The following is a 72,089-nucleotide window of genomic DNA, read 5'->3' on the forward strand; positions in this document are numbered from 1 at the left end:
TGTCAGACAGGATGGCAGATTTAAAAAATAGTCCCCAAACAGCACATGATGCAAAGAAAAAAAGAGGTGCACCAAGGTCGCTGGATGGCTAAGCTAAGCGACACAAGTGGCCGACACAAACACCTGGCCCATCTAGGAGTGGCACTGCAGTGTCAGACAGGATGGCATTTCAAAAAAATAGTCCCCAAACAGCACATGATGCAAAGAAAAATGAGAAAAAAAAGAGGGGCAAGATGGAATTGTCCTTGGGCCCTCCCACCCACCCTTATGTTGTATAAACAGGACATGCACACTTTAACGAACCAATTTCAGCGACAGGGTCTGCCACACGACTGTGACCGAAATGACTGGTTGGTTTGGGCCCCCACCAAAAAAGAAGCAATCAATCTCTCCTTGCACAAACTGGCTCTATATACTGGTGGTCAGCAAACTGTGCAAAACTGAAATGCACCATAGGTATGGATGGATAGTATACTTGATGACACAGAGGTAGGTAGAGCAGTGGCCTACTGTACCGTACTGCTATATATTATATACTGGTGGACAGCAAACTGTACAAAACTGAAATGTACCACAGGTATGGATGGATACTAGTATACTTGACGACACAGAGGTAGGTAGATCAGTGGCCTACTGTACCGTACTGCTATATATTATATACTGGTGGACAGCAAACTGTGCAAAACTGAAATGCACCACAGGTATGGATGGATACTAGTATACTTGACGACACAGAGGTAGGTAGAGCAGTGGCCTACTGTACCGTACTGCTATATAGTATATATTGGTGGTCAGCAAATTGTGCAAAACTGAAATGCACCACAGGTATGGATGGATAGTATACTTGACGACACAGAGGTAGGTAGAGCAGTGGCCTTCTGTACCGTACTGCTATATAATATATACCGGTGGACAGCAAACTGTGCAAAACTGAAATGCACCGCAGGTATGGATGGATACTAGTATACTTCACGACACAGAGGTAGGTAGAGCAGTGGCCTACTGTACCGTACTGCTATATAGTATATATTGGTGGTCAGAAAACTGTGCAAAACTGAAATGCACCACAGGTATGGATGGATACTAGTATACTTGACGACACAGAGGTAGGTAGAGCAGTGGCCTACTGTACCGTACTGCTATATAGTATATATTGGTGGTCAGCAAACTGTGCAAAACTGAAATGCACCACAGGTATGAATGGATAGTATACTTGACGACACACAGGTAGGTAGAGCAGTAGCCTTCTGTACCGTACTGCTATATAGTATATATTGGTGGTCAGCAAACTGTGCAAAACTGAAATGCACCACAGGTATGAATGGATAGTATACTTGACGACACACAGGTAGGTAGAGCAGTAGCCTTCTGTACCGTACTGCTATATAGTATATACTGGTGGTCAGCAAACTGTGCAAAACTGAAATGCACCACAGGTATGGATGGATAGTATACTTGACGACACAGAGGTAGGTAAAGCAGTGGACTACTGTACCGTACTGCTATATATATAGTTTTACTGGTGGTCAGCAAAATTCTGTCCTCCTACTATATACTACAATGCAGCACAGATATGGAGCGTTTTTCAGGCAGAGAACGTATAATACTGGTGGTCACTGGTCAGCAAAACTCTGCACTGTCCTCCTACTATATAATACTGCTGGTCCCCAGTCCCCACAATAAAGCAATTAGCACACTGAGCACAGATATTTGCAGCACACTGAGCACAGTCAGATATGGAGCGTTTTTCAGGCAGAGAACGTAGATATTTGCACTTGCAGCACACTGAGCACAGATATTTGCAGCACACTGAGCACAGATATTGGCAGCACAATTTGCTGCCCACTGAACATAGAAACTAAGAGGACGCCAGCCACGTCCCCTCACGATCATCTCCAATGCACGAATGAAAAATGGCGGCGACGCGCGGCTCCTTATATAGAATACGAATCTCGCGAGAATCCAACCGCGGGATGATGACGTTCGGGCGCGCTCGGGTTAACCGAGCAAGGCGGGAGGATCCGAGTCTGCCTCGGACCCGTGTAAAACGGGTGAAGTTCGGGGCGGTTCGGATCCCGAGGATCCGAACCCGCTTATCACTAATAAATATATATATATATATATATATATATAGAGAGAGAGAGAGAGAGAGAGAGAGAAATAGAGTGGCACTCCAACGGACTTGGTAAAACAATAGGCTATGACAATGATAGCAAGTGAATGCGACGTTTCGGATTTTACTCCTTTGTCAGGCAAAATACATGCAAACAGACATCTCCATTGTGCTTACCTAAATACCTTCCTGAATTAACTTCTCCATCTCACACGTGAGTCACAGGTCCCCGAGCCGGAGCTGCCCGCACTTCCGGTCAGCGGCACTTCCTGTTTCCGATGACATCACTCTGCATCACCCTCCTCTCTGGCGGCGTTTTGCCTAGCAATCGGCCTCTGGGATGTTGTTAGTGATAGGAGTAGACTCTGCCGACAACGTATACATCACCAGTGTCATAGCCACCCGCACTTCTGGACAGTGGTGTGCGCATAATCTCCGGGGCGTCGGCATGGCAACCGGTCAAACAGGAAACCGTGGTTACTGTGGAGATAGAGTACACAAACTATCACATACATAAGTTAAAAACATGTATAGCATAATCAGAGCTAACTAATAGGAAATACCTAACCTATAAACAACAATAATAGATCACGAAGACCCTTTCATAATTTCAACAGGGAAGATGCAACAACGACTGATTCCAACTCCTCAGCTGGTGAATCTAGGGGAGCAACAGGATCTATTGAAAATATCTGTGGTAAACCCCCTTTAGGGGTCATGACCCGCACTGGTAGTGGAAAAAGCAGACTAATCAGAAGGGGCGGACAGTGAAAACAAAAAAAAAGCCGGGGACGACCCAAGAAAATAAGATTTTACTCACCGGTAAATCTATTTCTCGTAGTCCGTAGTGGATGCTGGGAACTCCGAAAGGACCATGGGGAATAGCGGCTCCGCAGGAGACTGGGCACAACTAAAAGAAAGCTTTTAGACTACCTGGTGTGCACTGGCTCCTCCCACTATGACCCTCCTCCAAGCCTCAGTTAGGATACTGTGCCCGGAAGAGCTGACACAATAAGGAAGGATTTTGAATCCCGGGTAAGACTCATACCAGCCACACCAATCACACCGTATAACTCGTGATACCATATCCAGTTAACAGTATGAAACATAACTGAGCCTCTCAACAGATGGCTCATAACAATAACCCTTTAGTTAACAATAACTATATACAAGTATTGCAGACAATCCGCACTTGGGATGGGCGCCCAGCATCCACTACGGACTACGAGAAATAGATTTACCGGTGAGTAAAATCTTATTTTCTCTAACGTCCTAGTGGATGCTGGGAACTCCGAAAGGACCATGGGGATTATACCAAAGCTCCCAAACGGGCGGGAGAGTGCAGATGACTCTGCAGCACCGAATGAGAGAACTCAAGGTCCTCCTCAGCCAGGGTATCAAATTTGTAGAATTTAGCAAACGTGTTTGCCCCTGACCAAGTTGCAGCTCTGCAAAGTTGTAAAGCCGAGACCCCTCGGGCAGCCGCCCAAGATGAGCCCACTTTCCTCGTGGAATGGGCTTTTACTGATTTAGGATGCGGCAATCCAGCCGCAGAATGCTCCAGCTGAATTGTGCTACAAATTCAGCGAGCAATAGTCTGCTTAGAAGCAGGAGCACCTATTTTGTTGGGTGCCTACAGGATAAAAAGCGAGTCAGTTTTCCTGACTCCAGCCGTCCTGGAAATATAATTTTTTAAGGCCCGGACTACGTCCAGTAACTTCAATCTTCCAAGTCCCTAGTAGCCGCAGGCACTACAATAGGTAGGTTCAAGTGAAAAGCTGATACCACCTTAGGGAGAAACTGGGGACGAGTCCTCAATTCTGCCCTATCCATATGGAAAATCAGATAAGGGCTTTTACCTGACAAAGCCGCCCATTCTGACACACGCCTGGCCGAAGCCAAGGCCAATAACATGACCACTTTCCACGTGAGATATTTCAAATCCACCGTTTTAAGTGGCTTAAACCAATGTGATTTTAGGAAACTCAACATCACGTTGAGATCCCAAGGTGCCACAGGAGGCACAAAAGGGGGCTGAATATGTAGCACTCCCTTTACAAATGTCTGAACTCCAGGCAGTGAAGCCAGTTCTTTCTGGAAGAAAATCGACAGAGCCGAAATCTGGACCTTAATGGAACCCAAGTTTAGGCCCATAGTCACTCCTGACTGTAGGAAGTGCAGAAAACGACCCAGCTGAAATTCCTCTGTTGGGGCCTTCCTGGCCTCACACCACGCAACATATTTTCGCCAAATACGGTGATAATGGTTTGCGGTTACTTCTTTCCTGGCTTTTATCAGCGTAGGAATAACTTCCTCCGGAATGCCCTTTTCCTTTAGGATCCGGAATTCAACCGCCATGCCGTCAAACGCAGCCGCGGTAAGTCTTGGAACAGACAGGGCCCCTGCTGTAGCAGATCCTGTCTGAGCGGTAGAGGCCATGGGTCCTCTGATATCATTTCTTGAAGTTCTGGGTACCAAGCTCTTCTTGGCCCATCCGGAACCACGAGTATCGTTCTTACTCCTCGTTTTCTTATTATTCTCAGTACCTTTGGTATGAGAGGCAGAGGAGGGAATACATAAACCGACTGGTACACCCACGGTGTCACTAGAGCGTCCACAGCTATTGCCTGAGGGTCCCTTGACCTGGCGCAATATCTAGTTTTTTGTTTAGGCGGGACGCCATCATGTCCACCTGTGGCCTTTCCCAACGGTTTACCAACAGTTGGCAGACTTCTGGATGAAATCCCCACTCTCCCGGGTGTAGGTCGTGTCTGCTGAGGAAGTCTGCTTCCCAGTTGTCCACTCCCGAAATGAACACTGCTGACAGTGCTAAGACGTGATTTTCCGCCCATCGGAGAATCCTTGTGGCTTCTGCCATCGCCATCCTGCTTCTTGTGCCGCCCTGTCGGTTTACATGGGCGACTGCCGTGATGTTGTCTGATTGGATCAGTACCGGCTGGTTTTGAAGCAGAGGCCTTGCCAGACTTAGGGCATTGTAAATGGCCCTCAGTTCCAGAATATTTATGTGTAGGGACGACTCCTGACTTGACCAAAGTCCTTGGAAATTTCTTCCCTGTGTGACTGCCCCCCAGCCTCGAAGGCTGGCATCCGTGGTTACCAGGACCCAGTCCTGTATGCCGAATCTGCGGCCCTCTTGAAGATGAGCACTCTGCAGCCACCACAGTAGAGATACCCTGGTCCTTGGAGACAGGGTTATCAGCCGATGCATCTGAAGATGCGATCCCGACCACTTGTCCAAGAGGTCCCACTGAAAGGTTCTTGCATGGAACCTGCCGAATGGAATTTTGCTTCGTAAGAAGCTACAATTTTTCCCAGGACTCGTGTGCAGTGATGCACCGATACCTGTTTTGGTTTCAGGAGGTCTCTGACTAGAGATGACAGCTCCTTGGCTTTCTCCTGCGGGAGAAACACTTTTTTCTGTTCTGTGTCCAGAACCATCCCCAGGAACAGTAGGCGTGTGGTAGGAACCAGCTGTGACTTTGGAATGTATAGAATCCATCCGTGCTGTTGTAGCACTTCCCGAGATAGTGCTACTCTGACCAACAACTGCTCCTTGGACCTCGCCTTTATAAGGAGATCGTCCAAGTACGGGATAATTAAAACTCCCTTTTTTCGAAGGAGTATCATCATTTCTGCCATTACCTTGGTAAAGACCCTCGGTGCCGTGGACAGTCCAAACGGCATTGTTTGGAATTGGTAATGGCAATCCTGTACCACAAATCTGAGGTACTCCTGGTGAGGATGGTAAATGGGGACATGTAGGTAAGCATCCTTGATGTCCAGGGATACCATGTAATCCCCCTTCTCCAGGCTTGCAATAACCGCCCTGAGCGATTCCATCTTGAACTTGAATTTTTTTATGTATGTGTTCAAGGATTTCAAATTTAAAATGGGTCTCACCGAACCGTCCGGTTTCGGTACCACAAACAGTGTGGAATAGTAACCCCGTCCTTGTTGAAGTAGGGGCACCTTGACTATCACCTGCTGGGAATACAGCTTGTGAATTGCCTCTAGCACAGCCTCCCTGCCTGAGGGAGTTGTCGGCAAGGCAGATTTGAGGAAACGGCGGGGGGGAGACGCCTCGAATTCCAGCTTGTACCCCTGAGATACTACTTGAAGGATCCAGGGATCCACCTGTGAGCGAGCCCACTGATCGCTGAAATTTTTGAGGCGGCCCCCCACCGTACCTGGCTACGCCTGTGGAGCCCCGGCGTCATGCGGTGGACTCAGAGGAAGCGGGGGAAGAATTTTGATTCTGGGAACTGGCTGACTGGTGCAGCTTTTTCCCTCTTCCCTCGTCTCTGTGCAGAAAGGAAGCGCCTTTTACCCGCTTGCTTTTCTGAACCCGAAAGGACTGTACCTGATAATACAGTGCTTTCTTAGGCTGTGAGGAAACCTGAGGTAAAAAAAAAATCTTCCCAGCTGTTGCTGTGGATACGAGGTCCCAGAGACCATCCCCAAACAGTTCCTCACCCTTATAAGGCTCTATGTGCCTTTTAAAGTCAGCATCACCTGTCCAGTGTCGGGTCTCTAATACCCTCCTGACAGAATGGACATTGCATTAATTCTGGATGCCAGCCGGCAAAATATCCCTCTGTGCATCCCTCATATATAAGACGACGTCTTATGTTCGCAAAATAGTATCCCTGTTTGACAGGGTTACAGACCACGCTGCAGCAGCACTATCTGCAGGTCTCAGTCTAGTACCTGAGTGTGTAAATACAGACTTCAGGATAGCCTCCTGCTTTTTATCAGCAGGTACCTTCAAAGTGGCCGTATCCTAAGACGGCAGTGCCACCTTTTTTGACAAACGTGTGAGCGCCTTATCCACCCTAGGGGATATCTCCCAGCGTAACTTATCCTCTGGTGGGAAAGGGTACGCCATCAGTAACTTTTTAGAAATTACCAGTTTCTTATCGGGGGAACCCACGCTTTTTCACACTTCATTCACTCATTTGATGGGGGAACAAAACACTGCCTGCTTTTTCTCCCCAAACATAAAACCCTTTTTTAGTGGTACTTGGGTTAATGTCAGAAATGTGTAACACATTTTTTATTGCCGGGATCATGTAACGGATGTTCCTAGTGGATTGTGTATATGTCTCAACCTCGTCGACACTGGAGTCAGACTCCGTGTCGACATCTGTGTCTGCCATCTGAGGGAGCGGGCGTTTTTGAGCCCCTGATGGCCTTTGAGACGCCTGGGCAGGCGCGGGCTGAGAAGCCGGCTGTCCCATAGCTGTTACGTCATCCAGCCTTTTATGTAAGGAGTTGACACTGTCGGTTTATACCTTCCACCTATCCATCCACTCTGGTGTCGGCCCCACAGGGGGCGACATCACATTTATCGGCATCTGCTCTGCCATCACATAAGCCTCCTCATCAAACGTGTCGATACAGCCGTACCGACACACCGCACACACACAGGGAATGCTCTGACTGAGGACAGGACCCCACACAGCCCTTTGGGGAGACAGAGAGAGAGTATGCCAGCACACACCAGAGCGCTATATAATTTAGGGATTAACACTATATTGAGTGAATTTTTCCCAATAGCTGCTTGTATATACAATATTGCGCCTAAATTTAGTACCCCCCCTCTCTTTTTAACTCTTTGAGCCTGCAAACTACAGGGGAGAGCCTGGGGAGCTGTCTTTCAGCTGCACTGTGAAGAGAAAATGGCGCCAGTGTGCTGAGGGAGATAGCTCCGCCCCTTTTTCGCGGACTTTTCTCCCGCTTTTTTATGGATTCTGGCAGGGGTATTTATCACATATATAGCCTCTGGGGCTATATATTGTGATATATTTGCCAGCCAAAGTGTTTTTATTGCTGCTCAGGGCGTCCCCCCCCAGCGCCCTGCACCCTCAGTGACCGGAGTGTGAAGTGTGCATGAGGAGCAATGGCGCACAGCTGCAGTGCTGTGCGCTACCTTGGTGAAGACTGATGTCTTCTGCCGCCGATTTTCCGGACCTCTTCTTGCTTCTGGCTCTGTAAGGGGGACGGCGGCGCGGCTCCGGGAACGAACACCAAGGCCAGTTCCATGCGGTCGATCCCTCTGGAGCTAATGGTGTCCAGTAGCCTAAGAAGCCCAAGCTAGCTGCAAGCAGGTAGGTTCGCTTCTTCTCCCCTTAGTCCCTCGATGCAGTGAGCCTGTTGCCAGCAGGTCTCACTGTAAAATAAAAAACCTAAAATAAACTTTCTTTCTAGGAGCTCAGGAGAGCCCCTAGTGTGCATCCAGCTCGGCCGGGCACAGAAATCTAACTGAGGCTTGGAGGAGGGTCATAGTGGGAGGAGCCAGTGCACACCAGGTAGTCTAAAAGCTTTCTTTTAGTTGTGCCCAGTCTCCTGCGGAGCCGCTATTCCCCATGGTCCTTTCGGAGTTCCCAGCATCCACTAGGACGTTAGAGAAAACCTAGTTTTTAACCTCACAGAGAGAGTACTGACTGCTTCTGAAATTAAGGTCCTAAACAGGGGGTTGTCATTCGTCCCGACCAATAAATTTAAAGGATTCGAATGGAAAGTAGACCAAGCACATCTCAATAGACAACTTAAACTTAGAGAGTTTTTCAAAGATACACCCAGAGAGTTATCAACAATAGATCAGGGAAAGAAAAAGTTCAAGAATAAGTCCAGATTTGAACCCCTTTCCCACAACACCTCCATTTCTAGTTTTATGAAAGCTTTGGACTCACAGGTCATTGCAGGATCCCAAAAGGAGGTCAAAACCTTTCCTAATTTAACACAAGAGGAGTTTAAAGCCTTAAGATATTTGAGGGATGACAACAATATTATAATTCTACCAGCTGATGAGGGTGGAGGTATTGTTGTGTGGGGCATTGAGGAATATAAAAACGAAATGTATGTACAACTCTCTAACAAAGCTGTCTATAGGAAATTAACTATGGATCCGACGCAAGGATACAAAAGAGAACTGGAAATTGTCATCAAAAAGGCCGTAGAGGATTGTATCCTTACACAGGAGGTGGCTGAATATCTACTTATCCCTCAACCGAGAGTACCGCTTCTATATTGTCTTCCTAAAATTCATAAGAATCTGTTGAAACCCCCAGGCAGACCAATTATCTTGGCGCGTGAATCATTATTTAGCAACATCTCAAAATTTTTAGATCACTATCTCCAACCTTGTGTAAAATAAGAATTTACTTACCGATAATTCTATTTCTCGGAGTCCGTAGTGGATGCTGGGGTTCCTGAAAGGACCATGGGGAATAGCGGCTCCGCAGGAGACAGGGCACAAAAAGTAAAGCTTTAGGATCAGGTGGTGTGCACTGGCTCCTCCCCCTATGACCCTCCTCCAAGCCTCAGTTAGGATACTGTGCCCGGACGAGCGTACACAATAAGGAAGGATTTTGAATCCCGGGTAAGACTCATACCAGCCACACCAATCACACTGTACAACCTGTGATCTGAACCCAGTTAACAGTATGATAACAGCGGAGCCTCTGAAAAGATGGCTCACAACAATAATAACCCGATTTTTGTAACTATGTACAAGTAATGCAGATAATCCGCACTTGGGATGGGCGCCCAGCATCCACTACGGACTCCGAGAAATAGAATTATCGGTAAGTAAATTCTTATTTTCTCTATCGTCCTAGTGGATGCTGGGGTTCCTGAAAGGACCATGGGGATTATACCAAAGCTCCCAAACGGGCGGGAGAGTGCGGATGACTCTGCAGCACCGAATGAGAGAACTCCAGGTCCTCCTTAGCCAGGGTATCAAATTTGTAGGATTTTACAAACGTGCTTGCCCCTGACTAAATAGCCGCTCGGCAAAGTTGTAAAGCCGAGACCCCTCGGGCAGCCGCCCAAGATGAGCCCACCTTCCTTGTGGAATGGGCATTTACATATTTTGGCTGTGGCAGGCCTGCCACAGAATGTGCAAGCTGAATTGTATTACACATCCAACTAGCAATAGTCTGCTTAGAAGCAAGAGCACCCAGTTTGTTGGGTGCATACAGGATAACAGCAAGTCAGTTTTCCTGACTCCAGCCGTCCTGGAACCTATACTTTCAGGGCCCTGACAACATCCAGCAACTTGGAGTCCTCCAAGTCCCTAGTAGGCGCAAGGCACCACAATAAGCTGGTTCAGGTGAAACACTGACACCACCTTAGGGAGAGAACTGGGGACGAGTCCGCAGCTCTGCCCTGTCCGAATGGACAAACAGATATGGGCTTTTTTGAGAAAAAACCCACCAATTTGACACTCGCCTGGCCCAGGCCAGGGCCAAGAGCATGGTCACTTTTCATGTGAGATGCTTCAAATCCACAGATTTGACTGGTTTTAAACCAATGTGATTTGAGGAATCCCAGAACTACGTTGAGATCCCACAGTGCCACTGGAGGCACAAAAGGGGGTTGTATATGCAATACTCCCTTGACAAACTTCTGGACTTCAGGAACTGAAGCCAATTTTTTCTGGAAGAAAATCGACAGGGCCGAAATTTGAACCTTAATGGGCCCCAATTTGAGGCCCATAGACACTCCTGTTTGCAGGAAATGCAGGAATCGACCGAGTTGAAATTTCTTCGTGGGGCCTTCCTGGCCTCACACCACGCAACATATTTTCGCCACATGTGGTGATAATGTTGTGCGGTCACCTCCTTCCTGGCTTTGACCAGGGTAGGAATGACCTCTTCCGGAATGCCTTTTCCCTTAGGATCCGGCGTTCCACCGCCATGCCGTCAAACGCAGCTGCGGTAAGTCTTGGAACAGACATGGTACTTGCTGAAACAAGTCCCTTCTTAGCGGCAGAGGCCATAAGTCCTCTGTGAGCATCTCTTGAAGTTCCGGGTACCAAGTCCTTCTTGGCCAATCTGGAGCCATGAGTATAGTTCTTACTCCTCTACGTCTTATAATTCTCAGTACCTTAGGTATGAGAAGCAGAGGAGGGAACACATACACCGACTGGTACACCCACGGTGTTACCAGAACGTCCACAGCTATTGGCTGAGGGTCTCTTGACCTGGCGCAATACCTGTCCCGTTTTTTGTTCAGACGGGACGCCATCATGTCCACCTTTGGTATTTCCCAACGGTTCACAATCATGTGGAAAAACTTCCCGATGAAGTTTCCACTCTCCCGGGTGGAGGTCGTGCCTGCTGAGGAAGTCTGCTTCCCAGTTTCCACTCCCGGAATGAAACACTGCTGACAGTGCTATCACATGATTTTCCGCCCAGCGAAAAGTCCTTGCAGTTTTTGCCATTGCCCTCCTGCTTCTTGTGCCGCCCTGTCTGTTTACGTGGGCGACTGCCGTGATGTTTTTCCCACTGGATCAATACCGGCTGACCTTGAAGCAGAGGTCTTGCTAAGCTTAGAGCTTTATAAATTTACCCTTAGCTCCAGTATATTTATGTGGAGAAAAGTCTCCAGACTTGATCACACTCCCTGGAAATTTTTTCCTTGTGTGACTGCTCCCCAGCCTCTCGGGCTGGCCTCCGTGGTCACCAGCATCCAATCCTGCATGCCGAATCTGCGGCCCTCTAGAAGATGAGCACTCTGTAACCACCACAGGAGAGACACCCTTGTCCTTGGATATAGGGTTATCCGCTGATGCATCTGAAGATGCGATCCGGACCATTTGTCCAGCAGATCCCACTGAAAAGTTCTTGCGTGAAATCTGCCGAATGGAATTGCTTCGTAGGAAGCCACCATTTTTACCAGGACCCTTGTGCAATGATGCACTGACACTTTTCCTGGTTTTAGGAGGTTCTTGACTAGCTCGGATAACTCCCTGGCTTTCTCTTCCGGGAGAAACACCTTTTTCTGGACTGTGTCCAGAATCATCCCTAGGCACAGCAGACGTGTCGTCAGGATCAGCTGCGATTTTGGAATATTTAGAATCCATCCGTGCTGTTGTAGCAGTATCCGAGATAGTGCTACTCCGACCTCCAACTGTTCCCTGGACTTTGCCCTTATCAGGAGATCGTCCAAGTAAGGGGTAATTAAGACGCCTTTTCTTCGAAGAATAATCATCATTTCGGCCATTACCTTGGTAAAGACCCGGGGTGCCTTGGACAATCCAAACGGCAGCGTCTGAAACTGACAGTGACAGTTCTATACCACGAACCTGAGGTACCCTTAGTGAGAAGTGACAATGCTAAATTCCTTTTGTCGTAATTATAACCCTTTATGAAGTCTAAGAACACTGTACGCTGTTTACTTAAGAAGTACCGTAATGGTACGCTATTTGCGTAACGATCGCTCAGCAGTAAGCGAGACGCTCAAGCGTCACGTTCGCTCACGGCCCAGTGATCACAGAACACGTTATTGGTTATCACTAGAGTAATGATTCGCGGTAGCGTAGCGTACGCTCGAGACCACGAGTAGGTCACCAGCGATGCAGACGCTCACAGCGCTATACCTTTATGTATAAACCTTATACTAAAGAAATACACAGAATACCTTAATGTGAGTACAGGGTGTAAGTGCAACCTTGTGTAACCTGACTAACTACAAGGCTGCTTGAGCGTCACCGACGCTCAAGTGAACACTTAATACTATAGAAAATACACAGATACTGGTTTAGGGTCCAAAGCCTATCAACTGTATTATATCTAATATACTTGTAAAAAGGGGATAACAGTACAAATGATACACTACAATATAACAGAGACTTCCTAACCACAGAACTAAACAATAAATACACAAAGACAATACTACACTGACCTAAATGCAATACAATACAATACTATAATACTATGAGAGATATAAGAGAAAAAAGGAGAGAGATAGAGAGAGACGGGGAGAGATGAGAGAAATTGGCTCACAGAAAGACAATGATTACGGAGAGAAACTTACGCACAAGGGTAAACGATCGCATGCGCCTGGACATCCAGCACCCGATTTTCAGCAATGAGAACCATTGAAGAGTGAGAGCTGGATGTGGTCGGCCTGCCTATTTATGCCCCACACACAATGCAATCTCATAGTCCCTACAATCCCATTGTCCATTGGATGAAGGAATTCGACCCTGTATCACAACAAAAGGTCATAGGTTGATTCATACAGGTGGGCTGTGACGATTTCAAACAGCTCAGGTGGGTGGGGAACTAGGTTTCCCGCCGCATACCTGAGTATGAGTAAATAGTAGAAATGGACATAAACTTCTTATGTCCATAACTATTCGCACGAGCGATTAATACGCTCCAAACCAACACCGGAATATTGCTAATTAAATACTCTTCCGATGGGTACCAAACACTGCTGTATGATTCTTGTTAGACCCTTCGTACGATACAAAGAGGGATTCCCTAGCTCAGGGACCTTCTATATTAACCAAACTTTCAGAAACTATCAAAGGGATCATGATCTATAAACTACATTAATTGTGAAAATATGTAACGAATGAGTCGCACGCTACGACTACATAAACTCTACCGTAAATACGCATACCGCGCCTGCGAGTGCACGCTATCGCGGGTATGCGCCTTCACGGGAGAGCGTACGCATGCGCAGCGCGGACCGGTGTGCGGTGCAAATATGGCAACGTGCATAGAGACATTTTTCTGACTTTGACAGTCCACCCTTTGGCAGTCAATAATAACTGCCACCTTCTAAAATATTTAAGGAGAAAAATGTAAATCAGGGGTTAATTGATTTCCATGGTTGGGTAAGGGAGGAGAGAGGAGAAGGTGTGAAGAGGGTGTGACCTAGTGAGATAGCAGAAGCATGTGTGTATGAATCCATGTTTGGGGGGTCATGTATCATCGTGCCGTACGTGTTGTACATCAAGCTTCGAGGTATTGCGAAGTATACATTTGAATTCCTTCTTATCCTGTGGTACAGGTCTGTGGATGGGCTGTCAAACTTTACCGAGCTCTTTTCGGATTTTGAACAAAATGGGGAGCACATTTTAGTTGATGATACATGAATGGGGGAGGTATGTGGTTGCTGATATCTGTGCCTGTATTCCCTATCGTCTATGTGTGTCATTACCTGAGGGTTGTAGAGATGAAGATAAAGAACACTTATGGAAAATGCAATGATATTCTATGTCAGGGAAATGTACATCTGTCGTCGAAGTTGTGTTCGGTATCTGTTGAGAGTCGTCTTCTTTGCGCTGTATTGCTCCTTGGGCATGAGCAAATAGCTTTGTCTGAGCCATCAGATTTACAAAAAATGTTGGGCTAGCGTGAGTTTAAAAGTACTAGGGAAACTGGGGATCCATGGCAAAGTTCATCAAGTGTCCATATCATAGGTTGTCAAAACTTCATCTTTGGTGCTTGTCTGTTGTCTGTATAGCGTCTCGTCAACTTCCTCGTCCAAGGGGGTCTTTGTATCTTGGAGAAAAGCAGAAAAACAGGTGAAAGAAACGGACCGTATAATCGCATTTTCATCCCATCCTGGTTTCTATCATTGGGTCATAAATCAAATCCAGGTTAATTACAGTTTCCTCGCTCCTCAAGCTCATCACTCTTGTACTTTGTTTGCACCTCATTAAAGCCTGCCCGCATCTAAATATCAATCCAATCGATATAACGACACCCAAGATACATAGTAGAAACTTTCCAACATCCATTATGACTCCTTGAGCCCAGTCTCCTAAACCGGAGAACCAATTTCGCGGGTTCAACCATGACACCCAACCAGTCAGCTCATTACCTACAGCAGCAAGGGTGAGATTGTGTTTCCGACGAAATTCCCACTTTAATTGCAGAATATCGTCCATCTTTTGGTCTATGACCTCTACCGGATCCTCGGTGCTATTCGTGATATAAGTGCAACACTTTATGCCGTACTGTGTTGCCAATGTAACACAATATCCGCCTGTTACTGCTGTAAGATAATTAAGAACCATCCTATGCTGAACTAGTTCTGTTTTATAAGCTTGAAGTTCTCTTCCAGTGTATCTAAACGTGTCATCATACATTTCAGTGATATTATCTAACAAATTGGCGAGTGCGGAAATGTATCTATAATTCATCACTCCTCGAGCGGTGCGAGTGAAATCTAACGCTACCAGAACCTGAATCCCGGTGGATTCATGGATAAGATCGGAGGCCGGATGCTCTAACCTTTCTGACAGTTGTCTTTTAACTCGGTGCTCGTAATGAGTGTGAGTATAAGGAGCTTGGGCACCACGGTGTATGTCCTTCATTTTGTCATGTGTTACAGTCATCACTTCAGGCAATACTTTTCCAATATAACACAATCCTTCAGAGTTTGGGGCAAGCCACTTGTACGCCTTTCTCCCGCATATGAAATATGCGTCATCGGGGAGAACATATGGGACGGAGAAGGACATGACCATGTTACAAACCTTCCAGGTGAAATCTCCTGACCCTAATTCTTCCATCTGCTTAATGCACGTATCAGTTTGTACGATATGTGCACAGTATCCTGGTGATACCTCTCCAACTCTAGTAATCCTATTTCCTAAGGTATATCGATACCGAAAAGATTTTCCTCTACTGGCTATGTGGCGTACCAGCTCTGTATCTGTAGGCATTCTATCTGCTCTGTGTGAAAAGGTCATGGTAAGGTTGCTCCATGACACTTCCCAATTTCCCGGTTTTCTGGGATTGGAGATATTGAAACATAAGAGGGACCTATCCACATGGTATTGGTGGAGCTTCAAACTAGGAGGGCTGGAGATATTAAACCTCCGGTCCACCGGTCTCCCACCACTTAGCTCAAGTACCTCCCCTAACGTTAAAGGAAATGGTACTAGCCCTGATTTGCTATGACCCTGAGGTACTTGAGAGCATACCCAACAATCTGTTTGGTTTAACACATTACCCACTAAAGAGTGATAGTCACTCAATGGATGCCGGTCTATATGGATATTAAAACTGGATTGGCATTTCTTTATGCATCCATCTTCAACCAGATTATCACAGAGCCTACAGATACAATTTTCTTCAGCTAACAATCCATCACAATTTCTTCTATCGGATCGTTTTCTGATACTCGCCTTTGCTTGTTGGTTTGGTTGATCTTGGAAAACTGCGCCTCCATCATCATAATCGGAACCCATTCCAGAACCTCTCTCGACCTCTATGGTACTCTCGCCGGAACAGACTGCTCTGGTCAACATCATGGTTAACATCAAAATCCGGATCACAGTCTCTTGGGGCAAGTCCATCTTTGAGGAGGAAATAGAGAAGAATGAGAAGGGGAAAAAAAGAAATTTCAAGGAAGAGGGGATGGGAAGTGGAGAAAAACAATAGAAGGGAGTCGACAACTGCTTTCGGTCTTCAAGGCTCAGGTGCCGCCTCAGTCCTCCTGGAACAGACACTCCAGTGATACAACCTCTACCGTCTGTTCCTTATCACGGGACTTCTCTGGATCAGCAACCTTTTTGCAGTGGGATGAATGGACCCAAGTCTCTCTCTCAGCCACCTTCAATGCTGTGGTGCTAGTCAATAAGACCTGGTATGGTCCTTCCCATCTATCAATAAGACAACCTGAGCGTAGAAAATTTCGTATCATTACATAATCCCCAGGTTCAATGTCATGACAATTACTATCTGGTAAATCAGGAATCACCAACTTCAGATTATCATTTTGATTCCTCAACTGCTTACTCATGTTAATCAAGTACTTTACAGTTACTTCATTGTTACATTTCAAATCATCCTGAGGGTTAATCATGACATGCGGTTGTCGACCAAACAAGATTTCAAAAGGAGACAGATTAAGAGGGGACCTGGGAGTGGTTCTGATGCTATACAAAACAATGGGTAAAGCTTCTGGCCACGTCAATCCTGTCTCTGCCATTACTTTACTCAATTTATTTTTAATAGTGCTGTTCACTCTTTCGACCTTCGCGCTCGCCTGTGGACGGTACGGAGTGTGCAGCTTGCTATCAATTCCCATCAACTTACACATTCCTTGAAAGACATCACCTGTAAAATGGGTACCCCTATCACTTTCAATGATTCTAGGGATACCATATCTACATACAAATTCCTGCACAATTTTCTTAGCTGTAAACATAGCGGTATTTGTAGCTGCTGGGAAAGCTTCGACCCAATTCGAGAAAACATCTATACAAACAAGTACATATTTCAAATTTCGACATGGGGGTAATTGAATGAAGTCAATTTGTATTACCTGGAAAGGGCCGCCGGCAGGTGGGATATGGGATGGTTCTGTAGGTATTGCTTTTCCAATATTCTTTCTCAGACAGGTAAGGCATGACATTGCTCTTTTACTCGCATGAGAGGAGAATCCTGGGGCGCACCAGTATGCTCTTACCAATTTGCACATCCCCTCCTTGCCTAGATGAGTCAGCCCGTGAGCTGCTTCAGCCAGACATGGAAGGTATGCCCTGGGGGCCACTGGTTTACCATGTCCATCCATCCAGAGCCCTGAGGACTCCTGGCCATATCCCTTTGCCTTCCAGACTGCTCTTTCCTGTGTGGAACACAAATTCTGCATCTCACACAACTTTTGTGTGTTGATGGTATTAAATACCATCAGTTGTGTGGTGTCTGTCTGTATGGGGGTAGCAGCTGCAAGCTTTGCGGCTTCGTCTGCTCGGCTGTTACCAAGGGATACTGGGTCTTGGCTATATGTATGTGCTTTACATTTGATAACAGCCACTCTGTCGGGTTCCTGTATCGCTGTTAGAAGCCTTTTTATGTGAGCTGCATGCGCTATCGGTGTACCAGCCGCCGTCATGAAATTTCTGAGCCGCCATAGGGCTCCGAAATCATGGACTACCCCGAAGGCGTATCTAGAATCGGTGTAGATATTGGCTGACTTACCCTTAGCCAATTCACATGCTCTGGTTAGGGCGACCAGTTCAGCAACCTGGGCTGAGTGAGGTGGGCCTAGTGGTTCCGCTTCTATGGTGTCTTGGTCATCTACGACTGCGTATCCAGTACACAAGTCTCCCGAGTCTGACTGTCTATGACAACTACCGTCCGTGTAGAACGTGAGTTCTGCATCTTCCAGTGGATTGTCACTGATGTCAGGCCTTGCGGTAAAATTTTGGGTCAAATATTCCATACAATCATGTGTATCTTCCTTTGCATTAAATCCTCCTTCCCCATCACTCTCACCTCCCACCCTTTGTGCCTGATCAGGCACACCTGGGAGAAATGTTGCAGGGTTTAATGCGCTGCATCTCCTTATGGTGATGTTTACTGGGGCCATTAATGCCAATTCCCATCTTGTAAACCTTGCAGATGAGACGTGTCTGGTTTGGGCAGAATTCAATAAGGCAGATACCGCATGTGGTGTATGGATTGTGAGGTTGTGGCCTAGCACGACATCTTCGCTTTTTGTCACTAGCAATGCTATCGCCGCAACGCTACGCAAGCATGTGGGGAGGGATCGCGCTACCGTATCTAGCTGAGCGCTGTAATATGCAACTGGCCTGCTGGCATCACCGTGTTTTTGTGTTAGTACACCTGCTGCGCACCCAGCACTTTCTGTTCCGTATAGTTCAAAGGGTTTCCCATAGTCTGGCATACCTAGTGCTGGTGCCTGCGTTAGGCACTGTTTGAGTCTCTCAAATGCTGTTTCGGATTCGTCTGTATGCGAAATCCGGTCAGGTTTGTTTGAAGAGACCATTTCCTGCAAAGGTAACGCCAATATGGAAAACCCTGGGATCCAATTACGGCAATACCCACACATTCCTAAAAACGTCCTGATCTGTTGCTGGGTTTGTGGCAGTGTCATGTCTCTAATGGCTTGGATTCTATCAGCGGTCAGGTGTCTCAGTCCTTGTGTTAGACAGTGTCCCAAATATTTTACCTTAGTTTGGCATAATTGTAACTTGTCTTTGGAAACCTTGTGACCTGTGTCTGAAAGATGAAACAGGAGCTGTTTCGTATCCTTCAGGGAAGCTTCCAGTGAATCTGAACACAGCAGTAAATCATCCACATACTGTATCAATACTGATCCACTGTCTGGTTGGAAAGACTGTAAACAATCATGCAAAGCCTGAGAAAATATACTTGGACTATCTATGAAACCTTGGGGTAGCCGAGTCCACGTGTATTGGACTCCTCTGTATGTGAATGCAAACAAATATTGGCTGTCAGGGTGCAGAGGTACCGAAAAGAAAGCGGAGCAGAGGTCAATAACAGTGAAAAATTTGGCAGTGGGAGGAATTTGCATTAGGATGACAGCTGGATTAGGCACTACGGGGAACTGACTCTCAACTATTTTGTTAATCCCCCTTAGATCCTGCACTAGCCTGTAACCCCTCCCCCCACTCTTTTTAACAGGGAAGATGGGACTATTGGCTGTGCTGGACGTTCTTACCAGAATGCCCTGTTGCAGCAAGCGTTCTATTACTGGGAAAACTCCTAACTCCACCTCTGGCTTCAGAGGATACTGTGGGATTTTTGGAGCTATCCTACCATCTTTTACTTGTACAACTACTGGAGCTACGTTTGCCATTAATCCAGTGTCCTGTCCATCTTTTGTCCAAAGTGACTCTGGTATCTGAGATGTCATCTCTTCTACTTGGGATGGGTTCCTATTTGTCATAATGGAATGTGACATTAATTTTGATGGGGAGTCTAACATGTCTCGTACCTCCTGAGCGTGATTCTCAGGAATGTCCAAGAATACACCTTCAGGAGTACAATAAATGACGCAACCCATTTTACATAGTAAGTCTCTCCCCAGGAGATTAGTTGGTGCCGATGCAGCCAGCAAAAAGGAATGCTTGGTATGCAAAGGCCCTATTGTAATCTCGGCTGGTTTGCTAACAGGGTAGTGCTGGACTACTCCTGTTACTCCCATGGCTGGAATTGTCCTACCAGTGGTTCTCATGCCCACTGTCGAATTTATCACTGACTTGGCCGCCCCTGTGTCTACAAGAAAGTTTAAAGTTTTACCAGCTACATTGATTGCAATCTCTGGTTCGCTTCCAAGACTGGCAATCAATTTAACTGGCTGCAGATTACAGGTGTGGCCACACCCCTATTGGGTATGCTGACCTCCCTGAATCCCATTGGCAGCAACTACTTGTGGGGGAGTTAGCTGGGAACTACCAGAGGCCTGCCAGTCTCTGTTCGGGGGATATCTTTTTGTTTCCCCTGTATGTGGCTCAAAACTCCGCCTCTGTGGACCCTGCTCCCAATGTCGTGTGTTGTGTTGTTGTCTAGGGGGTTGAAAAGATCTTTGTACATTCTTTGTTCTACATTCTCGTGCAAAGTGTCCCGGTCTGTTACAAGAAAAACATGTTATTACACTTGCCTTACCCACAGGATTCGGTGGTACATACGCAGGCTGCCTTGTGGTCAGCGCCTGTATACTTACGGACATCAACTTATCACTTTGCGACTCCCTGTGTCTAGTGATGTTTTTGTCGTGATCAACAGCAGCCTCTCTCAAGGTGGACACTGACAGACCTCGCCAACATGGTTGTGTGGTCTGTACCCTAGCTTTTAATGTTTCTTTCAAACCATCCATCAGTACAGATACTGCTACTTCTCGATGGTTTGGGTTGGTCTTAATGTCTTCTATACCAGTGTATTTTGCCATTTCTGATAGTGCCCGGTGAAAATATTCTGTTGCCGTTTCGGACTCCTTTTGCTTAATGGAAAATATTTTATTCCATTTAACAACGGCTGGGAAATACTCCTTTAGCTGTAAATTTATCCTTTTTACATTATCCTGGTCGTACACATCTGTAAGCGGTACATCTTTATCTAGTCCACAATCAGCCAAGAATTTAACTGAGTCGACATTGGAAGGTAAGCAAGCTCTTAGCACTATCTGCCAATCCTTATTATTGGGCTCTAAAGTGTTTCCTAGATCCCTGATGTATTTTTGGCTTGCCACTAAATCTTTTCTGGGGTCTGGGAATTCAGACACTATGGTCCTCAATTCCATTCTAGTGAACGGGCAATACATGGCAATGTTCCTGACGGGTGTGGCTCCTGATGCATCTGTTTTCCCATTGGGAACTACTATCACCTTTACAGGAGCAATTCTAACAGCCTCATTCTGCGTAGATTCTACAACTTGTGGTACAATTGTTTCAGTGTAGTGCATGGTGCCGTACTTACCCGTTGACACGACCTCACCTATCCCTCCGCTAGGGGCTTTCACTAATCTCGTGGGTGTCGCTGTGCCTACTGTGGTCTCTGCTATGGTGGCTGCAAGAGAGAGAGCTGAAATTGTTGCTGAATCGTCTTCTTGATCACACTCCTGAGGAAGGTTCAAAACAGGGTACATCTTGCACGGGTTAATACTTGCATGAGTTATTTGGTTAACATCATTAACATTTACAAGGTTACTAAGAGTTTTTGTTTTATAACCCAGTGCGTTTCTCTCCGTAATCAACTTCTCTCCTGCAATGTGTGGTGGAGGAGGAGCTGTGGCTATCAGCTTCCTGACTGCCCCAGATCCTGCCGCCAGAGCCAAACCTCTCTGTATCTCACCTTCCTGGTGCCATAACTGTAAATAATCATGATGCTGAATTCGTCTCTTTGCTGATTTTACGAGACATATCCTCCTCCTTAAATTTTGTAACACTTCTGGACTAAAGCTACCTATTCTTGGGAATTTGTCCCTGTCTTGTACAGTCATTCTCTCCCATTCATCACATAAAGATTCGGTGTGACTTCCATATTTTTCACACATTACATATCGTGCCGACCCAACTGGTCGGTTCACAGAATCAACCTGAACCAGGGTTGATCGCCCCCTACCTGAGCAACTGGCCCCCATAGTCTGCAGGTGTTGCTTAGTCCTCCTTGGATCTCTGTATCAAGGTTTTCAGCAAGCCTTTTCAGACAACCAAATTACTCCACAGTAGGCCGGCGGTGGCGGTTTACCGAGTACCCCACTCACTCGCCCACCTCGACCAATACGACCTGATCACACCGACGTGGTGCTGGCGTACTCGATACAGGGCCCCTATGGAACCTTCAGTTTACTGGAACATATGAGGGTTACCCGCAGGACACTTACTCTTTCCAGTAAAGTTGGGGTTGTTAGATAGTTCCTGAGTGACCAGCGAACTTCCCTTCCAAAAATAAAAAATTACACAAATCACGTCAGAATGTACAGATAGCGTTTGTGACCACTTTACTCTAATGGTATTAGGTCAGATTACTAACTACTGCACACAATTACGTGTGGTCCAATCGTTCAGTACACAAGCACTACTTGTCATGTACTGAAAGATCAATGGAATCGATGTTTCCGGCCGCGATTCCTTCAGCAAGAGCTTATGGCCTATATGGGTTCTGCACCAACACCCCAGGCGTTGTGCCACTGGACTTTTATAGCGGACCTTTTTGTCTATTTTACCTGTTACCTTATGACCTCCTGGTCTGTTACCGTCTGTTAATGACCTCCTGGTCTGTTACCTTATGACCTCCTGGTCTGTTACCTTATGACCTCCTGGTCTGTTACCTTATGGTCCGCTATACTCTAATGCTCAAATATTATTTAACCAAGGATGCCTCCCTAGCCACCGTATATGTCACTTACACGTGTGTCCCTTGACGAGTACCCGACTTTCCTTTTGGTTCAACCTCTTAAGTTATATAAACTTATGTAATAAAAACACACTCACTCAACACATGTACACTTTGTTTCTATATCTATTTCTGCGCAGAAATTGTCTTCAGTCCAACAGTGTTACCAATTAGGAGCAGGATCTGTTAAACTAAATTTCAGATTTTCCAAAAATAGATTTGCGTTATTTACCGCTGTGCGTTACTTATCGCCTTTGCGCTAATTATCGCTTTGCGCTAATTCAACTTTTCGAGACTTGAGCTACGTTGCGTAACCAGACGCTACGTTGCGTAATGTACGCTGCGTGCGTCTGCCGTTTGGATTGCGTACGCAAGTCTTTTGTTAGGGACACGTGTACGCAAAACAAAGATCCACCGTAACACAATTTCTACCTTTATCAATGTAGGTGATCCCTGATCATCTACCGCACACCACACTGACTGTCTTATCTCCCAGACAAGCCGTGTGTTGGTCTATACTTTAACTATTACCTCTTCTATGAAATAACAGCAAATCTCTTTTTGCACTTTCTATCAACTATAAAACTTGGCAAACAGGAATAGTGATATACGAAATTTGAAAAAGAAATGCAGATAAATGTATGTGTGCGTGTATACGCAAGACAGAAGAGAAATAAAACAGTTTTAAAAGACACAAGCGTTTTGTTCTTACTTCCGGTTCCCGGATTCCTTCAGCACTCTTTATCTAAGCGAAGCAGACGCTTATCCCGTCAGCACTGCGAGACAACCTCCCACCCTTTGCTGGGGGGATAATGTCTGCTGATCTACCTAGTGCAGATATGAGAAGGATAGGACGAGTCCCCAATTGACAATGCTAAATTCCTTTTGTCGTAATTATAACCCTTTATGAAGTCTAAGAACACTGTACGCTGTTTACTTAAGAAGTACCGTAATGGTACGCTATTTGCGTAACGATCGCTCAGCAGTAAGCGAGACGCTCAAGCGTCACGTTCGCTCACGGCCCAGTGATCACAGAACACGTTATTGGTTATCACTAGAGTAATGATTCGCGGTAGCGTAGCGTACGCTCGAGACCACGAGTAGGTCACCAGCGATGCAGACGCTCACAGCGCTATACCTTTATGTATAAACCTTATACTAAAGAAATACACAGAATACCTTAATGTGAGTACAGGGTGTAAGTGCAACCTTGTGTAACCTGACTAACTACAAGGCTGCTTGAGCGTCACCGACGCTCAAGTGAACACTTAATACTATAGAAAATACACAGATACTGGTTTAGGGTCCAAAGCCTATCAACTGTATTATATCTAATATACTTGTAAAAAGGGGATAACAGTACAAATGATACACTACAATATAACAGAGACTTCCTAACCACAGAACTAAACAATAAATACACAAAGACAATACTACACTGACCTAAATGCAATACAATACAATACTATAATACTATGAGAGATATAAGAGAAAAAAGGAGAGAGATAGAGAGAGACGGGGAGAGATGAGAGAAATTGGCTCACAGAAAGACAATGATTACGGAGAGAAACTTACGCACAAGGGTAAACGATCGCATGCGCCTGGACATCCAGCACCCGATTTTCAGCAATGAGAACCGTTGAAGAGTGAGAGCTGGATGTGGTCGGCCTGCCTATTTATGCCCCACACACAATGCAATCTCATAGTCCCTACAATCCCATTGTCCATTGGATGAAGGAATTCGACCCTGTATCACAACAAAAGGTCATAGGTTGATTCATACAGGTGGGCTGTGACGATTTCAAACAGCTCAGGTGGGTGGGGAACTAGGTTTCCCGCCGCATACCTGAGTATGAGTAAATAGTAGAAATGGACATAAACTTCTTATGTCCATAACTATTCGCACGAGCGATTAATACGCTCCAAACCAACACCGGAATATTGCTAATTAAATACTCTTCCGATGGGTACCAAACACTGCTGTATGATTCTTGTTAGACCCTTCGTACGATACAAAGAGGGATTCCCTAGCTCAGGGACCTTCTATATTAACCAAACTTTCAGAAACTATCAAAGGGATCATGATCTATAAACTACATTAATTGTGAAAATATGTAACGAATGAGTCGCACGCTACGACTACATAAACTCTACCGTAAATACGCATACCGCGCCTGCGAGTGCACGCTATCGCGGGTATGCGCCTTCACGGGAGAGCGTACGCATGCGCAGCGCGGACCAGTGTGCGGTGCAAATATGGCAACGTGCATAGAGACATTTTTCTGACTTTGACAGAAGGGCAAATTTGGGACATGGAGGTAAGCATCCCTGATGTCCCGGGACACTATATAGTCCCCTTCTTCCTGGTTCGTTATCACTGCTCTGAGTGACTCCATCTTGATTTGAACCTTTGTAAGTGTTCAAATTTTTTTTAGATTTAGAATAGGTCTCACCTAGCCTTCTGGCTTCAGTACCACAATATAGTGTGGAATAATACCCCTTTCCTTGTTGTAGGAGGGGTAATTTGATTATCACCTGCTGGGAATACAGCTTGTGAATTTTTTCCCATACTGCCTCCTTGTTGGAGGGATACCTTGGTAAAGCAGACTTCAGGAGCCTGCGAGGGGGAAACGTTTCGACATTCCAATCTGTACCCCTGGGATACTACTTGTAGGATCCAGGGGTCCTGTACGTTCCCAGCGTCATGCTGAGAGCTTGGCAGAAGCGGTGGAAAGCTTCTGTTCCTGGGAATGGGCTGCCTGCTGCAGTCTTCTTCCCTTTCCTCTATCCCTGGGCAAATATGACTCTTATAGGGACGAAAGGACTGAGGCTGAAAAGACGGTGTCTTTTTCTGCAGAGATGTGACTTAGGGTAAAAACGGTGGATTTTCCAGCAGTTGCCGTGGCCACCAGGTCCGATGGACCGACCCCAAATAACTCCTCTTCCTTTATACGGCAATACACCTTTGTGCCGTCTGGAATCTGCATCACCTGACCACTGTCGTGTCCATAAACATCTTCTGGCAGATATGGACATCGCACTTACTCTTGATGCCAGAGTGCAAATATCCCTCTGTGCATCTCGCATATATAGAAATGCATCCTTTAAATGCTCTATAGTCAATAAAATACTGTCCCTGTCAAGGGTATCAATATTTTTAGTCAGGGAATCCGACCAAGCCATCCCAGCTCTGCACATCCAGGCTGAGGCGATCGCTGGTCGCAGTATAACACCAGTATGTGTGTATATACTTTTATATGATATTTTTTGATAAGCGTGTGAGCGCCTTATCCACCCTAAGGGGTGTTTCCCAACGCGCCCTAACTTCTGGCGGGAAAGGGTATACCGCCAATAATTTTCTATCGGGGGGAACCCACGCATCATCACACACTTCATTTAATTTATCTGATTCAGGAAAAACTACAGGTAGTTTTTTCACATCCCACATAATACCCTCTTTTGTGGTACTTGTAGTATCAGAAATATGTAACACCTCCTTCATTGCCCTTAACGTGTGGCCCTAATAAGGAATACGTTTGTTTATTCACCGTCGACACTGGATTCAGTGTCCGTGTCTGTGTCTGTGTCGACCGACTAAGGTAAACGGACGTTTTAAAACCCCTGACGGTGTTTTTGAGACGTCTGGACCGGTACTAATTGTTTGTCGGCCGTCTCATGTCGTCAACCGACCTTGCAGCGTGTTGACATTATCACGTAATTCCCTAAATAAGCCATCCATTCCGGTGTCGACTCCCTAGAGAGTGACATCACCATTACAGGCAATTGCTCCGCCTCCTCACCAACATCGTCCTCATACATGTCGACACACACGTACCGACACACAGCACACACACAGGGAATGCTCTGATAGAGGACAGGACCCACTAGCCCTTTGGAGAGACAGAGGGAGAGTTTGCCAGCACACACCAAAAAACGCTATAATTATATAGGGACAACCTTATATAAGTGTTTTCCCTTATAGCATCTTTTTATATATTTCTAACGCCAAATTAGTGCCCCCCCTCTCTGTTTTAACCCTGTTTCTGTAGTGCAGTGCAGGGGAGAGCCTGGGAGCCTTCCCTCCAGCCTTTCTGTGAGGGAAAATGGCGCTGTGTGCTGAGGAGATAGGCCCCGCCCCTTTTTCAGCGGGCTCGTCTCCCGCTCTTCAACGGATTCTGGCAGGGGTTAAATATCTCCATATAGCCCCCGGAGGCTATATGTGAGGTATTTTTTGCCAAAAAATAGGTTTACATTGCCTCCCAGGGCGCCCCCCTCCCAGCGCCCTGCACCCTCAGTGACTGCCGTGTGAAGTGTGCTGAGAGCAATGGCGCACAGCTGCAGTGCTGTGCGCTACCTTAAGAAGACTGAGGAGTCTTCTGCCGCCGATTCTGTACCTTCTTCTCTTTTCATCATCTGCAAGGGGGCCGGCGGCGAGGCTCCGGTGACCATCCAGGCTGTACCTGTGATCGTCCCTCTGGAGCTAATGTCCAGTAGCCAAAGAAGCCAATCCATCCTGCACGCAGGTGAGTTCACTTCTTCTCCCCTAAGTCCCTCGTTGCAGTGATCCTGTTGCCAGCAGGACTCACTGTAAAATAAAAAACCTAAGCTAAACTTTTCTAAGCAGCTCTTTAGGAGAGCCACCTAGATTGCACCCTTCTCGGCCGGGCACAAAAATCTAACTGAGGCTTGGAGGAGGGTCATAGGGGGAGGAGCCAGTGCACACCACCTGATCCTAAAGCTTTACTTTTTGTGCCCTGTCTCCTGCGGAGCCGCTATTCCCCATGGTCCTTTCAGGAACCCCAGCATCCACTAGGACGATAGAGAAAAGCTGAATCAACATACTTACGAGACACAACATCCTTGCTTAACAAATTGGAGAGCTTAAGAAAGATTCCATCCAACACGTGGCTGTGCTCTATGGATATCACAAGCCTGTATACCAGCATTCCACATGGTGAAGGGATACAAGCTACCAGAGATTTAATACAAGACAACGATAACTATACAGGTTCTTCAATTGAATTGGTCATGAAACTACTGCAACTTACATTGACAAGGAACTTCTTTCTATTTAATGGACGGTTCTATTTACAACTTACAGGTTGTGCCATGGGGTCCCATGTAGCCCCGGCATTCGCCAATTCCTATATGTTTGCTGTTGAGAAAAGAATTTTTTAACATCTCCTATGGCCTCCTGACGAAGTGATTACGAAATGCATTGAGGTGGGGCTTACCAGGCGCTTCTTGTTCCACATGAGCTGTCATCCCCGACTTCACCCGGTACAGGTGTCCTGACGGATCGGTCGCTGAAGCTGGTGCGGTGCGTGGTCCCAGATCCAGGTGCAGCGGGCTGCAGCTTTTGCCTTGTGGTTTTACTTTTCATGTGATACACAGCCCACAGAGTGGGCTATCAGGGTACGAGTCCACTGCTATTCATTTGACCTATCCTGTGTATATATGTGGTTTATGAATTAAATTGATTTGCACTATGAGCGCATTCTCCTTCTTTTGCTATTTCCAGATACTTTGCTCTTGAGAGTCTGAGCTATATGAGGAGAACTGCTGCGTTGTGAATATACTCCGGTGCTACAAACCAGTGTTGTGCTTTTACCTGTGGACTGAGACTAACTAATCACCAGCGCACCTGTACACATCTCTTTTCTGTGGACATATATATATATATATATATATATATACATACACACAAATAAATATATATATATATGTATATATATATATATATATATGTGGGGGCCCCAGAGGTATCACTGTATGGTGCCCCAAAATTTCGCTTGCCGGCCCTGCTGATACCTGCCCTATTAAGACTTAAATTTGCAATGTATCACATACCTTCTCTTCCAGCAAATTACAATTGACAGTTCAGGAGCTGACAAGGGAACATTTATCAGCTTTATAAAGTAGAAAGGAAAGGTTTAATGGTTGACAAAGCTGACTCATATGGAGAGAAGCATTTAGAGAGGAACATTGCTGTTTGTTGGCTCAGTGCCTGGACTCAATAACTATGTAGCCATAAGGGGGTACACAGAGAGATCTGTGCTCCATTTCTAGGCAATCTGACTAGATTGTTTAGAAATTAAGCCCGGATCTCTCCATGTGCATGCCCCATAGCGATAGTGATACGCGGCCCCGCACATCGCTACTACCGGTTCTAGATTGTGCCTGCATGCAGGCACAATCTAGTCAGGTCGCTCACTTCACCGCTGTGTGAAATGAGCGTTCCCCCCGCCCCCTCCGCTCAGCACACATTGCGCTGAGTGCTGAGCGGGGGGAGAGGTGTGCTGAGCGGTCTGTGCTAGATCGCTCAGCACACATCTCTGCGTGTGTACCCCCCTATATTGTAACTATCTCTCAGCAATAAACAGTAGCAACAGTTACAGCCATTCAACAAAGTATTGTTTCCCAGTTCTCTGGAGAAACTTCAGAAGTACAGTACATTGATGGCCGATAGTAACTCCATTAGCACAGTAAAGCTTATACTAGCTAATATTACAGACTGCAGTTGTTTTCTACCCCAGAAACACTGCAGAATCTAAAAAGGAAAACCCTTGTGCACCAACAAGCTCATAAACCTATGTTTATACCTGAAAGGACGCATAATTGTTTTAGGGAAATTTATATTGCAGTATAAATATCAGTGACGTGCGGTGAGGTCATTGGCTGGGGAGGCACTAAGATATATAGTAACCCCATCACTGACACCTACATAATCACGCCAGCCAGTGGCAGAACTAGCAAGCGGTGGGCCCAGGTGCGACAAAATGTCATCCCTGGAGAGGATCTGGTGAGAGGGACCTACTAGGGGCCAGAGAAATGGATACCTAGCAACAGTACCGTGACTAGACATTTTAGCACTGTGCAAGAAACGGCATCAGAGCTCCACGCCTGCATGTAAAACAGGGGCAGTGCACGCCGTAGGCGCGTGCAAAAAATATAGGGGCGTGGCTTCGTGGGGAAGGGGTGTGGCCACAAAATAATACCAATTCATATAACAGTGCGCAGTAGTCTACATTATTCAAATTACGCCGCACAGTAGCACCACTACACCAGGTAGAGCCCCTTTTACACCTTACAGCGGACAGATTCCCCTTTTTACACCTTACGGCAGACAGCGTCCCCTTTTTACACATTACGGCAGACAGCGTCCCCTTTTTACACAGTACGGCAGACAGCGTCCCCTTTTTACACATTACGGCAGACAGCGTCCCCTTTTTACACATTACAGCAGACAGCGTCCCCCTTATTACACATTACTGCAGACAGCGTCCCCTTTTTACACATTAGAGCAGACAGCGACCCCTTTTTACACATAATGGCAGACAGCGTCCCCCTTTTTACACATTACGGCAGACAGGGTCCCCTTTTTACACATTATGGCGGACAGTGTCCCCCTTTTTAAATATTATGGCAGACAGCGTTCCCATTTACACATTTCGGCAGCCAGATCCCATTTTTACACATTACGGCAGACAGCGTCCCCTTTTTACACATTACGGCAGACAGCTTCCCCCTTTTTACACATAACGGCAGACAGCGTCCCCTTTTTACACATTACGGCAGACAGCGTCCCCCTTATTACACATTACTGCAGACAGCGTCCCCTTTTTACACATTACAGCAGACAGCGTCCCCTTTATACACATAATGGCAGACAGCATCCCCCTTTTTACACATAATAATTTTACACATAACGGCAGACAGCGTCCCCTTTTTACACATAACGGCAGACAGCGTCCCCTTTTTACACATTACAGCAGACAGCGTCCCCTTTATACACATAATGGCAGACAGCATCCCCCTTTTTACACATAATATTTTTACACATAACGGCAGACAGCATCCCCTTTTTACACATAATATTATTACACATAACGGCAGACAGCGTCCCCTTTTTACACATTACGGCAGACAGCGTCCCTTTTTTACACATTACGGCAGACAGCGTCCCCCTTATTACACATTACTGCAGACAGCGTCCCCTTTTTACACATTACAGCAGACAGTGTCCCCTTTATACACATAATGGCAGACAGCATCCCCCTTTTTACACATAACGGCAGACAGCGTCCCCTTTTTACACATTATGGCAGACAGCGTCCTCCTTTTTAAACATTACGGCAGACAGCGTCCCCATTTACACATTTCGGCAGCCAGTTCCCCTTTTTACACATTACGGCAGACAGCGTCCCCTTTTTACACATTATGGCAGACAGCATCCCCCTTTTTACACAGTACGGCAGACAGCATCCCCTTTTTACACATTACGGCAGACAGCGTCCCCCTTTTTACACATAACGGCAGACAGCGTCCCCTTTTTACACATTACGGCAGACAGTGTCCCCCTTTTTACACATTACGGCAGACAGCATCCCCATTTACACATTTCAGCAGCCAGTTCCCCTTTTTACACATTACGGCAGACATCGTCCCCCTTTTTACACATTACAGCAGACAGCGTCCCCCTTTTTACACATAACGGCAGACAGCGTCCCCCTTTTTACACATTACGGCAGACAGCGTCCCCTTTTTACACATTACGGCAGACAGCATCCCCCTTTTTACACATTACGGCAGACAGCGTCCCAATTTACACATTTCGGCAGCCAGTTCCCCTTTTTACACATTACGGCAGACAGCGTCCCCTTTTTACACATTACGGCAGACAGCGTCCCCCTTTTTACACATTACGGCAGACAGCGCCCCCTTTTTTACACATTACGGCAGACAGCGTCCCCCTTTTTACACATTACGGCAGACAGCGTCCCCCTTTTTACACATTACGGCAGACAGTGTCCCCCTTTTTACACATAACGGCAGACAGCGTCCCCCTTTTTATACATAATGGCAGACAGAATATATAGATTGAATGATCCAGGGTGACTGACCAGCAAGAAGTCCGGCTCGGGACAGTTGAGACAGAAGGGAATGTCATCACTGAGAGCAGGCATGGCTCTCCCGCCATAGCACACCCTGTACAGGACAGTGAGGACCGGGAGAGAAGCGCGCACAGCCGCCAGCTCTCCCTTGTGCATCCTCTACTCCCGGTGAAGAAGCAGCAACCCACCCGCCGGGCAGTGACGTGCGGTGGGATGAGGCAGGCGAGGCAGAGCCTTTTCTGTCATACTTACGTTTAAACCAGAGTTTTGACTGAATAAAATATATGAAAAATACTGATAATTTGTTTGAAATATCTTCTTTGCATTATTCTAATTATTTTTATAGCCCAAACTCTGGAGTAAAAAGTCTATGGCAGGTGAGGCAGTGCCTCACCTGTGTATCCTTTCCACACATCTCTAATCAAAACTCACCAGATTTCTAGGAGTTTATAATGTTGCACCTGTGTATAATGCCTAGAGGTTCCCTTTGGCTCATATATTGCATGTAAATCTGGCTCTGGGGTTAGCCAGTGCCTCCTGAGCCATTTAGCTCACCCCACGTCCCTGCCGCCGGGTCCCGCTGGCTTCGGGGCTGCCGCTGCTGTAGTGACAGCTTTACAGTAGCTGGTCCCGGGAGCCGCCTCCGCTTCACCACGCCGCGTGATTGGACGAGCGGATCCAGCACTGGATCCGCTGTCCAATCATATCTGCCTCGCTGACAGGGGCGGTTTCCCCTGTCAACGAGGCACTTGCAGAAGTGCCGCTTTCCCCTCTGGTTTCAATGGGCTTTTTCAGCCCAGCGCTTTGCCCCCCCCCCTGCTTTAGGCTGTCCCTATTGTAAACGGGAGGCACTGCTATTAGTGCCTCCCAAACTACTTTTAATCACGGAAATGGATAGGTTAATATAAAGAAATGACTTATGACACAGAATAGGTGTCATAAGTATTTTCTTTATATTATTTTAATCATTAAAGACAGGGGAGCGCCTCCCCTGACTGCACGTCCCTGATAAATATGGTGGTGGTAGCTACAGGGTGAGAAAAGGGTTACGGCTGTTTATGCCGCTTTCAGATCGCAATGCTGGGTCGCACCCGGGATTTGGAAACGGATCCTTCCCGGATGTGACCCGGCATTGGACACTTTCAGACTGGCTTCCTGACGCGGGAATATGCCGGGTCGGGTTGCCAACAGGGGTGGGGATAGGGAGCCAGGTGCGGAGGGGCACTGGGAGATGAGATCATCTCAACGCCGCATCTGCCTATACTGTGAACAGGTTCCTGGTTGCATCGACCCGGCAACCCGTTCACACTGCACCTAATCTGGTAATAACCCAGGAATAACCCTTTTTTATTCCCGGGTTGTAATACCAGGTCAGGGAATTCAGGAATGATCCCTTTCACACCGCACAGCGACCCTTGTTGACCCGGCAATATACCTGGTCGATATCGGGTTATTTGTGCGGTGTGAATGGGGTATTAAATAGATAGGTATAGATCATTGCACTGTACGTTTTCTTGTAAAAAAAAAAGGTAATGTTTTAGAGTGCTAGTTGAAGTACAGTAGTGAAATAATAATCATAAACAGTAAGATAATTAGCTTATGTTTAATTCTGCTAGTGTAATGATATGTGCGGTGGTGTCAAGGGGGAGGTGTGTGTGTGTGTGTGTGTGTGTGTGTGTGTGTGTGTGGGGGGTACTATTTACCTGGGCCCAGCATGCTGCTGTGTGCTGGGCTGTAGTGTGTCCAGGGAGGCACTTAGAGGGTAATTCAGAGTTGATCGCAGCTGCAAATTTGTTAGCAGTTGGGCAAAACCAAGGGGGTCATTCCGAGTTGTTCGCTCGGTAAAAATCTTCGCATCGCAGCGATTTTCCGCTTAATGCGCATGCGCAATGTCCGCACTGCGACTGCGCCAAGTAAATTTGCTATGCACTTCGGTATTTTACTCACGGCATTTTCATCGTTCTGGCGATCGTAATGTGATTGACAGGAAATGGGTGTTACTGGGCGGAAACAGGCCGTTTTATGGGCGTGTGGGAAAAAACGCTACCGTTTCCGGAAAAAACGCAGGAGTGGCTGGAGAAACGGGGGAGTGTCTGGGCGAACGCTGGGTGTGTTTGTGACGTCAAACCAGGAACGACAAGCAGTGAAATGATCGCAGATGCCGAGTAAGTCTGAAGCTACTCAGAAACTGCTACGAGGTATGTAATCGCAATATTGCGAATACATCGTTCGCAATTTTAAGATGCTAAGATTCACTCCCAGTAGGCGGCGGCTTAGCATGAGCAAATCTGCTAAAATCCGCTTGCGAGCGAACAACTCGGAATGACCCCCCAAGTGCACTGCAGGTGTGGTAGATATAACATGTGCAGAGAGAGTTAGATTTGGGTGGGTTATTTTGTTTCTGTGCAGATTTCAGTTTGAACACACCCCACCCAAATCTAAATCTCTCTGCACATGTTACATCTGCCCTCCCTGCAGTGCACATGGGGGGTCATTCCGAGTTGATCGCACGTAGCAACTTTTTGCTGCTCGTGCGATCAACCTAACGCCGCCTATGGGGGAGTGTATTTTAGCATAGCAGGGCTGCGCTATGCTAAAAATGTTAAAGCAAAACCAGACTAGGGCTGCAGTTACTCACCCAGTGCAACGGATCCAGCGATGAAGGTCCCGGTACTGATGTCAGACATCTGCCTTATAAAACACCTGGATCCACCTGCGTTGGACTTACCACACCTGGAAAACGGTGAGTATCCGCCCCGGAATGCCTCCCGCCCGTCCGTCTTCTTGCGATCGCCGCTGCGATCACATTTCTCGTTGGCGGCGGGCAACGACGCGCGTCCGCAATGCATCTGCCATGCATGTACATTTCCAACCCGTTTGCACCGCAGCGAAGAACCGATTTGTGTGAACGGGTCGGAATGACCCCCATGATTTTGCCCAACTGCTAACAAATTTGCTGCTGCAATCAACTCTGAATTAGGCCCAAAAAGCACAATTTTTTTCTTTATTTTTTCTAAGTGTGCAGGGCCACGCCGCCAATTAGTAGGCCACACCCCCTGAAAAGTACCTAGGACTGGCCAGGCTATACTGCCATGGATATGTGTATTGCATGAACTTACATTTTCTTTTCGGAAAGTGTTGCCCAGAGGAGTAGCTTTCTGATCTGTACCTGCAAAATAAAGTTAAAACTGTTAGCAACAATTGTATATATTAATCTTGGATAAGTTACACTAACTCTAGGACCTGACAGGCAGGGGTGTATCTATAACTTAATAGTAATCATCTGTTTCCATAGAGCCAAGGTAATTGGGACAGAAGTTCCATTCTCATTTTAAACTGGCAAGGACCCATCAAGTACAGATAGAGATAATGAGGGAACTTGCCTTCTGGGTGGGATTTATGAAATGATTCCAACTTGCGCCTTCTGTGTTTAAAAAATACTGCAGCTAATTTCCACTATAAAAAGGCACACCCTAAGCCTGGATCATAATATAACATACAACAACAAAAGGGAAATAAGCACTTCACTTGTTCTGTTAATTGCAGGTAGAATTTCTCTTTTTCTGTCTTCTATATTCTAAGATCTCCCCAAGGACAAACACTTACATTAGTGTTCACCCTTCGCGTTCACAAAAAGGTTTCTTTCTATGCTCCCACCACTCAGATAAAAACGACTTGGTAAAGAATCACATGTAGTGGGCCGGATTAACAATGGGGCGGGTGGAGCTGCAGCTCCAGGCCCCCCATCAAAATAGGCCCACAGGATCAGCTTTGCTGCTGCTGCAGCCAGGGAATTTTATTCCCTGCTACAGCAAGAGCAGCCCCCTCCTGCCAGCAGCGTCGATGCCACTTCATGCCAGCCATACCCACGCTTCCAGGAGCCGCTCTGGCAGCCGCAGGGCAGCTGGCAGCGCAGGGGATACAGAAACAACCGTCAGGATGGAACAGTCACAGCCGGACACATGACTCGGGGGCGGAGCTACGCGGGACTCGGGGGCGGAGCTACACGGGACTCAGGGCAGGCTGCTGCTCACATGCTGTGAGAAGGGAGAGGAGAAGCTGCTGCACATCATACAGGGATGGCCCAGCCTGTGAGACTGCACTCTGCTGTTGTGTGTAAGGTAAGAGTGAATGGAGGACACAGTGTGTGTGTGTGTGTGTGTGTGTGTGTGTGTGTGTGTGTGTGTGTGTGTGTGTGTGTGTGTGTGTGTGTGTGTGTCTTGATTGTGAACTTCTGCAGGGAGTAGGGTAAAATATAGCACAAGGGTGAGGAAGTGTGTCAGTGAGATAGAGCGCAGGGTGAGGGAGAGCGTCCGTGTGATAGAGCGCAGGCTGCAGGGTGAGGGAGAGCGTCAGTGAGATAGAGCGCAGGCTGCAGGGTGAGGGAGAGCGTCAGTGTGATAGAGCGCAGGGTGAGGGAGAGCGTCCGTGTGATAGAGCGCAGGCTGCAGGGTGAGGGAGAGCGTCAGTGAGATAGAGCGCAGGCTGCAGGGTGAGGGAGAGCGTCAGTGTGATAGAGCGCAGGGTGAGGGAGAGCATCAGTGTGATAGAGCGCAGGCTGCAGGGTGAGGGAGAGCGTCAGTGTGATAGAGCGCAGGCTGCAGGGTGAGGGAGAGCGTCCGTGTGATAGAGCGCAGGTTGCAGGGTGAGGGAGAGCGTCAGTGTCATAGAGCGCAGGCTGCTGGGTGAGGGAGAGCGTCCGTGTGATAGAGCGCAGGTTGCAGGGTGAGGGAGAGCGTCAGTGTGATAGAGCGCAGGCTGCAGGGGGAGGGAGAGCGTCAGTAAGATAGAGCGCAGGCTGCGGAAGAACGTCAGTAAGATAGAGCGCAGGGTGAGGAAGTGTGTCAGTAAGATAGAGCACAGGCTGCAGGGGGAGGGAGAGTGTCAGTGTGATAGAACGCAGGCTGCAGGGGTAGGGAGAGCGTCAGTAAGATAGAGCGCAGGCTGCGGAAGAACGTCAGTAAGATAGAGCGCAGGGTGAGGAAGTGTGTCAGTAAGATAGAGCACAGGCTGCAGGGGGAGGGAGAGTGTCAGTGTGATAGAGCGCAGGCTGCAGGGTGAGGAAGTGTGTCAGTGAGATTGAGCGCAGGCTGCAGGGTGAGGGAGAGCGTCAGTAAGATAGAGCGCAGGCTGCGGAAGAGCCTCAGTAAGATAGAGCGCAGGGTGAGGAAGTGTGTCAGTAAGATAGAGTGCAGGCTGCAGGGGGGAGGGAGAGAGTCAGTGTTATGGAGCGCAGGCTGCAGGGGGGAGGAAGAGCGTCAGTGTGATAGAGCGCAGGCTGCAGGGTGAGGGAGAGCGTCAGTGAGGTAGAGCGCAGGCTGCGGAAGAGTGTCAGTAAGATAGAGCGCAGGGTGAGGAAGTGTGTCAGTAAGATAGAGCGCAGGCTGTAGGGGGAGAGTCAGTGTGATAGAGCGCAGGCTGCAGGGTGAGGGAGAGTGTCAGTAAGATAGAGCGCAGGCTGCAGGGTGAGGGAGAGTGTCAATAAGATAGAGCGCAGGCTACAGGGTGAGGAAGTGTGTCAGTAAGATAGAGCGCAGGCCGCGGGGGAGGGAGTGCGTAAGTGTGATAGAGCGCAGGCCACAGGCGGAGGGAGTGCATCAGTGTGATAGAGTGCAGGACACGGGGGATGGGAGTGCATCAGTGTGATAGAGCGCAGGCCACAGGCGGAGGGAGTGCATCAGTGTGATAGAGTGCAGGACACGGGGGATGGGAGTGCATCAGTGTGATAGAGCACAGGCTGCAGGGGGGAGGGAGTGCATAGGTGTGATAGAGCGCAGGCCACAGGCAGAGGGAGTGCATCAGTGTGATAGAGCGCAGGCCACGGGGGATGGGAGAGCGTCAGTGTGATAGAGTGCAGGCCGCGGGGGGAGGGAGAGCGTCAGTGTGATAGAGCACAGGCCGCTGGGGAGGGAGTGCATACGTGTGATAGAGCGCAGGCCACAGGCGGAGGGAGTGCATCAGTGTGATAGCGTGCAGGCCGCATGTTGAGGGACTGTGTAAGTGTGATAACGTGCAGGCCACATGTTGAGGGACTGTGTAAGTGTGATAGAGCGCAGGCCACAGGGGGAAGGAGTGTGTCAGTGTGATAGTAAGCAGACCGTGGGGGGAGGGAATGTGTGTGAGTGATAGGGTGCCGGGAATGTGTGAGTGTGATGCGGTGCTGGGGGAGGGAATGTGTGAGTGTGATACGGTGCTGGGGGAGGGAATATGTGAGTGTGATAGGGTGCCGGGGGAGGGAATGTGTGAGTGTGATAGGGTGCCGGGGGAGGGAATATGTGAGTGTGATAGGGTGCCGGGGGAGGGAATGTGTGAGTGTGATAGGGTGCCGGGGGAGGGAATGTGTGAGTGTGATGGGGTGCCGGGGGAGGGAATGAGTCAGTGTGATAGAACGCAGGCTGCAGAGGGGAGGGAGAGCGTCAGTGTGATAGAGAGCAGGCTGCAGGGTGAGGGAGGGCGTCAGTGAGGTAGAGCACAGACTGCAGGGTGAGGGAGAGTGTCAGTAAGATAGAGCGCAGGCTGCAGGGTGAGGAAGTGTTTCAGTGTGATAGAGCGCAGGCTGCAGGGTGAGGAAGTGTGTCAGTAAGATAGAGCGCAGGCCGCGGGGGAGGGAGTGCGTAGGTGTGATAGAGCGCAGGCCACAGGCGGAGGGAGTGCATCAGTGTGATAGCGTGCAGGCCGCATGTTGAGGGACTGTGTAAGTGTGATAGCGTGCAGGCCGCATGTTGGAGAGTCAGTTTGATAGAGCACAGGCTGCAGGGGGGAGGGAGTGCGTAGGTGTGATAGAGCACAGGCCACAGGCAGAGGGAGTGCATCAGTGTGATAGAGCGCAGGCCACGGAGGATGGAGAGTGTCAGTGTGATAGAGCGCAGGCCGCGGGGGAGGGAGTGCGTAGGTGTGATAGAGCGCAAGCCACAGGTGGAGGGAGTGCATCAGTGTGATAGCGAGCAGGCCGCATGTTGGAGGGACTGTGTAAGTGTGATAGAGCGCAGGCCGCAGGGGGAGGGAGTGTGTGAGTGTGATAGAGCGCAAGCCGCAGGGGGAAGGAATGTGTGTGAGTGATAGGGTGCCGGGAATGTGTGAGCGTGATAGGGTGCAGGGGGAGGGAATGTGTGAGTGTGATAGGGTGCATGGGTAGGGAATGTGTGAGTGTGATAGGGTGCAGGGGGACGGAATGTGTGAGTGTGATAGGGTGCAGGGGGAGGGAATGTGTGAGTGTGATAGGGTGCCGGGGGAGGTAATGTGAGTGTGTGATAGGGTGCAGGGGGAGGGAATGTGTGAGCGTGATAGGGTGTAGGGGAGGGAATGTGTGAGCGTGATAGGGTGTAGGGGAGGGAATGTGTGTGAGTGATAGGGTGCCGGGAATGTGTGAGTGTGATAGGGTGCAGGGGAGGGAATGTGTGAGTGTGATAGGGTGCAGAGGGACGGAATGTGTGAGTGTGATAGGGTGCAGGGGGAGGGAATATGTGAGTGTGATAGGGTGCAGGGGGAGGGAATATGTGAGTGTGATAGGGTGCCGGGGGAGGGAATGTGTGAGTGTGGTAGGGTGCCGGGGGAGGGAATGTGTGAGTGTGATAGGGTGCCGGGGGAGGGAATGTGTGAGTGTGATAGGGTGCCGGGGGAGGGAATGTGTGAGTGTGATAGGGTGCCGGGGGAGGGAATGAGTCAGTGTGATAGAACGCAGGCTGCAGAGGGGAGGGAGAGCGTCAGTGTGATAGAGAGCAGGCTGCAGGGTGAGGGAGAGCGTCAGTGAGGTAGAGCACAGGCTGCAGGGTGAGGGAGAGTGTCAGTAAGATAGAGCGCAGGCTGCAGGGTGAGGAAGTGTTTCAGTGTGATAGAGCGCAGGCTGCAGGGTGAGGAAGTGTTTCAGTGTGATAGAGCGCAGGCTGCAGGGTGAGGAAGTGTGTCAGTAAGATAGAGCGCAGGCCGCGGGGGAGGGAGTGCGTAGGTGTGATAGAGCGCAGGCCACAGGCGGAGGGAGTGCATCAGTGTGATAGCGTGCAGGCCGCATGTTGAGGGACTGTGTAAGTGTGATAGCGTGCAGGCCGCATGTTGGAGAGTCAGTTTGATAGAGCACAGGCTGCAGGGGGGAGGGAGTGCGTAGGTGTGATAGAGCGCAGGCCACAGGCAGAGGGAGTGCATCAGTGTGATAGAGCGCAGGCCACGGAGGATGGAGAGTGTCAGTGTGATAGAGCGCAGGCCGCGGGGGAGGGAGTGCATAGGTGTGATAGAGCGCAAGCCACAGGTGGAGGGAGTGCATCAGTGTGATAGCGAGCAGGCCGCATGTTGGAGGGACTGTGTAAGTGTGATAGAGCGCAGGCCGCAGGGGGAGGGAGTGTGTGAGTGTGATAGAGCGCAAGCCGCAGGGGGAAGGAATGTGTGTGAGTGATAGGGTGCCGGGAATGTGTGAGCGTGATAGGGTGCAGGGGGAGGGAATGTGTGAGTGTGATAGGGTGCATGGGGAGGGAATGTGTGAGTGTGATAGGGTGCAGGGGGACGGAATGTGTGAGTGTGATAGGGTGCAGGGGGAGGGAATGTGTGAGTGTGACAGGGTGCCGGGGGAGGTAATGTGAGTGTGTGATAGGGTGCAGGGGGAGGGAATGTGTGAGCGTGATAGGGTGTAGGGGAGGGAATGTGTGAGTGTGATAGGGTGCAGGGGGAGGGAATGTGTGAGTGTGATAGGGTGCAGGGGGACGGAATGTGTGAGTGTGATAGGGTGCAGGGGGAGGGAATATGTGAGTGTGATAGGGTGCAGGGGGAGGGAATATGTGAGTGTGATAGGGTGCCGGTGGAGGTAATGTGAGTGTGTGATAGGGTGCAGGGGGAGGGAATGTGTGAGTGTGATAGGGTGCAGGGGGAGGGAATATGTGAGTGTGATAGGGTGCAGGGGGAGGGAATATGTGAGTGTGATAGGGTGCAGGGGGAGGGAATGTGTGAGTGTGATAGGGTGCCGGGGGAGGTAATGTGAGTGTGTGATAGGGTGCAGGGGGAGGGAATGTGTGAGTGTGATAGGGTGCAGGGGGAGGGAATGTGTGAGTGTGATAGGGTGCAGGGGGACGGAATGTGTGAGTGTGATAGGGTGCAGGGGGACGGAATGTGTGAGTGTGATAGGGTGCAGGGGGAGGGAATGTGTGAGTGTGATAGGGTGCAGGGGGAGGGAATGTGTGAGTGTGATAGGGTGCCGGGGGAGGGAATGTGAGTGTGTGATAGGGTGCCGGGGAGGGAGTGTAGGGCCAATATTTTTTTCCTATTGCAGCTATTAAGTTTTGTTTCCTGTAGTGGGGACAGTGTTATTTCCTGTAAGTTTTGGGGGGGATTGGGTAAAAACCGTTATGGTCCGGACCCTAGAACGCCGGACAGGACCTGCTCCCTGCAGCAAACTGTCATTCTGGAGCTTGTAGTACTTGTCCTCATCCGGGTGGTGTTATGTTCAGGAGGGTGCTTGTGACAGCTGTCACCAGGGAGGCAGTGAGGGAGGGATTACAGCCTCCCTGTATGATTCCAACCGTTACAGCTATTACCCAATCTCTGGATTATACAGGGAGGTTGTAATCTTTCCCTCCCCAACTCCCTGGTGACAGCTCCCCACAGGTAGGACACCCCCTGGACAGAGACGAGCACTACAAGCTCCAGGAAGCTGGTCCGGTCCGGCTTTCCAGGGTCCGAACTGTTTCGGTTTCGAACTAATCCCGTTTCTTTTTCCATGTACAGTAGGTGCTGTTTTATTACATTCCAGTGGGGAGAGAATGTGTGTGACAATAGGTGTCTCAATCCTCGCACATTCGGACGCATGCATGTACAGATGTAGCCAGACAGTCTTCCCCCTGTTTGGCCCTGTCCAGGCGACACCCTCTCTCCAACCCCACACCATCTATCCACCAGTCCTGATACGTATCTCTTCTTAGCATAGCTATTTTCTCATACGTCCTAGAGGATGCTGGGGACTCCGTAAGGACCATGGGGTATAGACGGATCCGCAGGAGCCTGGGCACACTATAAAGACTTAAACAGGGTGTGAACTGGCTCCTCCCTCTATGTCCCTCCTCCAGACCTCAGTTAGACTTTGTGCCCAGGAGTGATGGGTCACACACTAGGGGAGCTCTCCTGAGTTTCTCGGAAATACTTTGTTAGGTTTGTTATTTTCAGGCAGACCTGCTGGCTACAGGCTCCCTGCAGCGTTGGAATGAGGGGAGAGAAGCAGGACCTACTTCTTGTTAGTTTAAGGCTCTGCTTCTCGGCTACTGGACACCATTAGCTTCAGAGGGTTCGATCACTTGGTGCGCCTAGCTGCTTGTTCCCGGAGCCGCGCCGTCAATCCCCTCACAGAAGCCAGAAGAAAGAAGCCGGGTGAGTATTGGAAGAAAAGAAGACTTCAGTGACGGCAGAAGACTTCAGTGACAGAGGTACAGCGGTCGCGCTGCGCTCCATGCTCCCACACAACGGCACTCACAGGGTGCAGGGCGCTGGGGATGGGGAGCGCCCTGGGCGGCAGGTTACTGTTGTTTTCATAAGACTGGCTTTAAAAGTGTGTTCGGTGCCTGGGCACCGTGTCTTCTTCCCCCGCCAGCACGTTTGAGCGCGCTACGCGCCATTGACCCCATTGACGCCATTGATGGTATATAGTGTATCTACACTATATACAAGTCGAGCCTGTATATTTATGTTAATGGACGAGAGCGCGCCGGGAAGGGGCGGAGCTTAGCCCTCACAGAAGAGTCAGCGCCATTTTCCTCAGATCCCAGCCAGGACTTGCTGTATAGTAAGATGGAGGGGGGGCACAGTGTTTTTAATGCTATATGGGGGTCATATAGCATTATGTTTGATAATGGACGCATAATTCTTGTTGTAAATTAATACATAAATTCACTGTTTCCCTGTTTGTTTACCCACTATCCGTTAGTCGACATATGTCGGCAGGTGTGAGGGCTTTGTCCCGAGCTGCTGTGGGGATAACTGTCGGCTTCGCCCAGCGCATGGCGGTACTTGATTCGGAAAATTAAGTATTAGCAGGTTGGTGATTTGTGTGCTTATAGCAGTAAACACGATAGGGAAGATACAGTTGTTTGTGGATGCCCTGTCGGCATCAACGGTATTTCCTGGGTAAAAAAGTTATCAGGCTGTTATTGCCTTGTACCTGTATATATATATGTATATTTATAGGTATATGTGGGGGGAGTGTTATCAAAATTTTATTGTATGCTTCCCTTGGACCCCTTGGGGTTCCACGATTATTATTATTTTTTGCCCGCTTATTATTCCTTGCTGTCGACATTTACTAAGTTTCTGTCGACCATAACGTTCCTGGTAGATCCACATAGGGGGCATGTCAGTACATGGTCATACACATTCACAACACATTACTGTCACTAGGGACCTGACAGGTCTGGACAATCCGCTTGCGTATAGGTTATATCTATATGTGTATATATGTAGATATAGGTTTATATATGCATGGTTAGGATATGTGTGTTCTATTGTGTATTACATGATGTATATCCATGAATGCTGAAATAATGGTATTCTTATCATGTGCTGGTCGCTCTGTTGATTAAGCTCTAGATTGGCCGTGACGAGTTGGTTTTCGTTCCTCTCAAGGAGTCCGAATATTATTCTCTTCACAACGCGGAGAGAAAATTATGACAGTCAACTCCTGGTCGACGCAGAGCCCGGTCGAAAAGGATCATACACAGGCAGCTAAGTGAAATTTTATTTCTATACTTTGACCTTATTTGCACTGTATGCACTTGAGGGAGTGTTGTATTCGGGTAGCCATCCGATAGAATTACCCTACCCAGTGTGGGTAGGCTTGCCTATGTTGATTCTACCTTATAACATTACAGCAGGCTGCCACGTCACAGCAGGAGGTGTGACCGGAAAAATGCTGAGGATGTCTCCGAGTGATACTGGAGGGAGGTATACAGCTGTTTAGTGTGGCCTCTGTTCAGTCAATCTCGGCGGATACCACTGGTAAGTCTGAATTCGTGAGTTAGCCTCCTTCACAATGGTTGGTGACACATTTCTTTTGTGGGATGCAGTCGTTTTAACCGGTTTGATACCTTCTTTTTTCCTTTTCTGTGCAGACAGTGGAAGGTGAAAAGGTAAGAGTTCTGCAGCCTTGTCAGGTTCGCAGTAGTGGATGTCGTTTTCTGTTTCCTCCACATCCACCACTTGTCGCTGAGTCTATAGGGCTGGTCCCCACTCCGGTGGGCACTCGTCTACTAATTTTCAGTTGATCCAGGAATAGAATAGGACCTGTGGGTTATTTATAGAATCCAAAGGGGAACATTCTGAGTTACGGTTGTTTCCCCTTGCTGTTTTTTCTAATAGTTCTTGCTGTTCCGCTCTGGAAGGGAAGATAGTACGCGACGCCATACAGAGGTGCGTCAGGATCAGGACATTGTCCGGTTGTCCCTGTATAAAGGTGCATATCGTTGTTTCTCTCTGACTGTTCTTCGACACAGGGATTGGCTGTTGTTTCCAACGACACAGATGTCGGAGGTGGGTTTCAGAGTAGATAATGACCGGTTAAGGTTCGGGGTTTTTCCATGTGAAAAGAGTGTCTGAAGATTCAGAGTTGGATCGGCTTTACTGTGACACTTCATCAATGTGTTCCGTTACTGAACCGGTTGGGTGCGGCCTAAGAGGCCTTTTTTGGTGAGCAGGTCTAATGCCAGAGTGGCTTTCCAGAGACCGGTTGGAAATGTGGTCCGGGTCTCACCTGCACCTGCACCTGAATGTAATCCTAACGGCCAGGACATCGCTCCTGTGGTGTCTGCTCGGTTCTCTCCTTCTAGGGGGATGAAGGTTCGGGTTCCGGGTGTAGATCCTGGTGGCCGTGCATACAGATCTCCAAGACGGGGGAGCAGTACTTGCAAGGGACGTATTTCCAGGAGATAAGGTCATGTTGGAAAGCTTGTCTGCTATAAGCTTTCTTGAATTGAGAGTTAGTTTCGACAAACGTATTTTTCATGTTCTGCCCGTGTTAGTTCTACTAGATAACTTGTCAGCAGTGGCGTAAGTAAACCGCTATGGCGGATCAAGGAGCAAAGCGGCAATGGCAGAAGATGCACAGTTTTGTCGTTGGGTGGAAAGTCTGGTAAACGCTATATTAGCAGTCTTCGTTCCGGAGGTGAACGACGGAGAAATTGATTTCCTCTGCTGACGCGATCTCCATCCGGGAGACATTCAGTCATTATCGAGAAGTTTTCACAGACGTGACAAGTTTTGGAGGAATGTCGCAATTGGATATGTTGGCGTCTCGCCTCAACGAGAGGCCTCAGGGATATTGTTCCAGATCAAGGGACGCTCAAGCTATAGCTGTGGACACCCTCGTGTCACCGTGGGTGTTTTTAGTCGGTCTATGTGGCCTCTCTGCTTTCACTTTTTCTGACGGTGATAAACGTGAGATGAACAGAGGTTCAGGCGATCCTCGTGGATCCGGTCTAGCCAAGGAGGGTTTGCTATCCAGTTTTTCATGTCTTACTCATAGAAGATTCCTGCCCTCTTCCTACACGTGAGGATCTGTTACAACAGGATCAGGGCGTGTTGCAAGACTTACCGCGGATGCGTCTGAAGTCGTGGCGGTTGAATGCCATATCCTAAGCCGAAAGGGATGTTCCCAGTGACGTCGTTTCCTCAATTTTTCTGGCTAACAAAGAAGTAATGGCTAAGCTTTACCTCCGTAGCTGGCGTAACTATGTGTTTGGTGTGTATCCAGGAAGGCTCCTATGGGAGGCTTTCAGATAGGTCGTTCTTGTCCATACTTTACGAACCGGTGTGGATACAAGCCTAAAGTTGGGCTCCATTTCAGTGCAGTTTGGCCTAATAATTTCTTTACAAAAATTTCTCTCTTGGAAAGTGGTCATGCTCTTGGCTTTGACATCCGCAAGGCGGGTGTCGGAAGTGGTGATTTTGTCTCACAAGAGCCTTGTTTGATCTTTCATGTGGATAGGGAGGAATTGAGAACTCGGTTAGTAGTTCGGCCAAGAGTGATTTCAGGGTTTCACAGAAATCGGTCTATTTTGATGCCGGTGGTTACTTAGACATTAGCTGTTTCAAATTCTCTCGATGTAGCCAGGGATTTTAATATTTAGGTCGCCAATTTGGCTCAGTTGGGAGAACCAGAAGCTCTGTTGTCTGGTATGTTCCCAGCATGGTTTGGGTGACTGTATTATGCAGTCTGTTACACGCTGGATCTGTGATGCTATTTGGCATGTTCGTTCTTCGGCTGGATTGCCGTCACCGAAGTCGGTGGAGACCCGTTCTACTGGGAAGATGTTTTTTTTCTTGGGCGAATGCCCGAGGAGGCTCGGCGGTTCAACTTTGCCGAGTGGATACTTGCTCGGGTTCAAACACTTCTGCAAAATTCTGCAAGTTTGATACCCTGGCTGCTGAGGACCTCATGTTTGCTCAATCGGTGCTGCAGAGTCATCCGCACTCTCCCGCCCGTTTTGGACGTTTGGTATAATCCCCATGGTCCTTACGGAGTCCCCAGCATCCTCTAGGACGTATGAGAAAATAGGATTTTAGTACCTACCGGTAAATCCTTTTCTCTTAGTCCGTAGAGGATGCTGGGCGCCCGTACCAGTGCGTACTGTGTCTGCAGTTATTGTTTTGAATACACTCTAGTGGTGTTTCTTCTCTGTCAGACTGGTGCTGACGTTGTTCTTGCCATGGCAGGCGGTGTCTTGTTATTGGTTGGATTGGCACACAGGTTGTGCTACATATTCTCTCAGCATGTGGCTGTGTAGTTTCATGCCGTAGGCTGGTTTTCTGTTGAATGCCACGTTCTGCGGTATGTTCGTGGTGTGAGCTGGTATGTCACTCACCGTGTTTATAAATTCTTTCCTCGTAATGTCCATCTCTCTTGGGCACAGTTTTCTAACTGAGGTCTGGAGGAGGGGCATAGAGGGAGGAGCCAGTTCACACCCTGTTTAAATCCTCTACGGACTAAGAGAAAAGGATTTACCGGTAGGTACTAAAATCCTATTATTTTTTACATATAGAAAGATTTCACATTTACAGTATGACATCACTTAGCAACCCGTAGCCTCTTTCGTTGAGAGGTTTCATATTTACGTCATCACTATATTTTTCATATTACGGTCATGTTAACAAGATGTTTTCCTTTGTCCATTTGTAGATTGTGATATTACACTATTGATATAAGAGAAGAAGGGAGGGAGATTGACGTTTTTCAAGGTAGGCGCTAGTCACACCCTATGGCACAGGCCACATCCCCTGTGCAGACAGACCCTCATAACATTAACCACACACCCCCATTACTAGTCATACCCCCACAGCGTATTTCACTTCCTCTGCAGTGGCACACAATAGGCCCTTCATAAATTTCAGCTCCAGGCCCATGTGGACCTTAATCTGGCAAGTAGTGGTACTTACATATAAATTCACACTCGCATTCCCATTGCAGGTTTTTTAAGACCCAGCAAAGAAATCCTCAGATTTCTCTCACTTTCAAGCTGACAGGGATTTATTATTAAAAAAATGTGTAAAATATAATAAAACAGTCTCATACACGATGATTTTCAAAAAAGGACATAAGGCGGATAACATCGGAGCAGTAACGTTACAAGTCGGGTCTCCGCAATCCTGCAGTGATACCGGGACTCGCTATGCCACACTCTGCGCTGTTAATATGAGTGGATAATAACTCCGTGAAGTTCAATGCCTCCGTCCGTCCTTAAGCTTCAACACATTTCCGGGAGTTCAACTCCCCTTTGTCAAGAAGTGCCCTGAGGCACATCTGAGGAGAGGTGAGTGGCCATGATTGAACTAACATGTACAGTAGTAACGATTACTGTATTATCATTTTTTTCTCATCATCTCATTCATATGTATTGAGGTAGGTGTACTGTAGCTGAACACATGAAGTGCATACACTACTAACACTGCTAATTATTGGACTGCATCTACGATATACACAGGGCTATTAAGTATTACAATTATATTTGTGTTATTTATTGTACTTTTACTTTTGTAATTTTTTTTTAACTTTAACTAGTTTTCATTTCAATATTCTGCTGGGTTTTTTTCCTTTACAAATTATCATCAGTATTCTTGATTTTCGTATATCACTTTACACATCCCATCTTTGTAGTGCCTAGTATTACCCATTGCTCCACATTGATTGCAGGATCAGGGAAAAGCCATCACGTGAGGAAAGGTGAGTGGCTCTTTATCTTATTCTGTATGTGCTGGCTGGGGGCCGCTGTGCGCTGCCTGCAATTCATTATGGCTCCTCATCTTCTTGATGTGCGGAAAGTGACGCTGGGGACACAGGAGGAGGGGTGCTGGGTATTAGAGGAGAGCCAGGGACAGGAGGAGGTAGGAGACGGGGGACAAGAGTACTAGGCTGGGACAAGAGAAGGAGCAGTGGTGCTGGGTAGGACAGGGGGAGCTAGCTGGCACTAGCACATGTAGGAGGGGAGGTTTGAATATCTAAAAGAAAAACCTGAATGGACTGATACCCCCGTAACAAATAGTAGAAAGGGGGTTGGACACTATCATTAGCTCTGCAATGGAAAAAGTACAACCTCACTCTCTGCGCTCCAAATGCCCCTGGATGGTATGGTTCTTGCCACGATATTGGTTTCACATGGAACAAAAAAACATAAATCACAATATAGTGTAGTATAGTCTATATGAAATAGTTCTTCCCATGTGTAAGGTAAGAGAATAGGTGATGGAGAAAATCCCAGAGAGAGTTCCAACGTCCACCTTCTTACAGGATCACCCAAAGTGATGTCATGCCAAGGAGACAAGGAATTCGTACATGTATGCTTACTTGTATAAGCGGGGTAGAAAGCACATAAAGGTTTCTTTAGGGGTGTAGACTTTCGTCTTTGACCAATACACTCAGAGTGAGTGTCACTCGTGTGCGTGGATGGAAAAAATTGAACGGGAGCCAATTAGGGCAAAGCTTAACCCCTTTATTTGAAAATAAAATACACATAGACGACCAGACATACCATGGAAGAAAATTTGATGGAACCAGCTGACACATATGACCCGGGTATCAATATGTCATGGATTTTCCTTCATGTGTATGCCAGGTTAAAAACATTGAATAAACACTGTATCAACGCGTTTCGACGCTCACCGGCGTCTTTATCAAGATATACTGTAACAGTGTATGTGACTATAAAAATCCAGATATACAATAATATCAGTTGCACTCATCCCCATTTCACATAGAATTACTACAGAAAATGGACAATTCTAACATAGGTATGTGAACATATAGCATACCATTGATATACATTCTCTTCGCTATTATAAATTAAATCAAGAGTTAAAGATCTAACATTTCTTAAATAACATGAGTAAAAATGAATAAAAATGAAAAAAATGATCTTTAATTCATGATTTAATTTATAATAGCGAAGAGAATGTATATCAATGGTATGCTATATGTTCACATACCTATGTTAGAATTGTCCATTTTCTGTAGTAATTCTATTTGAAATGGGGATGAGTGCAACTGATATTATTGTATATCTGGATTTTTATAGTCACATACACTGTTATATCTTGATAAAGACGCCAGTGAGCGTCGAAACGCGTTGATACAGTGTTTATTCGATGTTTTTAACCTGGCATACACATGAAGGAAAATCCATGACATATTGATACCCGGGTCATATGTGTCAGCTGGTTCCATCAAATTTTCTTCCATGGTATGTCTGGTCGTCTATGTGTTATGCACACCAGTGCCTGCAGGAAAGTACTAGTGTCAGAACTGTTATGCACTCCAGTGTCTGCAGGAATGTACTGGTGTTTGAACTGTTATGCAAAACAAATGGACTCACAGACAAACTGGGGAATATGACATAACGTACACAGAAGGTGATAGGGTAACAAAATACACACACAGTGAACAGAGAAGCCCAGAGGCTAAGGAACTGGGTATCTCCCTTGTATTAGAACTGCTCAGATGTAAAAAGCAAGATGTTGTGTTTTAATACGTAGAGAACCCGAAATGCTGTTGCTAAGGGCAACAGCAAAACCCTAAAGGGTTACCAACGGGTGTGGCAGTAAACTCCTTGGTCAGAGATGGAATGATAGACACAAGGAGAGCCTCCACAATCCTGATTCTCACTTGCAGTGCACAGGTTTAAGCTTACTGCCACTAAACTGACCCCTGACACCTAGCACAGTGAGACAGGATTAGACAGGCAAGTGTTAGAATACAGCCGCAAACTTGCTAAGTTCACAGAGTAATAACAGAACCCCAGCAAGCTAAACGACTGACTCCAGTCTTACTGCTAGGTCTGGATTGGCAGAGTGTAATACCAAATCCCCAGGCCTATTTGCAGTAAGCAACAAACAAATACAAAGCTACACAGTACTGGCTAACTTTCATGAACTGACTAACCAACAGAGATTCAGCAGCATCTGCTTACCCTGAAAAGAGGCCTTATAAAGCAGGTGCTGTCCACGCCCCACTCAGACCTCACAGACTGTGAGCACAAAAACCAGCACCGGATCCCCTGCCGTGCACAGAGCCTATAACCACTGCACAGCAAAAGACCCGAACCGGAGTATCAGCTGCGCTCAGGTTACTCCACTAGCACTTGTCTCCCGGTTGCCATGACGACGTGGCAGCACAGGGCAGGAGACCCTAACAGTACCCCCCCTCTGACGAGGGGTCAAAGAACCCCTACCACCGGGTTTATCGGGGAACTGCGAGAAGAAAGAGCGTATCAGTCTGGGGGCATGAAGATCACAACTGCGCACCCACGACCGCTCCTCCGGGCCATACCCCTTCCAGTGCACCAAAAATGACAGCCGACCTTGGAGTCAAGAATCCTTTCAACAACAAACTCCCTCTGGCCACGTATCAGAAGAGGGGAAGGTCTTCCACTGGAAGAAGGATTACTAATCGCCCGTTTTAAAAGGGAACAATGAAATGTTTTATTGATACCCAAAGAACGGGGCAGATCTAACTGAAATGCCACCGGATTGATAACCCTGGTGATCTTATAAGGGCCGATGAACCGGGGCCCTAACTTATGAGATGGCTGTCTCAACTTCAAATTCTTGGTAGACAACCAGACGAAGTCTCCTAATTTGAAGCTGCAGGGTCTTTTCCGCTTATCAAAAACCCTTTTGGTCACTAATGACACAGACACAAGGGCTTTCTTCACTTTCCGCCAAATACCTCTAAGGACCGAAACCACAGAGGAACCACCAGGCGTGGAGTCCAGGGGGTCAAAAGAATTGGCCTTAGGATGATGCCCATACACACAAAGGAAGGGAGAGATCCCTGTAGCAGAGTGAGCCGCGTTGTTATAGGCAAACTCCGCCATGGACAGATGAGCAACCCAGTCAGTCTGACACTTGGAGACATAACACCTGAGGAACTGCTCCAAGGACTGGTTCACCCTTTCAGTCTGCCCATTAGACTGCGGATGGTAGCCTGACGACAAGCTGACAGAAATCTGGAGATCGGAACAAAATGCCCTCCAGAATTTGGCCACAAACTGGGATCCGCGGTCAGAGACCACATCAAGTGGCAACCCGTGGAGATGCACAACATGCAGCATAAATAATTCAGACAGGCGTCTGGCTGATGGCAGCCCAACCAGTGGAACGAAGTGCGCCATCTTCGAAAACCTGTCAACGACAACCCAGATGGCTGTCATCCCCGAGGATTTGGGCAAGTCCACCACAAAATCCATTGAAATGTGGGTCCATGGCTTAGATGGGATAGAGAGTGGATGTAATGGGCCAACAGGAACCCCTCTAGGAGTCTTATTTCGGGCACAGATGTCACATGCCCGAACCCACTGATCCACATCCTTAGCCACCGAGGGCCACCACACCGCCCTAGATAGCAACTCCCGAGTTCTGGCAATACCCGGGTGACCTGCCGACTTCTTGGCATGGAATTCCAGGAACACTCGCTGTCTTAACCTAGGAGGCACAAACAAAAGACCTACCGGAAGGTCTGGAGGAGCCTGCTCCTGTGCTCTAAGAGGTCCTGGGTAATGCCCACTTTAATACATGATGGGGAAACAATGGGCAACGGCTCCTCGGTGGTCTCCTGGATTGGAGCAAAACTCCGCGAGAGCGCATCAGCCTTGATGTTTTTTGACCCAGGGCGATATGTTATCAAAAAATTAAAGCGAGCAAAAAACAAAGCCCATCGTGCCTGCCTGGCATTGAGACGCTTCGCTGACTCTAAATATGCCAGATTCTTATGGTCAGTGAGAATTGAGACCACAAACTTAGCCCCCTCAAGCCAGTGTCTCCACTCCTCGAGTGCATCCTTAATAGCCAACAATTCCCGGTTACCCACGTCATAATTCATCTCGGCAGGCGAAAATTTACGGGAAAAGTAAGCACAGGGATGAAAGCGATTATCAGACACTCCCATCTGAGAAAGCACTGCCCCAATACCCATCTCAGAGGCATCCACCTCCACCACAAAAGGACGCTCTGGATCTGGGTGTCGCAGCACCTTGGCCGAAACAAATGCCCTTTTGAGACGGGCAAAAGCCGCTTTAGCCTCACAAGACCAGTGAGCAACATCCGCCCCTTTCTTAGTGAGTGCCACCAAGGGCGCCACTATAGACGAAAATCCAGCGATAAATCGTCTATAAAAATTCGCAAAGCCCAGGAAACGCTGAAGCGCCTTCAAACTAGTGGGCTGCACCCAATCCAGGACTGCCTGTACCTTGGAACCCTCCATTTGGAAACCTTCTGGGGAGATAATATATCCTAGAAATGCGATTTGCTGAACTTCAAATTCGCACTTCTCCAGCTTCGCCCCAAGCCGGTGGTCTCTGAGTTTCTGGAGGACTAAGCGTACATGCTTCCGATGTTCCTCCAGGGAATGGGAGAAGATTAGGATGTCATCTAAGTATAAAACTAAGAATCTATCCAAATATTCCCTGAGCACATCATTCATGAAATCCTGGAAGACTGCCGGGGCATTACAGAGCCCAAAAGGCATCACCAAATATTCATAATGCCCTGAGTGGGTATTAAAGGCAGTCTTCCATTCATCCCCCTCTCTTATTCGGATTAGATTGTACGCACCGCGTAGGTCAATCTTAGAAAAAATGGTGGCAGTACGAAGCTGGTCAAACAAGACCGAAATGAGAGGCAGTGGGTATGAGTTTTTAATCGTGATACGGTTCAATTCCCTGAAGTCGATGCAGGGTCGCAACGAACCGTCCTTTTTACCCACGAAGAAGAACCCCGACCCAACTGGAGACTGTGAAGGTCTGATAAATCCCTTAGCCAAGTTCTCCTGAATGTACTCTGCCATAGCCTGAGTCTCAGGACGTGACAGGGAGTACAACCTGCTCTTGGGAAGCTTAGCATTTGGCAACAAATCAATGGCACAGTCATAGGGGCGATGGGGAGGTAGTACCTCTGCAACTTTTTTGGAGAACACGTCCGCAAAATCTGCATAACACCCTGGCAATCCTGGCAAACTTAGCTGCGAGAGCCTGACTGGAAGGCTCAAGCAACTCCTGAAACAATCAGTACCCCAACTAAGAATCTCCCCAGAGACCCAGTCAAATTGAGGATTGTGGGCCCTTAACCAGGGTAACCCCAACACCAATGGGGCAAAAGTACAGACAGTCACATAAAAGAACTGAGTGTGTGGCTCCAATAAACAAAGAAATCTGGCTAGTGCAAGAGGTAATTTTACCTTGGGATAATGGTTCCCCGTTTAACCCACAAATCTCAATTTCCGATGCCAAGGGTACTAAGGGAACAGAGTGTTTTAGGGCGAATTGGCGGTCCATAAAAACCCCGTCGGCCCCACTGTCCACAAAGGCCTCAGTCTTGACAGTTTGACCGAGGATCTTCAAGGTCACCGGAATGATAAAAGTCTTCTTGGGAAATTCTGACTTCTGGCCTGACAGGATATTTCCCATCACCCTCAGGCCCTGAAGTTTTCCGGCTTTTCTGGGCATGATACTACCACATGACCTTTATTCCCACAGTACAAACACAACCCCTGCTTTCTCCTCCGCGTCTACTCACGCGAGGAGAGGCTGGTAGCCCCAATCTGCATAGGCTCCTCATAAAATTCCTCAGAGTCTGAGGTTCCTTTGGGAAGGAAGGAAATCTCAGTCTCCCTTTCAAGCCTACGCTCTCTCAGCCGTCTATCCACCCGGATGGATAACTGCATGAGCTGATCCAAGCTATCAGGCAAGGGATATTGTACCAGTTGGTCCTTTATCTGGTTAGAAAGACCTCTTCGGTACTGGTGTCTCAGGGCTGGGTCATTCCACTGGGTATCATGGGCCAACCTCCGAAACTCCGTACAGTAAACCTCAACTGGCCTTCGCCCTTGCTTAAGGATCGAAATCTGAGCCTCGGCTGAGGCCGTCTTGTCAGGGTCATCATACAACATGCCCAGTGCCGTAAAAAAAGCATCAACACTTTTAAGCGACGGACAGTCAGGCTGCAACCCATATGCCCAGACCTGTGGGTCTCCTTGTAGCAAGGAAATCACTATGCCCACCCGCTGAATCTCCGACCCAGAAGACTGAGGCCTAAGCCGGAAGTATAGCTTGCAGCTCTCCTTGAAACAAAAGAACTGCGAGCGATCTCCAGAAAAACGATCCGGGAGATTTACTTTCGGCTCCTTAACCCCTGCAGGTGCTGCTGCTGCGGGAGCTCCGCCAGCAGCCTGGGAGGTGTGCATTTTAATGGACAAATCATTAAATTGTCGAGTCAGGACCTGCACCTGATCGACCACCTGTTGCACCGTATTTTGAGGGGTATGCTCCATATTCCCACAAAATTTCAACAGGAGTATTAGGCTGCTGAATATGTTATGCACACCAGTGCCTGCAGGAAAGTACTAGTGTCAGAACTGTTATGCACTCCAGTGTCTGCAGGAATGTACTGGTGTTTGAACTGTTATGCAAAACAAATGGACTCACAGACAAACTGGGGAATATGACATAACGTACACAGAAGGTGATAGGGTAACAAAATACACACACAGTGAACAGAGAAGCCCAGAGGCTAAGGAACTGGGTATCTCCCTTGTATTAGAACTGCTCAGATGTAAAAAGCAAGATGTTGTGTTTTAATACGTAGAGAACCCGAAATGCTGTTGCTAAGGGCAACAGCAAAACCCTAAAGGGTTACCAACGGGTGTGGCAGTAAACTCCTTGGTCAGAGATGGAATGATAGACACAAGGAGAGCCTCCACAATCCTGATTCTCACTTGCAGTGCACAGGTTTAAGCTTACTGCCACTAAACTGACCCCTGACACCTAGCACAGTGAGACAGGATTAGACAGGCAAGTGTTAGAATACAGCCGCAAACTTGCTAAGTTCACAGAGTAATAACAGAACCCCAGCAAGCTAAACGACTGACTCCAGTCTTACTGCTAGGTCTGGATTGGCAGAGTGTAATACCAAATCCCCAGGCCTATTTGCAGTAAGCAACAAACAAATACAAAGCTACACAGTACTGGCTAACTTTCATGAACTGACTAACCAACAGAGATTCAGCAGCATCTGCTTACCCTGAAAAGAGGCCTTATAAAGCAGGTGCTGTCCACGCCCCACTCAGACCTCACAGACTGTGAGCACAAAAACCAGCACCGGATCCCCTGCCGTGCACAGAGCCTATAACCACTGCACAGCAAAAGACCCGAACCGGAGTATCAGCTGCGCTCAGGTTACTCCACTAGCACTTGTCTCCCGGTTGCCATGACGACGTGGCAGCACAGGGCAGGAGACCCTAACACTATGTGTATTTTAATTTCAAATAAAGGGGTTAAGCTTTGCCCTAGTTGGCTCCCTTTCAATTTTTTCCATCCACGCACACGAGTGACACTCACTCTGAGTGTATTGGTCAAAGACGAAAGTCTACACCCCTAAAGAAACCTTTATGTGCTTTCTACCCCGCTTATACAAGTAAGCATACATGTGCGAATTCCTTGTCTCGTTGGCATGACATCACTTTGGGTGATCCTGTAAGAAGGTGGACGTTGGAACTCTCTCTGGGATTTTCTCCATCACCTATTCTCTTACCCCACACATGGGAAGAACTATTTCATATAGACTATACTACACTATATTGTGATTTATGTTTCTTTGTTCCATGTGAAACCGATATCGTGGCAAGAACCATACCATCCAGGGGACATTTGGAGCGCAGAGAGTGAGGTTGTACTTTTTCCATTGCATACTGTTTTATAGGTTGGTGACCTATTTTTGTGTGACCTATTGCTGATCCATCGTGCAGCGCCACGAGAGGTTTTGTTTCTCTATTTTTCTGTACTATCATTAGCTCTGCCCCTCCTGTATCCCCCCAATTTGCTCCATTATGTGGTGGTGGAGCATACGGATATGAGCTGCCCAGCCCCATGAGTAATCTGGGCTTAACCTGTTTCTGAATTAAAATTAAGTGTGTGTATGTATGTGTTAAATATACTGTAACATACTCATATACAGAATACATACCAGTCCAGTATGTTATATTTAACACATACATACACACCTCATTTGTATTCAGAAGCAGGTTAAACTCAGATAGATAGATATATATATATATATATATATATATATATATATATACAGTTGTGCTCATAAGTTTACATACCCTAGCAGAATTTGGTATTTTATAGCCATTTGTCAGAGAATATGAATGATAACTCACAAACTTTTCTTTCACTCATGGTTAGTGGTTGGGTGATGCCATTTATTGCCAAACAACTGTATTTACTGTTTTTAAATCATAATGACAACAGAAACGACCCAAATGACCCTGATCAAAAGTTTACATACCCTGGAGATTTTGGCCTGATAACATGCACACAAGTTAACACAAACGGGTTTGAATGGCTACTACAGGTAACCATCCTCACCTGTGATCTGTTTGCTTGTAATCAGTGTGTGTGTATAAAAGGTCAGTGAGTTTCTGGACTCCTGAAAGACCCTTGCATCTTTCATCCAGTGCTGCACTGACGTGTCTGGATTCTGAGTCTTTGGGAAAGCAAAAGAATTGTCAAAGGATCTGCGGGAAAAGGTAATTGAACTGTATAAAACAGGAAAGGGATATAAAAAGATATCCAAGCAATTGAGAATGCCAATCAGCAGTGTTTAAACTCTAATTAAGAAGTGGAAAATGAGGGATTCTGTGGAAACCAAATCACGGTCAGGTAGAAGTACAAAAAAAATTTCATCCACAACTGCCAGGAAAATTGTTCGGAATGCAAAGAAAAATCCACAAATAACTTCAGCTGAAATACAGGACTCTCTGAAAAAAAGTGGTGTGGTTGTTTCAAGATGCACAATAAGGAGGCATTTGAAGAAAAATGGGCTGCATGGTCGAGTCACCAGAAGAAAGCCATTACTACGCAAATGCCACAAAGCATCCCGCTTACAATACTCCAAACAGCACAGAGACAAGCCTCAAAACTTCTGGAACAAAGCCATTTGGAGTGATGAGACCAAAATTTAACTTTTTGGCCACAACCATAAACGTTACATTTGGAGAGGAGTCAACAAGGCCTATGATGAAAGGTACACCATTCCTACTGTGAAACACGGAGGTGGATCGCTGATGTTTTGGGGATGTGTGAGCTACAAAGGCACTGGAAACTTGGTCAAAATTGATGGCAAGATGAATGCAGCATGTTATCAGAAAATACTGAAGGAAAATTTGCACTCATCAGCCCGGAAGCTGCGTATGGGACGTACTTGGACGTTCCAACATGACAATGATCCAAAACACAAGGCCAAGTCGACCTGTCATTGGCTACAGCAGAATAAAGTGAAGGTTCTGGAGTGGCCATCTCATTCTCCTGACCTCAATATCATTGAGCCACTCTGGGGAGATCTCAAACGTGCAGTTCATGCAAGACAGCCCAAGAATTTACAGGAACTGGAGGCTTTTTGTCAAGAAGAATGGGCAGCTTTACCATCTGAGAAAATAAAGAGCCTCATCTACAACTACCACAAAAGACTTCAAGCTGTCGTTGATGTTAAAGGGGGCACTATACGGTATTAAAAACTGGGGTATGTAAACTTTTGATCAGGGTCATTTGGGTAGTTTCTGTTGTCATGATTTAAAAAGAGTAAACACAGTTGTTTGACAATAAATGCTGTCCGCCCCTTCCCTGTACTAGGCAGCACCAGCACTTGAAGCGGGGAGAGAGGAGTGACTGCTGCAGCAGCAGCCTCTCTCCCCAGCCCAACACACACTCTGCTGTATGCTGCACTGAGGAGAGAGCCTGGGGGCTCCGGCACCAGTGTGTGACACTACGGCTATTGCTACAGGCTGGCAGGCAGCAGCCCTGGTGTATAACCATACACGGACTAGTGACGCCACTGCTCAGGGACACACAGACTGGGATCCCCTGCTGGAGGGTGAGTCAGTGTGCAGTAGTAGCGGCTGCGGGACAGAGCCTTCCATTGTTGCTGCGCTTCAGACATCCTGGTAAGGGGGTGGGGTTGACAGCAAAAGTGGGGGCCCCACAACCTCTGTTGCCCTGGGCCCCCACCTGCCTTAATCCGGTTATGGACGGGGAGAACTATGGAGCTGCGAACTGTCACCAGCACCTAGGCTCGGATGGTAGTGGTTCCCAGCAGAGGCAGAGTAATATGCAGCCATTTTCCTGACAGACAGCCGGGTGCGGTGATGCAATCTCCACCCATACTGCAAAAGGGAATGGCAAAGAGATGGGTAGAGAAGGTGTCGGGTCCTCTGATAGAAGCATCTGTTGGTACAAAGCAAGCACCCATGTGTACTCCAGCTTCTAGTGACAGGTGAAAAACAACTTTAAAGTTACTAATGTTCCAAGGAGCTAAAGTACTGCAAAATCAACCAGCCGCCCTTGTATAAGAGCAAAAGCATTACCAAGGGTACATACGGACTTAGCTATAAGGCACATCTAGTAAGGCAAACCCAGACTGCACAATGCAATAGGAAGTATTCTGCTCCCAGGAAAATAGGGAGAGTTTAATGTAAAACATCTACTCAGAAGTAGAGATGAGCGGGTTCGGTTCGTCGAGATCCGAACCCCCCTGAACTTCACGTGGTTTACACGAGTCCGAGGCAGCCTCAGTTCTTCCCGCCTTACACGCAAAACCCGAACAGGGGAAAACGTCATCATCCCGCTGTTGGATTTTTGCGAGATTCGGATTCCATATAAAGAGCTGCATGTTGCCGCCATTTTCACTCGTGCATTGTCGAGATAGTGAGAGGACGTGGCTACGTTCTCTGCCTGAATAGCCCAATATCAGCTAAATATCTGTGCTCAGTATCAGTGCTGCATTGTGGTGACCAGTATATATATAGTAGTACAGTACAGTAGTCCATTGCTATATTTTGCTGCTCCATGTCAGATCTATTATCCTGAACAGTGCTCAGTATCTGTGCTTATTATTATCATTGCTGCATTGCGGTGACAACTGACCAGTATATAGTAGTACAGTATAGTAGTCCAGTGCTGTTCTCGCTGCCCAGTGTCAGTTCTATTATCCTGAACAGTGCTCAGTATCTGTGCTCCTTATTATCATTGCTGCATTGTGGTGACCACTGACCAGTATATAGTAGTACAGTACAGTAGTCCATTGCTGTATTTTGCTGCCCAGTGTCAGTTCTATTATCCTGAACAGTGCTCAGTATCTGTGCTCATTATTATCATTGCTATATTGTGGTGACCACTGACCAATATATAGTAGTACAGTACAGTAGTCCAGTGCTGTTCTCGCTGCCCAGTGTCAGTTCTATTATCCTGAACAGTGCTCAGTATCTGTGCTCATTATTATCATTGCTGCATAGTGGTGACCACTGACCAGTATATAGTAGTACAGTACAGTAGTCCAGTGCTGTATTTTGCTGCCCAGTGTCAGTTCTATTATCCTGAACAGTGCTCAGTATCTGTGCTCCTTATTATCATTGCTGCATTGTGGTGACCACTGACCAGTATATAGTAGTACAGTACAGTAGTCCAGTGCTGTATTTTGCTGCCCAGTGTCAGTTCTATTATCCTGAACAGTGCTCAGCATCTGTGCTCATTATTATAATTGCTGCATTGTGGTGACCACTGACCAGTATATAGTAGTACAGTACAGTAGTCCAGTGCTGTTCTCGCTGCCCAGTGTCAGTTCTGTTATCCTGAACAGTGCTCAGTATCTGTGCTCCTTATTATCATTGCTGCATTGTGGTGACCACTGACCAGTATATAGTAGTACAGTACAGTAGTCCAGTGCTGTTCTCGCTGCCCAGTGTCAGTTCTATTATCCTGAACAGTGCTCAATATCTGTGCTCAGTATCAGTGCTGCATTGTGGTGACTAAACGTCCAGTGTCTTGTGCTGCATCTTGCTGCTGTAGGGTGCTGTGGTAGTGTCCTGTCACTGTGCATACAGTAGGTCATCATCATTCCAGTCACATTGGTATCTGGTATCTATCTAGTGGTATCTAATTCCAGACATTATTGCCGTCTAATTCTAGATATATTACTGACATATAATTCCACACATTAAAAAATGGAGAACAAAAATGTGGAGGGTAAAATAGGGAAAGATCAAGATCCACTTCCACCTCGTGCTGAAGCTGCTGCCACTAGTCATGGCAGAGACGATGAAATGCCATCAACATCGTCTGCCAAGGCCGATGCCCAATGTCATAGTAGAGAGCATGTAAAATCCAAAAAACAAAAGTTCAGTAAAATGACCCAAAAATCTAAATTAAAAGCATCTGTAGAGAAGCGTAAACTTGCCAATATGCCATTTACGACACGGAGTGGCAAGGAACGGCTGAGGCCCTGGCCTATGTTCATGGCTAGTGGTTCAGATTCACATGAGGATGGAAGCACTCATCCTCTCGCTAGAAAAATGAAAAGACTTAAGCTGGCAAAAGCACAGCAAAGAACTGTGCGTTCTTCTAAATCACAAATCCCCAAGGAGAGTCCAATTGTGTCGGTTGCGATGCCTGACCTTCCCAACACTGGACGGGAAGAGCTTGCGCCTTCCACCATTTGCACGCCCCCTGCAAGTGCTGGAAGGAGCACCCGCAGTCCAGTTCCTGATAGTCAAATTGAAGATGTCACTGTTGAAGTACACCAGGATGAGGATATGGGTGTTGCTGGCACTGAGGAGGAAATTGAGAAGGAGGATTCTGATGGAGAGGTGGTTTGTTTAAGTCAGGCACCCGTGGAGACACCTGTTGTCCGTGGGTTAAATAAGACCATTGACATGCCTGGTCAAAATACAAAAAAAATCACCTCTTCGGTGTGGAATTATTTCAACAGAAAGGCGGACAACTGGTGTCAAGCCGTGTGTTGCCTTTGTCAAGATGTAATAAGTAGGGGTAAGGACGTTAACCACCTAGGAACATCCTCCCTTATACGTCACCTGGAGCGCATTCATCAGAAGTCATTGACAAGTTCAAAAACTTTGGGTGACAGCGGAAGCAGTCCACTGACAACTAAATCCCTTCTTCCTCTTGTACCCAAGCTCCTGCAAACCACACCACCAACTCCCTCAGTGTCAATTTCCTCCTTAGACAGGAAAGCCAATAGTCCTGCAGGCCATGTCACTGGCAAGTCTGACGAGTCCTCTCCTAACTGGGATTCCTCTGATGGATCCTTGAGTGTAACGCCTACTGCTGCTGGCACTGCTGTTGTTGCTGCTGGGAGTCGATCGTCATCCCAAAGGGGAAGTCGGAAGACCACTTGTACTACTTCCAGTAAGCAATTGACTGTCCAACAGTCCTTTGCGAGGAAGATGAAATATCACAGCAGTCATCCTGTTGCAAAGCGGATAACTCAGGCCTTGACAACTATGTTTGTGTTAGACGTGCGTCCAGTATCCGCCGTTAATTCACAGGGACTTAGAGAATTGCTTGAGGTAGTGTGTCCCCGGTACCAAATACCATCTAGGTTCCACTTCTCGAGGCAGGCGATACTAAGAATGTACACAGACGTCAGAAAAAGAGTCACCACTGTCCTAAAAAATGCAGTTGTACCCAATGTCCACTTAACCACGGACATGTGGACAAGTGGAGCAGGGCAGACTAAGGACTATATGACTGTGACAGCCCACTGGGTAGATGTATTGCCTCCCGCAGCAAGAACAGCAGCGGAGGCACCAGTAGCAGCATCTCGCAAACGCCAACTCGTTCCTAGGCAGGCTACGCTTTGTATCACCGCTTTCCATAAGAGGCACACATCTGACAACCTCTTACGGAAACTGAGGAACATCATCGCAGATTGGCTTACCCCAATTGGTCTCTCCCGGGGATTTGTGACATCGGACAACGCCACTGATATTGTGCGTGCATTACATGTGGGCAAATTCCAGCATGTCCCATGTTTTGCACATACAATTAATTTGGTGGTGCAGAATTTTTTTTTAAAACGACAGGGGCGTGCAAGAGATGGTGTCAGTGGCCCGAAGAATTGCGGGCCATTTTCGGCATTCAGCCACCGCGTGCCGAAGACTGAAGCACCAGCAAACACTCCTGAACATGCCCTGCCATCAGCTGAAGCAAAAGGTGGTAACGAGGTGAAATTCAACCCTCTATATGCTTCAGAGAATGGAGGAGCAGCAAAAGGCCATTCAAACCTATACATCTGCCTACGATATAGGCTAAGGAGGGGGAATGCACCTGACTCAAGCGCAGTGGAGAATAATTTCAACGTTGTGCAAGGTTCTGCAAACCTTTGAACTTGCCACACGTGAAGTCAGTTCAGACACTGCCAGCCTGAGTCAGGTCATTCCCCTCATCAGGCTTTTGCAGAAGCAGCTGGAGAGATTGAAGGAAGAGCTAAAACGGAGCGATTCCGCTAGGCATGTGGGACTTGTGGATGGAGCCCTTCATTTGCTTAACCAGGATTCACAGGTGGTCAGTCTGTTGAAATCAGAGCACTACATTTTGGCCACCGTGCTCAATCCTAGGTTTAAAGCCTACGCTGTATCTCTCTTTCCGGCAGACACAAGTCTGCAGATGTTCAAAGACCTGCTGGTGAGACAATTGTCAAGTCAAGCGGAACGTGACCCGCCAACAGCTCCTCCTTCATTTTCTCACGCCACTGGAGCTGCCAGGAAAAGGATACAATTTCCAAAACCACCCACTTGCGGTGATGCAGGGCAGTTAGGAGCGATAGCTGACATCTGGTCCGGACTGAAGGACCTGCCAACGATTACCGACGTGTCATCTACTGTCACTGTGTCACGATCCAGGTAATTCCTTATCAATATTTACCTTGCAAATGCCTCCTGAGACTGTCCCAATGTTCCAAGCCTGGATTCCATCTGCACTGTCTGCATGCAGCACGCTGCATCTCATTGTCTCAAAACTCTTCACTGTGATTCTGGCAGCTTCATGGTTAAAACTCACATGCAAGTTACAAACAGTCTTTCCCTCCAAGTTCAAACATGGGCGCAGCCATGTTTGTTTTCATCACATGTTGCTTTTCAGCCTATCAGCTGCACTCTGGTTTCTACCTAATTACCCAGCAGCTGCACTCTAGACTCTGCTTAATCAGCCAGCCAATCCCTGTTTCCCAGCTGGTATAAATATCTTGTTCCTGGGCTGGAAAGATGGTCAGTGCTTCAATTGTCTTCAGTGATCCCAGTGTGCAGTCCTCCCATGGACTTTCTCTGCAGTACAGCCTGACTCTGCAGTGTCTCATCATTGCATCCTGTGACTGGCAGTTACCGACACCAGCTTTCAGCAGTGCTCTGCCCTGCCAGTAACCATCGGTGTTCCACCATCGATCTCCAGTGACCATCGGTGTTCCGCCATCGATCCCAAGTCTCCATCGGTGTTCCACCATCGATCCCAAGTCACCATCGGTGTTCCGCCATCGATCCCAAGTCACCATCGGTGTTCCGCCATCGATCCCAAGTCACCATCGGTGTTCCGCCATCGATCCCCAGTAACCATCGGTGTTTCGCCATCGATCCCAAGTCACCATCGGTGTTTCGCCATCGATCCAAAGTCACCATCGGTGTTCCGCCATCGATCCCCAGTCACATTGGTGTTCCGCCATCGATCCCCAGTCACCATCGGTGTTCCGCCATCGATCCCAAGTCTCCATCGGTGCTCCGCCATCGATCCCAAGTCTCCATCGGTGCTCCGCCATCGATCCCAAGTCTCCATCGGTGTTCCGCCATCGATCCCAAGTCTCCATCGGTGTTCCGCCATCGATCCCAAGTCTCCATCGGTGTTCCGCCATCGATCCCAAGTCTCCATCGGTGTTCCGCCATCGATCCCAAGTCACCATCGGTGTTCCGCCATCGATCCCAAGTCTCCATCGGTGTTCCGCCATCGATCCCAAGTCTCCATCGGTGTTCCGCCATCGATCCCAAGTCTCCATCGGTGTTCCGCCATCGATCCCAAGTCTCCATCGGTGTTCCGTCATCGATCCCAAGTATTTATCTGAACTGTGATTCCTGTTACCTGTACCAAGTCATCAGTATTCCTCTGAACTGTGTTTAATAAACCTTTGAACTTTCCTTCGTTGTCTTGGTCACGCCTTTGGGCATTTGTTCTAAAGGTTCCCTGCATGTCTAAGAACCCTGTACTGCCTCCCAGGTACACATATACCTCAGCCCCTACAACTGAGGCTTCCCCCTGGTCAGCACCAGCCCTCAGTTGTGACAGTAAGCACTGACCAAATGGATCCGGCCGGAGACCAGGTCCAAGCGACCAGGCCAATGCAAGAACTTGCAGCCTGCCTTGAACGTCAGGAGGCTGCACAGGGCCATGTGATTCGCTGTCTCCAGGACCTCTCCTCTCGGCTGGATGGAATACAAGTAACCCTCCGTGGTTCAGGGGCGTCCAGTGTGCCGACTGCAGTACCTTTGGTGGTATCCCCACCCACCATTCCTGTTTCTGCTCCTTGTCTCCATTTACCGACACCTGCCAAGTTTGATGGTTCCCCAAAAGCCTGTCGGGGTTTCCTAAATCAGTGTGAGGTATATTTCGAGTTACAGCCTGGCATCTTCCCAACTGACCGCACCAAGGTTTCTTACATCATCTCCCTCCTCAGTGGCTCCGTCCTCGATTGGGCATCACCTCTATGGGAGAAGTCTGATGCCCTGCTCTCTTCATATGCAGACTTCGTGGCAACCTTCAGGTGCATCTTTGATGAACCAGGTCGTGTGACCTCAGCCTCCTCTGATATCCTCCGGCTACGTCAGGGGACACAAACAGTCGGTAAATATCTGGTACAGTACCAGATCCTAGTGTCCGAACTTTCCTCAGCCCAAGGAAGGGCGTCTGTGTCTACAGCCCAAGAAGGGACGTCTGTGTCTACAGCCCAAGAAGGGACGTCTGTGTCTACAGCCCAAGAAGGGGCGTCTGTGTCTACAGCCCGAGGAGGGGCGTCTGTGTCTACAGCCCAAGGAGGGGCGTCTGTGTCTACAGCCCAGGAAGGGGCGTCTGTGTCTACAGCCCAGGAAGGGGCGTCTGTGTCTACAGCCCAGGAAGGGGCGTCTGTGTCTACAGCCCAAGAAGGGGTATCCAATGTTCAAGCTCTAGTAGGGGCATATGAGTCTTCTCAAAAAGGAGTTTCTGATCTGTCAACCCCAGGAGGGGTGCTGGAGAAAACAACCCTGAGAGAGGTGTCTGATTCGTCAATCCCAGGAGGGGTCACCAAAGTTTCAGCCCCAAGGGAAGTATCCAGAGCCAAGTTCCCAGATGGAAATTTTTGTGCTACAGATGCAGTTATGAACTCCTGTTTGCCGTCTTCAGAGAGCACCACCCTGTTGGCATCCAGCATGGACCATGTCCAGGATGGTCTAACTGAACACTCAGATACCACTCATTCCGGTTCTAACCGGATTCAGACTCCTTCAGTTCCAGCTGATTCGAATGTCAATCCAAAGACTCCTCCGGTCCCAGCCGGTTCAAGCTTTTCTGGACCCAATCCGGTTCCATCCGTAGGTCCAAAGACTCCTTCAGTTCCAGCTGATTCAACGGTCTCCAAACTCAATCCTGTCCTATCCGTCGGCCCAAAGTCTCCGCCGGTCTCAGCCGGTTCAAGTTTGTCTGGACTCAATCTGGTCTCGTCCATAGGTCCAGTACAGTCTCCTCTGGTTCCAGCCAGTTCAAGTTCATCAGGACTCAATCTAGATCCTTCCGTTTGTTCAGGTAAAGAACTTATAAGAAGTGTCCTGGGGCCACTCCTAATGGAGGGGGTGCTGTCACGATCCAGGTAATTCCTTATCAATATTTACCTTGCAAATGCCTCCTGAGACTGTCCCAATGTTCCAAGCCTGGATTCCATCTGCACTGTCTGCATGCAGCACGCTGCATCTCATTGTCTCAAAACTCTTCACTGTGATTCTGGCAGCTTCATGGTTAAAACTCACATGCAAGTTACAAACAGTCTTTCCCTCCAAGTTCAAACATGGGCGCAGCCATGTTTGTTTTCATCACATGTTGCTTTTCAGCCTATCAGCTGCACTCTGGTTTCTACCTAATTACCCAGCAGCTGCACTCTAGACTCTGCTTAATCAGCCAGCCAATCCCTGTTTCCCAGCTGGTATAAATATCTTGTTCCTGGGCTGGAAAGATGGTCAGTGCTTCAATTGTCTTCAGTGATCCCAGTGTGCAGTCCTCCCATGGACTTTCTCTGCAGTACAGCCTGACTCTGCAGTGTCTCATCATTGCATCCTGTGACTGGCAGTTACCGACACCAGCTTTCAGCAGTGCTCTGCCCTGCCAGTAACCATCGGTGTTCCACCATCGATCTCCAGTGACCATCGGTGTTCCGCCATCGATCCCAAGTCTCCATCGGTGTTCCACCATCGATCCCAAGTCACCATCGGTGTTCCGCCATCGATCCCAAGTCACCATCGGTGTTCCGCCATCGATCCCAAGTCACCATCGGTGTTCCGCCATCGATCCCCAGTAACCATCGGTGTTTTGCCATCGATCCCAAGTCACCATCGGTGTTTCGCCATCGATCCCAAGTCACCATCGGTGTTCCGCCATCGATCCCCAGTCACATTGGTGTTCCGCCATCGATCCCCAGTCACCATCGGTGTTCCGCCATCGATCCCAAGTCTCCATCGGTGTTCCGCCATCGATCCCAAGTCTCCATCGGTGCTCCGCCATCGATCCCAAGTCTCCATCGGTGTTCCGCCATCGATCCCAAGTCTCCATCGGTGTTCCGCCATCGATCCCAAGTCTCCATCGGTGTTCCGCCATCGATCCCAAGTCTCCATCGGTGTTCCGCCATCGATCCCAAGTCACCATCGGTGTTCCGCCATCGATCCCAAGTCTCCATCGGTGTTCCGCCATCGATCCCAAGTCTCCATCGGTGTTCCGCCATCGATCCCAAGTCTCCATCGGTGTTCCGTCATCGATCCCAAGTATTTATCTGAACTGTGATTCCTGTTACCTGTACCAAGTCATCAGTATTCCTCTGAACTGTGTTTAATAAACCTTTGAACTTTCCTTCGTTGTCTTGGTCATGCCTTTGGGCATTTGTTCTAAAGGTTCCCTGCATGTCTAAGAACCCTGTACTGCCTCCCAGGTACACATATACCTCAGCCCCTACAACTGAGGCTTCCCCCTGGTCAGCACCAGCCCTCAGTTGTGACACACTGCATATGATTCTGTCACCATTGAAAGAATGGTGGAGGATTATATGAGTGACCGCATCCAAGTAGGCACGTCAGACAGTCCGTACGTATACTGGCAGGGAAAAGAGGCAATTTGGAGGCCCTTGCACAAACTGGCTTTATTTTACCTAAGTTGCCCCCCCCACCAGTGTGTACTCTGAAAGAGTGTTTAGTGTAGCCACTCACCTTGTCAGCGATCGGCGTAGGAGGTTACTTCCAGAAAATGTGGAGAAGATGATGTTCATCAAAATGAATTATAATCAATTCCTCCGTGGAGATATTTACCAGCAATTGCCTCCAGAAAGTACACAGGGACCTGTGATGGTGGATTCCAGTGGGGACGAATTAATGCTCTGTGAGGAGGGGGATGTACACAGTGAAAGGGGTGAGGAATCGGACGATGAGGAGGAGGTGGACATCTTGCCTCTGTAGATCCAGTTTGTGCAAGGAGAGATTGATTGCTTCTTTTTTGGTGGGGGCCCAAACCAACCAGTCATTTCAGCCACAGTCGTGTGGCAGACCCTGTCGCTGAAATGATGGGTTTGTTAAAGTGTGCATGTCCTGTCTATACAATATAAGGGTGGGTGGGACGGCCCAAGGACAATTCCATCTTGCACCTCTTTTTTTTATTATTTATCTTTGCATCATGTGATGTTTGGATCCAATTTTTTTAAGTGCCATCCTGTCTGACACTGCAGTGCCACTCCTAGATGGGCCAGGTGTTTGTGTCGGCCACTTGGGTCGCTTAGCTTAGTCACACAGCGACCTCAGTGCAAATTTTAGGACTAAAAATAATATTGTGAGGTGTTCAGAATAGACTGGAAATGAGTGGAAATTATGGTTATTGAGGTTAATAATACTATAGGATCAACATGACCCCCAAATTCTATGATTTAGCTGTTTTTGAGGGGGGTTTTAAAAAAAACCACCTGAATCCAACAAAAATTCTAAAGGGAGGTTTTGCCAAAACGCGTCCAAATCCAAAACATGGCCGCGGAACCAAAACACAAAACCCGAAAAATGTCCGGTGCACATCTCTACTCAGAAGCGCAGGGAGAGGATGTTATTGTCTTCATCTCCAGTCACACATCACTCCTACAGGAATACATATGATTCCCCGGAGGACGAGATGCCGGCTGTCATGATCCCGACACGGTGGCTTGCTGAACTCACCACAAGTTATATTCTCCCTCTATAGGTGTCGTGGACACCCACAGAGGCAGAATAGCCTGTGGCGCCAGTATTCCGTCGACGGCATTTGTCCGCCTGTCAGGATTCCGACGTCGGTATTGTGACCATCGGGGCTTCCCCTCTTATAACAACGCTGAGTTTGGAAAGCATTTTGGAACAAAACAGGGAGGAAACTTTGTTGCTATTGACCTAGACAAGAAAAGGTGACATTAGCATCTGGCTGAACATAGTGATGCAGTTCCCAATTCTGCTGTCTGATACACCTGGCAAATTGCACACATAAATACAGCAGCAATGTGCTGATGGAGGATTGAAGCGTTCCCTCTTCCAAAGCCGGAAACACTGCAAATGCTTGTCCTCCACCTTTAACCATGCTTTAACCAATATTGACCTATAGGACCATATTCTATGATGGACAACTGAGCATGTGTCACATAATAAGAGGACATTTGCCCTCTCCGGCACTTTATAAATAACCTTTTGTTTTCAGTTGCACAAAGTTGCTTTCACTTTTTGTAAAAACAACTATGGGCCAGGGGCGTGGCCTAGCAGGTGAAGAGAGAAGACGTGCTTCTGCTGCACTCCTCTCTCCTGGCCTTTTAAACAGCGCTAAAAGCTCCACCTTGGGCCATCCCAATCCACCCCCGGAGGCTCCCCAGTCCATCTGCAGCCTCCTGTACCCGGCAGTGTCCGCCGTGGAGCCGTTTTTACGGCTCCCGCAGGTTGCGGCCTAGGACCAGCCAGAGGCCGGGGACTCGCGTACTCCCGGCGCCCGCGTTCTGAGCTTCACGGCGGAGCCGCGGCGCCGGAAAGAGTTGCGGACCCTCCCGAAGCCCCTGGATACTTCTAGATTACCCCCCTGACCCCCAGGGAGGATACCCTGTGGGGCAGTGAGCTGTGGGGACCCCTGAGAGTGGAGGAGGATCGAGAGACACACACAAGCTGGGAGAGCTGCGGCGGCCATCTCGGTTTTTGCAGAGGGAGCTGCTGCAGGCTGCAGAGATCACTGAGATTGGCACCCCCAGCCGGCCTGCTTTTCCGGGTGGCAACTGCTGACGTCTCAACCCTCTCCTACTTGCTGATTCCTGGACCCTGCGACAGAGAAGTCCCTGGGGAGAAGTGTACCACGTCTATTCCCCTCTATCTCACAGCATTTATTAAAGAGTGCCGCTGGACCCGAGGTGTGTACCTGACCGCCCAACCCCCTCTCCCGGCTGGGAGCCTCTCACCTTCCATCTGGGCCCCGCAAGATGGAGATTACCCTCTGCCTCGCCATGTGTGATATCGCTCTTCTGATGTAGCGCAGACCATCTGCCCGCCACCACCCGTGTCTTTTATGCTTACCTAAATTTTCGTTATATTCTGCGAGATCCTGAGCTTCTTTATTATTATTTGCATCCCGTCTGCGGAACTCCACTCCACTGGAATGCCTTCTAAAAAGGTCAAAGGGGTGCTGCCCCCGAGAGTATCTTTCCCGCCTCAGAAGTCGACATCTGCCGCCTCTTCTCTACGGAAGTCCCCGGCTGCCGCTTCTCCGCAAGCTACCCCCAGCAGCCCTACCTCCCCGTCGGGGTTTGACCCTGATTCTGATGCACCTCTCACAGTTAAAACCCTGTACCAGGCCCTCTCAACATTCAAATCTGAGTTGACGCAGGATCTCACCGCAGCCCTTCGGGAGGTTAAGACGGAGCTGCATGCTATAGGAGACCGTACGGACCATCTAGAGAGGAAAGTAGAGGAATTGGTCTCGTCTCATAATGACCTCATAACGGCGCACGACCAGCAGCAAAGTGACCTTGAGGCGTTTAAACTCAAGATTGCAGATATAGAGGACAGATCCCGGCGGAATAATATTAAGATCCGAGGCATCCCCGACTCCGTGCAGAACTCAGAGTTGGAAAATTACGCCACTGTCCTGTTCCAGAAGCTGCTACCTAGTGCCGATGCTAGAGAGCTGCTTATTGACCGGATCCATAGACTGCCTAAACCACGCTCAGTTGCCCCCTCGCTCCCGAGAGATACACTCCTGAGGGTGCATTTTTTCACAATCAAAGAACGCATCCTGAAAGCAGCCAGAGAGGCGGGCGACTCGGCGGTTTACAACTGTTCCCGGACTTCTCCGCCCTAACCCTGGCCAAACGACGAGCATTTCTTCCCGTCACTTTGGCACTTCGCGACCAAGACATCACGTACAGATGGGGTTTTCCAGTGAAGCTTGTCATCTCGTATGAAAACAAGTCTTACACAGTGACTTCATTGGAGACGGGAGTCAAATTATTGGCGGAGTGGGATATCTCTGTTACACTACCTCCTGGATCCAAGAAACAGCCCACCATCCGCTCAGAATGGGTCACCGAATGACGTTAATACATCCAGCTTGGGTTCTCAAGTTGAACTGTTTCTGATACCGTTACTACAGAATTGACTTCGCCGTTGTTCTTGATAAGGTCACGTGAGTTGTCCTATGTGATGTTGTGATAATGGTGTACCAGCCTCTCATTTTATATCTGAGTTTATGTGTATCTGTCTTTTCTTTTTTTTTCTTTTTTTTTTCCATGTGCTCTCATGTGTACTGTTGGTAAGCATATTTACCTCTGATTACTCTTGTTTTGTTTTTTTTCTGTTCAGTTTCATGGGTGGTGGCGCTAGGCCACATGTTCCCCCCTGGTAATATACTACTGCATTTTTTTACCTCCCTTGCAATGGTTATGCCGACCCGATATACTGGGTCGTTTTGGTTTTTTCCTCCCCCCCCCACCTCCCTGTACCGCCCCTCCCCCTCCCCACCCCCAGTTTTACGATGTAGGTACTAGCTGCTCGAGACAATTCTATTTAGGTAGGCGTTAAGACCCTTCACCTCTCACAACGTACATTAGCTTGCTCCGATGGTTCGGGTATTATCCATGAATGTTAAGGGGCTGAATTCCCCTAATAAGCGTAGACTGGCTCTGGGTTATTTTACAAAGAATAAAGCTGATATTGTTGCCCTGCAGGAGACACACTTTTCATCTGTTGCACCCCCTATTCTCAAAGATCGCAGATTCCCTCTAGGTTATTTCGCCAATGGCCCTTTTAAGAGGAACGGTGTGGCCATATTATTTAGGGACTCCATCTCCTTCACTCTACACTCTCAGATAGCGGATAAAAACGGCCGGTATCTTATACTGAGCGGCCTTTTAAACGAAAAACCGGAAACTCTGGTCTCGGCATATGCCCCGAACTCACACCAAGTTGCCTTTATCCGAAAGTTATGTGTAACTATTCATAAGATTCGCAAGGGCTCCCTTTTGCTCATGGGGGATTTTAATTTAGTCCTTGACCCTAAGCTGGACAGGTCTCCCAGGACCTCTCCTTCCAATTCAGTCTCCCCCAACGCCCCTTCCTTAGCCTTTCGTAACCTCTTGGCTGAATTTGATCTCTATGACATATGGCGAGTACAAAACCCCTCAGGGCGGGAGTACACCTATTATTCCCCTGTTCACAACTCTTACTCCCGTATTGATTTTATATTTTCGGACAAATGGACCCTCCAGTTCGCCAGAGCTTTAGACATTCTCCCTATAACTTGGTCAGACCACGCCCCGCTGATTCTTAAATGGAGTGTAGCTAGCCAACACTGTCCCCCCCGTCCTTGGAGACTCTCTCCCCATTTGCTGTCCAACCCAGTTTAAAAAAAAATTATAGCTGACAGTATTTCATCCTATTTGGAGTTTAATTCTCCTTCAGACACGTCCACCCTGAACTTCTGGTGCGCACTTAAAGCTGTCACCCGGGGAGCAGCGATTCAGGCGGGAGCACAGCTCAAGAAACTTAATCTACAACGCCAGACCGATTTGGAACTCAAACTGAAGGACTTAGAGGAC

General features: G+C 47.9%; 1 long non-coding RNA gene across 3 annotated transcripts; it reads right to left on the reverse strand.

The window, feature by feature from the left end:
- Positions 1-2,296: 2,296 nt before the first annotated feature.
- On the reverse strand, positions 2,297-35,395 carry LOC134935086 (uncharacterized). 3 transcript variants are annotated; one of them, XR_010179894.1, is made up of 3 exons: positions 35,312-35,395; positions 34,565-34,614; positions 2,297-2,593 (listed from the first exon to the last, which is right to left on the reverse strand). It is a non-coding gene; the product is annotated as an uncharacterized LOC134935086 (long non-coding RNA). The 3 variants fall into 3 exon arrangements; XR_010179893.1 differs by having other exon boundaries at positions 35,052-35,372; XR_010179892.1 differs by lacking the exon at positions 2,297-2,593 and adding an exon at positions 27,792-27,998 and having other exon boundaries at positions 35,052-35,372.
- Positions 35,396-72,089: the final 36,694 nt, after the last annotated feature.

This window comes from Pseudophryne corroboree, chromosome 6 (genome assembly GCF_028390025.1).
Source record: "Pseudophryne corroboree isolate aPseCor3 chromosome 6, aPseCor3.hap2, whole genome shotgun sequence".
Taxonomy (NCBI): domain Eukaryota; kingdom Metazoa; phylum Chordata; class Amphibia; order Anura; family Myobatrachidae; genus Pseudophryne; species Pseudophryne corroboree.